This window comes from Cervus canadensis, chromosome 26, assembly GCF_019320065.1.
Source record: "Cervus canadensis isolate Bull #8, Minnesota chromosome 26, ASM1932006v1, whole genome shotgun sequence".
NCBI lineage: Eukaryota > Metazoa > Chordata > Mammalia > Artiodactyla > Cervidae > Cervus > Cervus canadensis.
The window spans coordinates 2996599-3068687 of record NC_057411.1 but is presented as its reverse complement, the minus strand read 5'-3'; the positions used below and the strand labels follow the sequence as shown (position 1 = coordinate 3068687).

Below are 72089 nucleotides of genomic sequence, written 5' to 3'. Positions count from 1 at the left end.
ATCCTCTGCCACCCCCTTCTCCTCTTGCCCTCAATCTTTTCCAGCCTCAGGGTCTTTTCCAATGAGTTAGTTCTTCGCATCAGGTGGTCAAAGTTTTGGAGTTTCAATTTCAGCATCAGTCCTTCCAGTGAATACACAGGATTGGTTTCCTTTAGGATTGACTGGTTTGATCTCCTTGCTCACCAAGGGACTCTCAAGAGTCTTCTCCAGCATCACAATTCAAAAGCATCAATTCTTTGGCACTCAGTCTTCTTTATGATCCAACTCTCACATCCATACATGACCACTGGAATAACCATAGCTTTGACTATATGGACCTTTAGGTAAAGAATCTCCCTGCAATGCAGAGGACCCAGGTTCGATCGCTGGGTCAGGAAAATCCTTGGAGAAGGAAATGGCAATCTACTCCAGTGTTCTTGCCTAGAAAATTCATGGACAGAAGAGTCTGGCGGGCTATAGTCCATGGGGTCACAAAGAATCAGACATGACTGAGTGACTACACTTTTACTTTCACAGGGAACTTTTTGGCAAAGTGATGTCTCTGCTTTTTAATATGCTGTCTAGGTTTATCATAGCCTTTCTTCCAAGGAGCAAGTGTCTTCTAATTTCGTGGCTGCAGTCACCATCTGCAGTGATTCTGAAGCCCAAGAAAAGAAAATCTGTCACTGTTTCCACTTTTTCTCCATCTATTTGCCATGAATTGATGGGACCAGATACCATGATCTTTGTTTTTTGAATGTTGTTTTAAGCCAGCTTTTTCACTTTCCTCTTTCACCCTCATCAAAAGGCTCTTTAGTTCCTCTTTGCTTTCAGCATTAGAGTAGTATTATCCGCATATCTGAGATTGTTGATATTTCTCCCGGCAATCTTGATTCCAGCTTATGAGTCATCCAGCCTGGCATTTCGCATAATGTACTCTGCATATAAGTTAAATAAGAAAAATGACAATATATAACATTGAGGAGAACTAGTTGGCAATTAACTATTCTATAACCTTCGTCAGAGCTGCCCTCAAACCCTCCTTGATGTTCTTATTCTTTCATTATGTATATATTCCTCCAATTTTATATAAACTTCAATAAAAGCATTTGGGGAAACTCCTATTTTTATTTCTATAAAGACATCTCTAAGGTCAGTTCCTTAGGACCCCCTGCCATCTCCCTTGCCATCTTTAAGACCCTCTTGCTCATCACTGATTCAATGGACATGAGTTTGAGTAAACTCTGGGAGTTGGTGATGGACAGGGAGACCTGGCGTGCTGCAGTCCATGGGGTTGCAAACAGTCAGACACGACTGAGCAACTGAACTGATTGACTGTTCATTATCTGGGGGCCATGACAGACTGAAAACTCATAAGGGCTACCACAATCTCACTTATCCATGGTGACCCAGTCCAGGAACCTAGGGGATGGTGAATACAGGTGCATGTTTAGCTTGGCATATAGAGCCTATCTCTACATAGTCTCCAACAAGAGTGGGACCAGCCTAAGACGGCAGAGAGAGTCTGAGCATAGAAACCTGGGCAGGAAAATGGTGGAGGTAGAGGCAGAGAGATTAGCATCAAAATCCTGTGTTGTTTTTCTGAAATCAGAAGCTTTGAGAAGATAGCATTATGGTAACAACCGAACTTACCTCACTCTAGGTTTTCATCTGTTGGTCCAATGTAAGGCTAGGGATAGGAATGCAGAGAAGAGTTAAAGTTGAGATGGCAAAAACATTCCCATTTATATGCTTGACAGAAAATTCATTTTTCCTTCTTCTCCTTGTCCCTCTAAGGCCAGAGGCCCCTTTTATGTACCTTCATAATGCCCTATCTTTCTGCTTACAGCACTGATCAAAACTCTTATGAAGTAACTATTTGACTACTTATTTTACTAAGTGCTTCCCTACCACCGAAAACTATAAATGAGGACAGGAAAGAACATTCCAGGCAGTGAGAACTTGTATGCCAAGGCCTGAGGCAGGGACCAACGAGGCTGAGCCAGAGTAAAAGGGAGAATGATGCAGAGTGATGTGACCACTCAGGGCCTTCTAGTCCTTGTTATCGACCTAGAGTTCTCCCTAAGGGCAACAAGAAGCCGCTGGTTGGCAGGAAGCTAAGGAATGATGTGATTGGGTTTGTGAGTTTTTTTAAAATAATAATTTATCTGGCTGCTGTGTGGAGTGTGGATTGAATGGAGGAAGAGTGGACAAAGCTAGACAAGTCAAGAGGCTGTGGAGGCTATGCAGGTGACAAGAGATGCAGGCCTGACCTTGGAGATGGAGATGGAATAGGCAGAAGATTCAGGAGTGACTTTGGAGGAGAACTAGGAGATTCAGAAGGAGTCCAGGTGACTTTTAGGTCTGGGACTTGAGCAATCAGTACTTGGAGGAGGAGCAGGGCTCCAGGCTCATTTGAGGACCTTTGAACTTGAAGGTCCTGTCTCCCAGGGTAATTGTCTGTGTGCCTCTGGAGCCCAGAAGAGATGGCAGCACTGGAAATACAGAATATGCTGATGGTCAGGGAAGCTACATAAGTTCGAGATAAGAAAGGTGGAGGGACTGACTCCACCCAGTAGCCACTGAGAAGAGGGACATTTGGCAGCAACTTTCCCTTGTATGGCTTCCTGGTAGCTCAGATGGTGTTAAAAAAAAAAAAAAAAAAAAAATCTGCCTGCAATGCAGGAGACCCAAGTTCGAGTCCTGGGTCAGGAAGATCCCCTGGAGTTGGGAATGGCTACCCATCCTGGTATTTTTGCCTGGAGAATTCCATGGACAGAGGAGCCTAGTGGGCTATAGTCCGTGGGATCACAAAGAGTCAGACACGACTGAGCTACTAACACTTTCACTTTGGGGCTTCCCTGGTGGCTCAGAGGGTGAAGAATCGGCCCACAATGCAGGAGACCTGGGCTCAATCCCTGGGTGGGGAAGATCCCCTAGAGAAGGAAATGGCAACGCACTCCAATATTCTTGCCTGGAAAATTCCATGGACAGAGGAGCCTGGTGGGCTACAGTCCATGGACCCTCAGGAGTCAGACACGACTGGGCGACTAACTCTGCTTGCATTCTGTTTTCTAATCTCTGTATTCTCCTGGGCAACAGACAATTGAATTCTCATACACGGTAGAGGCTGCCTACCCCATACCCATTTTCTCTGTGTAACAGACTCCTATTATTGTCGAGAATCTCAGTGTGCCCAGCTAGAAAACTACATTTCCCAGCATCCTTTGCAGATAGGCATGCCGTTGGTGTTCTAAGTCCTATCTGTCTCTTTGAGGCCCCGTGGACTGCAGCACACCAGGCTTCTCTGTCCTTCCCTATCTCCTGGAGTTTGCTTCAGTAGTCTGTTGTATTGGTGATGCTAATCTAACCAACCCATCCTTTGTCACCCACTTCTTCTCCTACCTTCAGTCTTTCCCAGCATCAGGGTCTTTTCCAATGAGTTGGCTCTTTGCATCAGGTAGCCAAATATTGGAGCTTCAGCCTCAGGATCAGTCCTTCCAATGAATAGTCAAGGTTGATTTCATTTAAGATTGACTTATTTGATCTCCTTGCAGCAATGACTAATGTGTTACAAATGAAAGTTGTGGAATAAGACTCCTAAGAGGGCTGACTCAACAAAGAGGCTTATACCTTTCGCTCTTCTAACTTCTTTTATTTTCTCCCTGGAACTTGGGCCTGATGGCTGAGGCTCCAGGGGCCATCTTAGACCATGAAGTAATTTTAAAGATAAAAGTCACACACAAAAGGTGAAAGAAAGGACAGAAAAATTGTTTCTGGGTCTCTGATGACTGTGGAGCTACTACACCAGCCTGGGTGACTTCCAGGCTGCTCAGAATTGAAAGTAAAAATGAACCCTTGATGCTGGGAAAGACTGAGGGCAGGAGGAGAAGGGGATGACAGAGGATGAGACAGTTGGATGGCATCACCAACTCAATGGACAAGAGTTTGAACAAACTCCATGAGACAGCGAAGGACAGGGAAGCCTGGTGTTCTGCATCTATGAGGTCACAAAGAGTCGGACACAACTGAATGACCTAAAAAACAAAAATGAATCTCTATACTGTATAAACTACTGGTATTTGGATTTTGTGATTTATGCAGTCAAACGTAATTTAAGTGATAGATCGTTCTTGTGATAATCAGACAAGAGAGTGAATTCAAGAAGGAGACTGTGTAGGAGAGCACAGGAAAGAATAAATCAGGTTAGGCTGGTGCGTGAAGGAATAAAATGCTCTTTCATATATCATCAGAGAAAATTTCCATGTTTCCTACAACGTCTTGAACTGGCAGTGGAACAGCCAAAGTAGCTCATCCTAAATTTCTCCCCTTGGGACTTCATTAGGTATTGAGCAACTTTGAATCATAAGGGAATGTTAATTCCATGTACAGGAAAGAAATACAGAAATAGTGCTCACTGTGATTAAGACCTAACTGAATAATTGCAATGTTTAGAATATTTCAGACAATTTGGAAAGTGCAGGGGGTGTACATTCATTCTGCACAAAATTTTTTAAAATACCTATATAAATGTTTTGTTATTCTTGGTTCCCTCTGGTCCACTAATTCTTCTAGACTTCTGTCTCCAGATTGCCTGGCCGAAGGAGTGAGTGACGGTTGAAATTCAGCCTGAACTTAAGTCCCAAAAATCTATCATGGCGTCATGCCTGGCCACCCTGGAATCAGTCGCGCTCTTCATAATTTGTTATCCAGAGGAGGTATCTTTCAGCAATTGATACAAAGATGTTTGTTGTGCTAGTTGGTTCCCTGGTAGATGCACGGGCCAACCTCATTCCTTTCCTTTCTTCTGAAAACCAAGTCGATTTAGATTGCATTCAAGAGGTTGAGGACTAGCAAAGCCTATTAGGAGTCACTCCACACAACAGAGAAGACAGAAAAAATTCTTTGAGGGATTGGTACAAAGAAACTCATTACATGCAGAAAAATATGGGTAATCCACAGAAGAGCTGTATCCACTGAATGTGGCCAAAAGGAGAAATTTTGAAGTTTCTTTAGAACTTCTGTTGCTCTCTAGCGACCCCTTGTGGTACTCAAAACAATCTGCAGCCCACTGCCTCTATGCCACCTCAGCTGCAAGATATTTGAACTATAAGAAACTGAGACCATTATACTGCTAACCTAGGCACAAGGATCTTAAAAAGCTCGTGAGAAAAAGTTAACAGTAACCAAAATAAAATTAGCAGTGCGTGCATTCCTGTTGGTGTGCTGTTATTTAGTCACTAAATCCTGTCCGACTCTTCCATGACCCCACGGACTGCAGCCCACCAGGCTCCTCTGGGGTTTCCTCATGGGATTTCCCAGGCAAGCATACTGGAGTGGGCTGCCATTTCTCTCTCCAGGAAATCTTCCTGAACCAGGGATTGAACCTGCGTCTCTTGAATTGGCACGCAGATTCTTTACCCCTGAGCCTTCTGTGAAGCCCGAGTCCATTCCTGCACACTAATAAAACTCAATTCTTTAAGAAAACCAGTTTGGTTAAGAATTTCAACCTCTCTCTTTCTCTGTCTCCCTATCTGTCTCTCTATCATCTATCTTCATTCTTCAAACATTTAAGATGGTCCCATTATACATCAGCCCTAGGATTGTGGCTCAGGTCAGTAGATGGACACAATATCATACTTTTGTAGGACAGACAACTAGCAGATGAGTGAAGGTCAAATCATCACCCTTTATATTCTGCTGAGAAATTTGAAGGAGATAGGAATATATGTAGAATGTAAGCAAGGAAGTGATGCAATCAAATGTGTCATCTGCAAAAGGTCATTCTGGAAACGGGATGAAAGCTCAGTTGAGTGTGGGCACAGGATGATGAGACTGAGAAGTCAAGGCAGACGGACCCAAAGCAAGGGAAGTAGGCAGAAGGAAAGAAGAGGACAAAATGAAGAGATACTGGAGAGTAGAACGGAAGGATATAGCAGGGGGGTCCGGTTTCTAACTAAAGCAACCGAGTGGCTGATGAACTAATATTGCAAACTGGGAGGTTTGAAGTGGAGCCTGATGCTGGGAAAGATTGCAGGCAGGAGGAGAAGGGGACAATAGAGGACGAGATGGTTGGATGGCATCACCGGCTCCGTGGATATGAGTTCGAGCAAATTCCAGGAGATGGTGAAGGACAGGGAAATCTGAAGTGCTGCAGTCCATGGGGTTGCAAAGAGTCAGACACGACTGAGCAACTGAACATCAACAACAAGGGATGCAGAGACTGGAAGAGGGAGGATCTGTTGGGTTTAGATGGATTTATGGGAAGAACTTTACATCTGGAGTCAAGCTCCTGCTCTAATGCATTTTGTTCTGATTGTATTTTCTTGGACTGTATTTGTCATTCATTCATCACAGGGCCAAACTAATGACCAAATTTGTTTACAACTCCCCTGCAATCCAGCTTTCTCAGATGCACAAAAATTACATTACAAACTCTCCAACCAATCTCAAGCCCAGACTCCAACCACCTCCTTTATCTCATTCACACACATCAAGTCAGTACTTCCCCTGTCATAAATCAACCCAGGGTCAGACATCTCGAGACAGCCCCTAAGCCCCACAACTTGCTGGAATTATTTAAACTAGCCAATCCCAGGGCTTCCCTGATGGCTCAGTGGTGAAGAATCTGCCTGCCAATGCAGGAGGTCAGGTTGGATCCCCAGTCTGGGAAGATCCCACATGCCACGGAGCAACTAAGCATGTGGGTCACAACTACTGAGCCTGTGCTCTAGAGCCCGGGGGCTGCAACTGCTGAGTCCTGAGCCCGTGGTCTGCAACAAGAGAAGCCATCACACAGAAAAGCCTGTGTCCCACAGCTAGTGAATAACTTCCACCCATCGCAACTAGAGAAAAGGCTGTGCAGCAACAAAGACCCAGCCAACCAAAAATTAAATAAATAAACTAGCCAGTCCTGAAGTATTTAACCTGCTTGTCTTGCCTTTCTGGCAGAAACCTCAATAAGATTGTACCTATGTCTTTTCCTCCTGCCTATTGATCAACTCCGGTACTTCCCCATATGGTCCTACATGGCATGGCATTTCTCTCCTCTCGGGAAATGTAAGTAATAAAAATCTTTTTTCAGTGGCATTAACTTCTCTGTCCCTTTTATAAAGTAAGGTGGTGGTTTAGTAGCAAAGTCGTGTCCGACTCTTTGTGACCCCATGGACTGTATCCCACCAGTCTCCTCTGTTCATGGGATTTCCCAGCAAGAAAACTGGAGTGGATTGCCATTTCCTTCTCCAGGGGAGCTTCCCCTTCCAGTGGTCTCACCTGGCCACGTCTTCCTTTGTTACTCTAGACATTACTACATTTTTGGAATTTTCTTTTACTCAACTAAAATAATGTTGACCCTGGAACAACATGGGTTTGAACTTCAGGTGTCCACTTATACGCAGACCTTTCCCAGTAGTAAATACTACAATGCAGCACAGTCCAAAGTGGATTGAGTCTGTGCATGTGGAACTGTGAATTTAGAGGAACCTCAGGTATAGATGATCAACTCGTGTCCGACTCTTTGCGGCTCCATGGACTGTAGCCTGCCAGGCTCCTCTGTCCATGGAATTCTCCAGGCAAGAATCCTGGAATGGGTTGCCATTGCCTTCTCCAGGGACCTTCCTTCTCCAGGGATCAAACCCAGGTCTCCAGCATGGAAGGCAGATTTTCTACTATCTGAGCCACCAGGGAAGCCCCTATATATACATATATATATACACATATATATACACAGACACACAGACACACACACAGACACACACACACACACATATAAGTTATGTGCCGATTTTCAGCTGGGTGAAGGGTCCATACCCCAACCCTTGCATTGTTCGAAGGTCCAACTGTATAAGAATAATACTAATGAGTTAGTTCATGGGATTATCGTGAAGTTTATTTAAGATGTGTGATAGCAGCCTTTCCACATGACAAGCAAATAACTGTTATCATTAGCCTTCAAGACTCTGATCAGCTACCAACTTTCCCCAAAAAAACTGACTTCTGAGTTTTTCCTGACAATAGAGTAGATCAATGAATCGTATTCGAGGAGCATCATCCTTGTGCAGCTAGAGTTTCTTATCATAACCTGAGTAATTTCACGTGGTCTGACCAAAGCAACAGATATAGAGCTTCATGGGGCTGAATTGATTGGTCTTTCTTAATGCCATATCAGAAGTCTGCATTTAAAAAGACAAAATCAGTAAAAGACTCCCTTAATGTATATATTTTTAAAAACTGGATTTATCATCATTCTAGTTAGAACTTTTTCAGGATTCCATCTTAACAGAACTTGACCCTTAAGCCTTTGTCTAAACCCAATTGCTAGTTTATTTAAAAAAAAAAAAAACTTTCCATCAGATTCTTAATTAGTGTTGTTGTAAACAACAGTTTATTTGGCAACAGAAATGGAATAAATGTTGTTTGGGGGGAAAGGAAAGACAATCTGTTTGGGGGAAAAGAGGGAAATAGGAGTAAAATGCCCTTTTCCAGCAGAAAATAGTATTACTATTATTCCAAGAAACAGCAGTTTCCACAGAGAGCTCTCCACAGTTTCAAGATGCTAACAAGGAAACGCTTGTCCCAGACCAGAGACAATCAGAATTGAGAATGGTGACACTATTTAAAGGAAATTTCCTCAGCTTGAGGAAATTCTAGATTTCCTGGAGCATTTGATTCTGATTTCAGCAGCTTCAGAATAAGAATTGATTACAGTAGGATTCTGACAAGGACAAGCAAGTGAGATGCTTAGGGTCAAGGAGGCACTTGGAATTCTCGGCTCTGTGAGGGCCCCCTGGCCCTCACCCTTCAGGAAAAAGCATTTCCATCATAGTGTCATTCACACAGAGGAGTTCCATCAAGTGGCTAGCCCTCATGTAGCATAATCATAATGTAGACTATTGTGCGTCATACTCCACACTGAGGCCTGCCTCTATGGATAGTCTGGGTTCTTTGCCAAGTAGCTCCCATTGAAAGCTAACCAGAGTCCTGAACTTGAAGAGGAGTTGAGCACAAACAGTGTTTGCTTATTCATACCAGAAGTGGAACAAATTCTCATCCTCGTGAGGTAAAAGTCAGTGTTTCTGAGAAACTCACCTCAAGTTCTGCAAATGCATGAGTGTATTTCTTATGAAAATAGCCACCACCCAAGACCACCCACACACTTAATTCCTATAGTGCTTGGGATCAGAAATTCTTCTGTCTCTGGCTCTTCTTGCTTTTGCTTCACCCCAAGCTTGAACAGGTTGTCAGCAAAACTCTGGGTTTTATTTAAAATACAAACATAATTCTTCTTATTAGTCTAAATAGGATATAATGGGGGTAAATGGCTCTCAATGGAGGGTTTAAGTTCTCCAGACTCAAGAGAAGCTCTGTTGAAACACTTGTCCAGGACTTTTCAGATATGTCCCTGCTAAAAACCTCCCATATTTTCACTATCATGTTTGTTGTCCCCTTTTCATTAGAGAAGAACACAGTCCTTATATCACAGGCATTTTGGATTGATGCACATGGGCAGGTCAGCCAAAGGCCATAACAAGGGTATATCATTGTTGTGTTCTTGAAACAACAATGAGGCCAGTGAGGTTGGAAGGGAGTAAGCAAATGAGAGAAGGGGAGAAGTTGGAGGGACAGCATAAGCTAGATATTAAAAGGCTTTGACAGTTATTTTAAACACTATGATTTTTCCAGTAGTCATGTATGGATGTGAGAGCTGGACTATAAAGAAAGCTGAGCACCGAAGAACTGATGCTTTTGAACTGTGGTGTTGGAGAAGACACTTGAGAGTCCCTTGGACTGCAAGGAGATCCAACCAGTCCATCCTAAAGGAGATCAGTCCTGGGTGTTCATTAGAAGGACTGATGCTGAAGTTGAAACTCCAATAGTTTGGCCACCGGATGTGAAGAACTGACTCATTGGAAAAGACCCGGATGCTGGGAAAGATTGAAGGGGACAACAGATGAGAGATTGGATGGCATCACTGACTCGATGGACATGAGTTTGAGTAAGCTCCAGGAGTTAGTGATGGACATGGAAGTTCCAAGAGGTGGTGATGGACAGGGAAGCCTGGTGTGCTGCAGTCCATGGGGTCGCAAAGAGTCAGACACGACTGAGTGACTGAACTGAACTGAACTTAAACACTTTATGTTTTACTTCAAGTAAAACAGGAAGTCACTGCAGGATTTTGAGTAAAGGGGTAACCATGATCCTATTTCATTTCAAAGGTTCACTCTGGATGCCATATTGAACAGTCTGGGACTTTCCAATGGTTAAGAATCTGCCTGCCAGTCTGGATGGGAGGGGACTATGGGGGAGAAGGGGTACATGTGTGTGTATGGCTGAATCCCTTGGCTGTCCACCTGAAATTACCACAGCACCATTAATCAGCTATAAAGTAAAGTAAAAAGTGAAGCCACTCAGTTGTGTCCAATTCTTTGCGACCTCATGGGCTGTAGCCTTCCAGGCTCCTCCATCCATGGGATTCTCCAGGCAAGAATACTGGAGTGGGTTACCATTTCCTTCTCCAGGGGATCTTCCCAACCCAGGGATCAAACCCAGATCTCCTGCACTGCAGGCAGAGTCTTTCCATCCGAGCCACCAGGGAAGCCCCATTGATCAGCTATACTCCAATATAAAATAAAAAGTTAAAAAAATAAAATAAAAGAATCCTCCTGCCAATGCAAGGGGACACAGTTTCGAGCCTTGGTCCAGGAAGAGTCCACATGCCCTGGGGCAACTAAGCCTGTACATCAGAACTGCTAAGCCCAGGAAGAGCCCATGCTCCACAAGAAGAGAAGCCACCACAGTGAGAAGCCCTCACGCCGCAAATACAGCCACCCCGGCCAACCCCCGCCTCCTGCTCACCGCAACTGGAGAAAGCCCACACACACCACAAAGACCCAAAAGAGCCAAAAATAAATAAGCAAATTTTTTAGAAGACTTTAAAAAAAAATGTCTGTGGTAGAGGGGAGAGAGCAAAGCAAGGTACATGTTTTAGGAGTTACTGCAGTAGTCTGGGTGAAAAGTGATGGTGGCCTGGCCCAGGGCGGTAGCTGTGAAGGTAGGAAGAAGTGGTCAGATCCTAAATATATCCTGAATATGCTTAAGGTAGAACCAAAGTCTTGACAGATTAGAGGCAGAGTGTGAGAAAGAAAAAGAATTGTCAAGGATGACTCTGAGATTTAAGGGTATAAGCTGCTGGAAGATTGTTGAGTTGCCACTAAGGGAAATGAGGGAGCTTGCAGGTGGATCAGCTGGAGGGAAGAAGTAGGAGTCAAGTTCTGAAGTTCAGAGGTCAACATACAAATGAAGATGTTGAGCAGGTAGTTGGACAAATGAATCTGTAGTTCAGAAGAGAGGACTTGGTTGGAAACATACATTTAGGAGTTGCTAGCATGTAGATCCTATGTGAAGCCATGAGGATAGATGAGACCAAAAAAATGAACTCAAGGATTGAGCCTTAGGCCACTCCAACAGACTTAGGCCACTCCAACATAAATAGAGGCCAGGAGAAGAGAAGAATCAGCAAAGAGACTGACAGAAAGCCACCAGTAGTGCAGGAGGAAAACCAAGAGACACTGATGCCTTAGAAGCTCAGTGAAGGAAGTATATCAAAGATTGGAATTACAAACATGTCCATACTATATTTTCATTTGTTGCAAAAGGGTTGCATGACTTAAGAAAGCATTTGTTGCAAGTGATGGAAAACATGAAATTGGTCATTTAAACATGTGTTTTTCTCATGCATAAAAGGAATCTGGAAGTAAGGAGGTCAGAGTTAATGTACCCGAACAAGAATGTTATGGAGGAGCCTAGCTCTGTCTCCTGGACTGCCATTTTTTACTGCGTGGCTTTTAATTTCATGGTCCAAAAAATGGCTGCTGCAACTCCATTCAGTTCCTCAAGTTCCAGGCAGGAAGATATGGGAAGGACTAAGTGAGAAAGATGAAAAGTTTTTTCTGAAGTCTTTCCTTTTTTAATTCAAAATGACACCTACATCTTATGGACCAGAATCATGTCACGTAGTCAAATCTTAGCTGCAAAAAGAATTTGACTATTTTTCCTTTCCAATTTTGTATTAGAAAAAAGCAATAAAAACAACGTATAGAAAAAAGATTGAGTGAACCAGTTTACACCTGCTGCACAGGGTAAGAAATTGTACAGAGATAAAGATCTCATAGCTGTAGAAGTTGGTGCTTCCAAAATAATGTCTCTCTGATAAATAAATGCATCTTAATGACTCTGTATTCATATCTAAAGTGTTGCAAACAGACTGCTCTATTGCTTCCATTTGTATCTTTTTTTACCTTTATTCTCAGCACTGCCCAGGAATTTCACACACGACAGCCCTTTTCTTGACCCTGTATTGGACCAATACCATTCTCATTTAAAATGGTATCAACTAAGATGACTTCAAGAGCCAAATATTCAGTCCCTTGATCACTTTTGGTTTATGGAAATGCCAGGATCTGTCCCTCCCTCAAAGATATGTTCTATCTGTAGACTACAGTTATTAAATATTCATGAGCACACTTTATAAAAGAAAGGTCAGAACTTCCCTGGCAGTCCAGTGGTTAAGACTCCATGCTTCCAATGTAGGGGGCATAGTCTTGATCCCTGATCAGGGAACTAAGATCCCTCATGCCAGTGAGGCCAAAAAAAACAAAAAAAGGAAAGATCAATTCATGAATCCTGGTGAACTGTTATTTTGACTTAGAATGCTCTTACCTTCTCTGCCTGGTGAAAAAAAAAAAAAAAAATCCAGCTCAAACGCTTCTTTCTCTGCAGCATTCCCTACCTTGATTGAAGGCTCTTTTCTCTGTACTCTGATGAAACTTTGAATTATATATCATACTGCATTTTATCAAAATTTGCAGAATGCATCTAAAATAATGAAATCTACAAGGAAATCTATAGCATTAAATTCCTTATGTTAGTAAATATTAAGATCTCAAATAAATTATATAAGCTTCTACCTTGAGAAACGAGAAAAGAACAAATTAAACCTAAAGTAAGCAGAAGGAAAAAGCAATAAAGATGAGTGAAAATAAGATCAATGAAACAGAAATGTAGAAATAGGACAAACAGTAGAGAATAGACAAACAATGAAAACAAAAGTGAATTCTTTGAAAAAGTATGTTAGTCGCTCAGTCATGTCCGACCCTCGCAACCCCCTGGACTGTACCCCGCCAGGCTCCTCTGTCCATGGGATTCTCCAGGCAAGAATACTGGAGTGGGTAGCCATTCCCTTCTTCAGGGGACCTTCCTGACCCAGAGATTAAACCCATGTATTGTAGGCTCTGCATTGTAGGCAGAGTCTTTGCAATCTGAGCCACCAGGGAAGCTTTGAAACTATCACTAAAATTGATAGACCTCGAGTCAACATCATCAATAAAAAGATCATCATTATCATGAACAAATGAGGAGGCTTTTAATCCAGAGATGCAACATTGTTTGGCTTTTGGTAATCAGTCAATATAATTCACTATATCAATAAATGAAAAAAGAATGATAATAAAAATATGATAATCTCAACAAATGCAGAAAAATGATCAGCTTTCACCATTTCCATTCAACTTTGTACTAAGTCTCTTAATTACGAATACTTGTTAGTTATCCAAACTGGAAAGGAAGAGGTAAAATCATCTTTACTTACAGATAACATCACTGTCTATGTTAAAAAAAAATCCTTAGGACCCTACAGGGTTGCAGAATAAGAAGTCAATTACATTTCTACATAATAGCTATAAACAGCAATAGAAAAAGTGCCATTTATAATAGCATCAAAAATGAAATATTTAGAAATAGCTTAACAAAATGTATATAAGTACACAAAAACTATAAAATATAACTGAGATAAAAGAAAGAAAGCTTAAGTAAATGCAGAGATAGAGCATGATAACAGATTGGAAGACTGATAGCATTGAGATATCAAGAGCAAAGTCCCTCAACACAAGCAACCTTCAGATATCCTCTGTATGATGTCTGTTAACATCCTGTTAGTCTAAGATGGTCTCAAGTCCAACATCAATGAAGTGAGAATACCTACTCCTATGAGGATGATGGGGAGGAATATAGTTCCAAAGTACAATTTGATTTACCACAGTGTTCACTGAACATTAGCGATATTAGTATCCCTAGGACTTAATATAATACATGGAAAATGGCTTTTGAATGATCACTAAATAATGTCCTTTTAGAAAAAGTATGCCCAAATATTGCTTTATGTTTCAACTTGAAAGGCTCTGCTTTTCCAGAATCATGACTAGAGAGTCACAGCCTCGCCAGACAGGGATGACCCTACTTCATCCACACCTCTTAAACTCTACCCTCACTATAGTCTCACTCTGGTTGCAAAAGGAGTTACAGTCGCGGCTGGATGAGAGCACCAGAATACAATTATTCTTGCCAGGAGTGGGGCCTTGCCATTAGTTTCTCTCTGTTTTCTAGAGAGTTGAGGTATGATGGTTGGGTTGAACATGTATAAGAATAGAAAATAACCTTAATTTACTAACGTCCCATAACGTCCCCTAAATACCTATTCTGTAGAGTTCCTTCTTTCTGCCCCTTTAGATTTAGTCAATTCATTGATACTCCTTGTCATGTTTAGATAACAAAATATTCTCTACTTCCACCAGTACAGTAACCACAAACTCTGAACTTCATGTGTAGCTTTAACTTCTACTTCTCCACCTTCAACCTCCTGAAGAAGCAAAGGCTGTAGTAGTAAAGAGATGAATATGATCAATTTCTTCTCTATTTTCCCCAACTAGAGCTTTTTTATTCCTTCTCCACTCACTTTATTGCTCTGGACTCGCCAGGGTCCAGAATGAAGGGTATCATCTGGGGAAGAAATAAAGAAGAGGAGAGAGATCTTAACATGACTGGTACCATGTTGAGTTAGTGTCAAGACTATAAAGGGTCTGACAGTTTATCCTATTTGCAAGCTAACAAGTCAGCCCCCCAGAGTTTCATGGATGCTGCCAGAAGACACAAGACTCTTGTGTCAGAAACAAAGGACTTTGTGGGAGTTTCCTGGTGGTCCAGTGGTTAGGATTCTGGGTTTTTATTGCCATGGCCTGAGTTTAATACCTGGCCAGGGAACTGAGATCCTGCAAGCTTCATGGTGCAGCCAAAAAAAAAAAAAAGAAGGCTTTCCTAGTCATAGTAAACAGCATGAACCTTATATTTACGCCAGCTCTCCCTGTCCCCCAAGCCCTATGTGGGCAATGCAAAGTGGCCTGGATGGGTGTCACAGCTGAAGAAACCTAAATTTTCGTAATACCAGTCTCTTATAATGAACTGCAAGCAAATCTGACCAACCTTTGTCCCAGAAAGAGACATAGTACTGGCCATCAAAAAATCTGCCCTTTTCTCTAGTGGAGTTATGGGATATTAATAAGTTAGGGTTATTTTCTATTCTTATACATGTTCAACCCAACCATTACACCTTAACTCTATAGAAAACAGTAAGAAAATAATGGCAATTTCCTACTCCTAGCAAGAATGATTGTATTTTTACTAACACAGCATTGTAAATCAACTATACTCTGTCTTCCATGATACAGAGATCTCATCACTTGTATCAGTTTTTGGATCTCAGGGCTTAAAACAGAGTCTAGCTCAGCCCCATCAAAGAATAGAAGGATGGAGTTTGGAAGGATGAGTGCGAAGGTGGCCATGATGTCCGGAATCAGGCAAAGACAAGAATTGCAGGAAGCAAGGCCACCAGGTCTGGCTAACCCTGCCCCAGCTCCCATTTTTAAATGTTCCCAAAACACCTGTGTCCTCTGGTTGCAGAAAAGCTTTTGTTTTGTCGGAAGGCTCCATCTGTATCCTACCCCTCTGGATTTTGCTACTCCCAGGTAAGGACTGCGGCCTCCACCTACCAGTTTTCCGCTCTGTGCTGCTCGACCATCACACAACGTCCCCCTCGGGTAAATTAGCTGGTTGGAATCAAGTCTGCCAGCTGCCTCATTTAGGTGTAAGCATGCTAGAGATCTCTTGGACAGCAAGAAGATCAAACCAGTCAATCCTAAAGGAGATTAGTCCTGAATATTCATTGAAAGGATTGATACTGAAGCTGAAGCTCCAATACTTTGGCCACCGGATGTGAAGAACTGATTCACTGGAAAAGACCCTGATGCTGGGAAAGACTGAAGGCAGGAGGAGAAGGGGACAGCAGAGGATGAGATGGTTGGATGGCATCACCAACTCGATGGACATGAGTTTGAGCAAGCTCTGGGAGTTGGTGATGGACAGGGAAGCCTGGTGTGCTATACTCCTTGGGGTCACAAATAGTCAGACACGACTGAGTGAATGAAATAAACTGAACTGAACTGATTCTAGAGATCAACAAAACACAGAAAAGGCTGTCCTCTAATATATATTTGTTGAAGGAATTAATCAAAAAGTGAATTTTTGGAACCGGATCATTTGCGTCATGTTTTCATGCATTTTCTCCACTTAGGAAACCAAACCCCGACCTTTCTGCGAAGAAAGGATGTCTAATTATCTCAGGCTAGTGAAAGACGCATCCACTCTGGCACTGTCTTCATATACACCAGATATCACACACCATCCAGTAGGCGAGCAAGCTCAACAAAATAAGAAATGTGATGCAATGTTCAGGACAGAGAAGGAAAAGGTTTTGCTTCATTTCAAAGAGTTACTTAATTCCTAATCAAGTCTAAAACTTTGACCATCCGAACAATTGGCAGCTTAAGCACCGCACAGAAAATACTGGCTCTTTTTGGAGCAGTCAGCATGAAATGTAATGAAATTCAAAATAGACAGGATACACGTGCTCCAGAGGGAAGTCATTAATACCCATGAATAATGATAAAGCAAAATACCATCTGCCAGGATAATGTGGCAAATCTTTTTAAAATTCCAATTAGCCTATAAACCAGAAACAGGGTACAAATACGCTCCCCTGGCCATGTGAGATCATGTGTCCTTGACGTCTCCATTGCTTTATATGTAGACAAGAATGTGAGTGATGGAAATATTACCATATATGAATACATTTGAAGGATATGTGCATTATTCTTTAGGGCACGGATGCTATTTATGTAACTGGGTGGAACAGAATGTTGTAATCTGCTAATTAAAGCCACATACATATTTTCACATATATTTTAATGATGAGGGCAAAAAATTGTTATAACACAGTACATTGATTTTGCCATAACGGTGGTTGGATTTAATCCTTACATGTATTTGGAGTCAGAGATAATGAAGCATTTCTATTGCCTTGTTATCCCAGGGAAAATTGCCTAGTTTATGATGGCTTCAGATATTCTAAGCCATTTTCCTGAGCTGTATTTTATGAAGCACATAGCTATTAAAATCATAATGTCCATTATTAGAACTGTAGTACAGCCTGAAAGAAACCTTTATATAAATGCATAGAAGAGTTCTATAGACCAGCTTAGTTCACCACTTGACTTTTGAAACATTTCAAGAAGCAAAGCAACCTACTTCTGAATACTGACATTTCTTGGTAACTGTTTCTTTTCCACGGTTCATTGCAAACAACACTAGAATTAGTATATTTGGAATTCCTAATCCCAGTGTTCTCATTACTGAGTTGTATGATTTTTAGAAATCATGTGGTTTCCTCGGCTATAAGCCTTCGCTGCCTCAAAGCACTACTGTAAGATTCAACATAAGTAAATGTGACAAGGATCTCTGAAAAGTTTTAAAATCTTCCAACAGTAAAAGTCATTTTTATTATCATGACTGTATAAAGTAGGCAGAATTGCCTGCATTAAATTAAGAGGTAGAATTATACATTGAAAAGGAGAACAAAAAGATCTCTGGGCAGGCTTGGAGCACTGATTTGATGCTAGATTAGTCAGCTATTGTTTAATCAGCGGAATTACTGTTCCCGGAGATCTGTTTCCCTCCTGGGGCTCAAACCAGAGGCTGAGCCAACACCTAACCTGCAGCCAAGCTCCGCTCAGCTTTAACTCCAAGGCCTAGGTAGGCTTTAGTCTGCAGGCTACCTGAATGTGGGCAACAAGGACTTATGTTGGAATAAGAAGTATATTCCAATTATTAACAACATAATTTCCGTTATCCATGAGTTGAAAATATGGTGAGTTGTACCTTTTTTTAATCCCTAGAGTCTTTTGTTTCCATGTGCTTCAGAATACAAAGCCCACATCTTCCCACACGTATCACATCACAGCGAGCCATGTGAGGCAGAGGAAACCCGAGCAAACTGCAGGTAATCAGTAAAGCAGGTGATTCACACGCAGACGTTCAAGAATTTACTGTGACAATCATTTCTGAAGGCTTGGGCTCAACATCAATTTATTTCTGCACTCTTTAGCATAGCCATTTGTTTTTAGCAATCTACGAAACACTATTATATGCCCACAAGGATGTATGTGCAAGGATGTCTGTGAAGTCATTTCAATAGCAAAGAATTAGAAACTATAAATCTATCTACAGAAAATGATTGCATAAATTATGGTACATGTACGCCATGGGATACTATGCAGTTGATAAAGAATGAGGGAGGCCTATCTATATATACTTCTGACAGAGCTCTCTAAAAGATGGCACTTAAAGAAAAAACACTGGGACTTCCCCGGTGGTCCAGTGGGTAAGACTCTGAGCTCCCAGTGCAGGGGGCCCAGGTTTGATACCTGGTCAGGGAACTAGATCCCATACATTGCAACTAAGAAGTTCACACGCCACAGCTAAGATCCACTGTAGCCAAAATAAATAAATATTAAAAAAATTTAAAAACACCACGGACTCCTGTGACAAAGATGTGTCAGTGTAGGTACATCAATTGTAACAAAGGTGCCATTACCACAAAGCTAACGATGGGGGAAGCTAAGTTAAGCATGTGTAGGGGGAGGGGGTATGAAGGAAATCTGTACTCCTGCTCAATTTTGCTGTGAATTTTAAAATGCTGTTTTAAAAAATGAAATGTATTTTTAAAAAAAAAGAAGAAAGAAAAAGAATAAAGCACATTACAAAGCATTATGCAAAGTACAATCCCATTGAGGTAAAATATAAAGCAGATGGGTACATGTGTATGTATACAAGCAGATGCACAAAAAGGAAACCGAAAGGATAAAAGAAGACACACAAAAATATAATTCTGCCTCTGAGAAATGGGGAAGGGACAGGGAAGTAGATATGGTCAAAAAAGACTTTAATCTTTTATTTTCTGCACATCTACAATGTTTGAATGGTGTCCAGAGTCAATGCAGTCCTATATCCCACGTACAGGCAAAAAAGCACAAAATGCTACTGTAACAAACAAAAGACAAGATCAAAGATGAGCCAAGTGCCAGTCAACTTTAAGTTAAACGCTGGGTCTGAGCTAACTCAAATAATGTTTAAATCCACAATTTTCCACTAATTTCACTAAAACCATAATACAGAGTCCTACTGGGATGTCACTGAGAAAGTAAATTAAACAGGATTGCTTTCATTTATACTGGTAAACTAAAGACAGAAATGCTAAAACCTTAGCATAACTTTAAATTATATATATCTCATTTATTGAAATATAAAGATCTTCATTTACATGCTTTAAAACAAAAACAATGAACAGGGGCATTTGTAATACAATTGTATTGGTAGACCCTTCCTACCGAGTTAGTTCTTGAACATTCACCACACCACTGTTTTGGGAACGTTTAGGTATTTTTCTCTTTATTTAATTTCTAAAATATAAATTTTGGACATTCAAAAGTGCAACAGTTAATGTGCCTGTGGGGAATATCACAGTTAAAAAAATATAAACAAAGGCAGTGATACAGCTTGTCATAAATGTTTTGGCAGTATTCTCCAAGTCTATATAGAAATACATATATACATATTGATGTATAACATCACTTTATCTCACGTCCCTCTTCACAAAAATAGGACCATTTTGTACAGATTGGCAGACCACATTTTAAGGACATCATCAATCATTTTTTTAAAAAATCACAAATTGTGTTTCTCAGGCCAACTTTGATTGTCTTCATGAAAATAGAAAGCAGGAAGGATTGACAAATTTTCATCTGGGGTCTTTGCAGGAGGCCAAAAAGGAAACAAATCTGTGATACACTGAAAACATTTCTTAAGGAAAAAAAAAAAAAAATGCTGCCATATAAAAACTAAGGTGAGAGCATTCATTAGGACTAGAACCTGCTGGTCTGAGAATTTTCATCCAGCCCCATGATATCATGCAAGATTCAAAGGACATCAAAATGCAAAGCACCAATAAAAGGAGGCTGCATGAGGAAGAGGGAAAGGGAGTGATCAGCAGAGTGCTTGAGCTGTGATTCTAGAAACACAAATGTATTTCAAGTCTAAGTGGCTCTACAGAACCTCATCAGGTTTTCTTTTTTAATCGGCCAATCTGGCTCAGTCTTCACACTTACCATGAAAAAGGTGGGGCTTGCATTGAGATTACACCAGTAGGTAGTCAAGTACCTTGTTATTGCTTCTACATCTCCCAAAGCATCGCCTGCCAGGAGCACACAGTGATTGCAGTAAGGACAGCCCATGTTTCATTCATAGGGTGTCAGCAATTAAGCGGTATCGCTAAGAATGCCGATGAACCCACCACGACCAGTTTGACAGTTTGGATGGATGTGACAGTTTGTCTTCCCATCTAACCCTGAAATATCAATAAAAACTTAAAAAAAGATTTAAAAAAAAAAAAAATTTTTTTTCACCAAAATATTGACTTGATCATACAGAGACTTGGTACACTGAACTGCATCATTTTCGTACATGCCTTTTGAGGGGAAGTTGGTGGGGAGAGAGCTCAGTTCCCCCTAAGCAGGGGGAAGATCTGCCAAACCAAGATTTGGCCTGCTCAGTATCAGCAAGGATTGGAAAGTAAAATTAAGGGTAGCAATTACTAGATACATGGCATTAAACGTCACTGACCCAAAGCCAAAGATCTAAATAGTAGGCTTCTTGCATGGCTGGTCTCTAGTCCAGTTCCTGATTTCAAATTATCTCTTCCCATGGCAACTTCCTGTCATCTGTGCCAGTGTTCCCCAAATCTGGCTGATCAGAATGGCCAGGAAGTTTATAAAAACACAGGTCTCTGCTCCCCTACAACTGATCATTCAGAATCTCTGGGATGGGGATGTAGAACCTGGTCATTCTGGTTGCCAGTTACATATGGTGACCAAGGGTCCGGGCTAAGGCACACAGCACCTTCACTGAACAATGCCTTTGTTCTCAGACTTTCAAACTGTTTTTCCTGAGGGTAAGAGACAAAGGAAGGGAGCTCCAGTTCAGGGCACCCTTCTGAATTTCTCAGGGTTCACAAAATTAAAAATATATACATGTGTTGAGATGCACCAGAGTTAACGCAAGGCATGAACAAACCTCTGCAAATCCAGTCTTTTTGCTGATAAATACCTGTTCCACTGGGCAGTAACATGAGAAGTCATGTTAGGCACAGACTCCTGTCTTAATATTGAGGACCTTTAGGATCTAGGGGTTTTGTTTATTTATTTCAAATCTCATTACTTTAAAGGGCAGTTAACTGATTTTAGTACAATGGATTAGGGAACCTACTCAGTACAGTTAAAAACTCTGACTTTCTGGAAGACACTACTTTTACTTTGTTTTCTATGTTCAACTAAATTTCATCCACTAAAGCTATAACCATATTTTATAGAGAAACATGTTATTTGCTAGAATGTCAAAAACTTTCAAGACATGTCACCTATTTAGTAAGGATTTTTTTTAAATTGTGCTTTTTCTGTAGGGAAAACGTGTTACATATTACACATTTAGAATTACTGATAACAGTAGTATTATTATAAACGTAGATTACAATATGAGTTGTTGGGCTTATAAATGACCCAAATCTAATAAACAAAGTTGGTTAATTATCCTTTATCTCCTCAACACTAAAAAAAAAAAAAAAATAAGGAGCAAAATGCTATAGTACCAGTACCTTTTAAGGTTCAAAAGTGGTTTTGCATGTACTTCATAACAAAGTTCAACAGCAGCTGATACCAGATTTCAAGCAGGAAGTACATGGATGGACTGAGTGGTCTCTCCAGAAGTCCAGAGAAGTTAATACAAATCAAAACACATCCTTGGTTAGAGTTATTTACATAATTACAATGCTGGAGTTTTGTTGCAGTAAAAGTTGTGTCCGTTGGAATCTCACCAATGCCCTTGAAACACAAAGTCCATCTTCCATGGCCCATGATTTCCTTGTCCATCTATCTACCTCCAAACTTCACACGCCAATGAGATGCTACTGAAACATTGCCAGAGGCAATGCCGAAAAAGTTCATTTCAAAATATCCCAATCATTCATCTTTAGAAGGCTCCCAGAGGCCATTGGCTGGGAACTTCTCTTTACACACCATCCAAGTCCTACTCTCAAACTTTGCATTGCAATAAAGTGGTTTTCTTAAAAGGATCCAAGGTGGGTCCAGGAGTGGAAGTCCTGCCCTCTCCCCGAATCTGCCAGTTACAGGAAGCTGTCCTCCACCAGATCCGAGGAGTCTATGCCAATGTCATCCATCATGTCGATGTCCTCGATGGTCTCGTCCTCTCTCTTGATGAAGGTAGAACTGCTGGAACCTGTCTCAATGGCACTCTCTTCAGAGGTCTGTGAGCTGGAAGAGGGAGAGAACAGGAAAAATCACGACCAGACCAACTAGAATATGGTGGTGTTTTCAAGGTGGCCTCCCAAAGGCAAAGGAGGTCTTCCTGTGACATCCTTTGGCTTTCAAATCTAGGCTGCTCAGCCAGGCATGATTCTTCCACCAAGCCAGAAGCAGCCCCCACCACTGCAGTGGGCCACATGGTCATCTCCACACTTCAACATCCCTTCTCTTCTGCCACATCTTCCAGAGTTGCTAACAAGCTGTGACCATTTCTACTCTCCCTACTCAACTCCAGTGGAAGAGAAAATAAGCAGTGCCTGATCAAAAGGCCTGGGGAAGAAAAAGCAGAGGGATGAAATCAGGGGCAAAGTTCAGCCGAGTCAGTCACTTACTAGGCCTGCAACCTCCTGAATGTCCAAACTGTGATCTCAGGATCTCACCCCATGACCCAGGAATGCCCACCTCATACATCCAATCCCCTTGAGTCCTGGAAGTCCAGGTGAAGGCTCTTTACTTACTAGAGGAGCATCTGGGAGGGGAGTTTTAGAATCCGAAAGCATGAGTCAGACACGACCTAGTGACTTAATGCACACACACACACGCAACCCCATGGACTGCAGCCCACCAGGCTCCTCTGTCCATGGGATCTCCCAGGCAAGAACACTGGAGCAGACTGCCCTTTCCTTCTCCAGGAGATCTCCCCGACTCAAGAACTGAACCCGGGGACTTCCCTGGTGGTCCAGTGGTTGAGAACCTGCCCTGTGAGGCAGGAGACACTGGTCCGATCCCTGGTCCAGGAGGATCCCATATGCCGTGGGGCAGCTGAGCCCATGTGCCCCAACTAGCAAAGCCTGAGCACCCTAGAGCCTGTGCTCCGCCACAAGGAGAGGCCACTGCAGTGAGAAGTCTATGCACCGCAACTAGGGAGTGGCCCCCGCTCCCTGCAACTGGAGAAAGCCTGTGCACAGCAGTGAAGACTCAGCACAGCATAAAAAAATAAATAAATATTTAAAAACAAATTGATCCCACATTTCTTGTGTCTCCTGCATTGCAGGTGGATTCTTTACCACTGAGCCACTGAGGAAGCCCACGTGTATGTATACATATCATATATATGTATGTGTGATAAAATGTTAACAATAGCTAAATCTAAGTGGTAGATGTAATCTTTCAATTTTTCTGGATGTTTAAAATTTTTCACAAACACTTTTAGAAAATATTCTTAAGGGCCTCCAGACTGTTGGTGTCACCTGGCGCCTTGTTCTCTGAACTCTTACTATCTTATCGGTGTCCTGCCTTGTATTGCTAAATTTTGATGTATCTCTTTTAGCTTCAAGTGGGCTTTCCTGGTGGCTCAGGAGGTAACGAATCTGCCTGCAATGCAGGAGACCTGGGTTCGATCCCTGGGTCAGGAAGATCCCCTAGAGAAGGGAATGGCAACTCACTCCAGTATTCTTGCCTGGAAAATCCCATGAACAGAGGAACCTGGCAGGCTGCAGTCCATGCGGTCACAAAAAGTCAAAAACAACTGAGCAAGTTAGCTCAGTTCACTTAGCTCCAGCAGATCTTCATCTGCTGACAGGCAGGACTGGGGCTTCCCTGCCTCATGGTGGGGCTATATAGCACCGCACCCCACACATGATACAAAAGCCCTACCGCTGGCTGGGCAGCCAGACCACAGGATGGAGTCTCCCACACACACCCAGCAGGGGCTCGCGACCCTTTCCACTGTTTCCTGCCCGACAGGCCAGGCTGGACCCTCACTCTCTCTCCCCTCCTTTCCACATCAGTTTCCAGGCAGAGAATTAAGGCTGGCCAACAGGAGCCTCCAGGAAACAGTCTGCTGCCCTCCACCCCCAGGCCCCTGGGCCCAGAGAGTTCTTAGAGCCGATGGCGCTACTGGACTGAGGTTCCCCTGCACAAACCCCCACGTGGGCCCTTCCTCAAGATGAGCTTTTGCTCAGTTCCTAGTCTGTACTTCATCCTTCCCACCCCCACTTCCACCTTGGTTCTAGAACCTCACTGTGAACCCCAGTCCACTTGGCTGGTCTTAATAACTATCCAGTCTTGGCAGCCTCTCTCCCCAGGAAGCCAGACCCAGTTCCTGAGACCTCAGCCAGCGGCAAGTGTGGGCACAGAAGAAGCTAGCTTCTACTGAGACTGAGCATCACATCATCCTTGCTGCTCATTGGGCTTCCGGGTGGTCCTGAGGCTGATGACTGCGTTTATTTCTGATTCCTGAGTCACAGTATCCACCCTGGTAGGGCCTGGCTCCTGATAGGCTCTGACCTAGCACCCCCAAGTCCTCTGAAGCAAGGCCCTGTCTTCCTCAGGCTCACTCGCCATCAAAGGCCAAGCCTCCTGTGCCTGGGGAAGGACCTCCACAAGACCACCATCCTCACTCCTGCCTGCCTACACAGAGAGCATCCCAGCTTTTATTGGTTGAATTGTATCCTGCCAAATTCCTATGTTGAAGTCCCAACCCTCAAATGTGACCATATGTGGAGACAAAGCCTTTATGGAGATACTTAAAGTTAAATGAAGTCATAAGGATGGGACTCTTAAAAAGAGGAAGAGACACCAGAGACGCACATACAGGAAAAGCCAGTGTGAAGACAGTGATAAGGTGGCTATGTGCAAGCCGACGAGAGAGACTTTAGGAGAAACCAAACCTGCCAACACTTTGACTTTGAAATTCTAGCCTCCAAGAGTGGGAGAAATAAATTCCTGTTGTTCAAGCCCCTTAATCTGTGGTACTGTGCTATGGCAGCCTAAGCTAAGACATTCACCATCTCAGCCCACCTGTCAGGACTGGTCTCACTGACCTAGTGCAATCATTTGGGACATTGTGTGATTCAAAGAAGACCAAAGGTATCACCCTTACAGAAGTTCCAGCTACCGACCAACCAGAATTGTTCTCTCTATGGAATAGGTGCTTAATTCTTAAGTCCAGCTTTGTGCATCCCCCCAGGACAGTTCCTGGCATCTTTCTAATGTTATTTATCCCAATGCAATTTTCTAACTTTATTTAGAAGCAGAACCCTTTTTTATAGTTGAACTATTCAGATCCCTCAAACTCAGTGTAACTAAATAGATGACAGATCTGGGGTAAAGTGTTCCAAGACCCTCCTTTCTATCCCCATGAAATTGTACAAAAACTACCCAAAACTTGGAGAAGCACTGCTTGCTAAAGGAATACAAACACATTTAAAAATTGTTCTAAGCAGAGGATAAATAGAAAGATAAGTCCAACAGGCCACTTTTCCCCCATCTCCAAATCTCATGTGTCAAAAACAAAAACAACTTTATACTTTAAAAATTACCTGGAGCATACAAATAAACAAGGTTGTCTATATCTTACATCTAAATTGGCTAAGAAATCACAATTATAAGCTTCCAAAATAATAATGCTATGTGCTTCTGCCTAAATATTTATGTGCAGTCAACTGAATGTGAAAGAGACAGAAATATCCTGAATGAAGAAGGGAATAGAGAGAAAGAGAGAATCTCATAAGCTACTTGGACCTTGATCCAAGGGCCACTATCACCACTTCTCCTGCCTCTGTCCAAAGGTTAAGGAAAGAGAGAAAGGAATTAGAGCATGGCCCCTCCATCTGGACCATGTGCACCAACAGTTCTGGTCCTGGCTGTGCATTAGTATCACTTTGGTAATGAATTAATAGGTCTGGGTACAATCACCAACGGCTGCTATTGTCACAAAAAGAGAGAACCATATACTATGCACCTCCCGTACACAGCATCACCTTTGCAGAACACTTGGCAAAAATTGACTGAGTCAGATCAAGCCTCTAGACTACCACAAATTTACAACAAATATAGGAGACAGAAGCATATGATAAAACACACAACAGTAAAGCAAGCAGAAAAATTCTGAACGTGGGAGTAGGAACTCTACAGACTAATGCTCTGGTTTTTACACAAATAATATTCAAGGGGGCAAAAAGAGGCAGGACGAATGTATATAGCTCTATCAACCAATGACAATGTGTTGTGTGACTTTTATTTGGGTCTTGAATAGGACAAACCAAATGTAAAACAATATCTGTGAGAGAATCAAGGGTATTTGAACACAGACTGAATATCTGAAGCTCTTCACTATTTACTGCCAATTTGGGGGGTGAAATAATGGTACTGGAGCTGTTTCTAATAGCTATAGTTATTTTAAAAAACAGAGCCCTTATTTTTTTGAGACACATGCTGAAATATTATAGATGGAATGATATGATGTCTAGGATCTGCTTTAAAACAATCTAGAGGGAAGTGATGGAGTAGATACGGCTATGCAAGTTGTACAAGCAGACTGTCATGAGTTCAAAAACGTTAAAGTTGAGTAATGGGCACCTGACAGTCCACGATTTTATTTGAATCATGCATGTTAGAAATCTTCCAGAATACAAAGTTAGACAGGACAAAAACACAAATCAGCCAGAGAGTACTTAGGCCTCACTGAGATTACAATATGTTGGTCCAGGCGAGGCCTGTGTAGCAGTAGTTTTCAAATCCCCCGAGGTGGTCCCAGTGTGCAACCAGGATTAAGAACCACTGACATAGCAACAGATAGCCCAGTACAACCAGTCTCTCAACTTGTTCCTCAGCTCCAGTGACTAATCAAAAAACCAGCAAGAGAGGCTTATATTACTTAAATAACCACAACTGCTGTGTCAGTTTGATCAAATTACCTGAGGATTTAGGTCAATGGTTCTCCATCAGGGAAGCATGTTCCTCCCTGTCCTACACCTCCACCAGTTTAAGGGGGCAAATATAGGCAGACATTGGTCTTAACAATATGTTTTTGGACCTGTCTCCTCAGCCAAGAGCAACAAAAACAAAAATTAAAAAATGGGACTTGATCAAACTAAAAACCTTTTGCATAGCAAAGGAAACCATCAATAAATAAAAAGGCAATCTACTGAATGAAAGAAGATATTTGCAAAAAATATGTCTGATGAGGGATTAATAACCAAAATAAATAAAGAACTCATACAACTCAACATCAAAAAAACAGTACGATTAAAAAATAGACACAGGACCTGAACAGGCATCTTTTCAAAGGCATACAGATGGCCAACAAGCACATGAAAAGATGGTCCACATCACTAATCACCAGAGAAATGCACATCAAAACCACGAGCCCTCACCTCATGCCTGTCAGAATGGCTATCATCAAAAAGACAGAAAATAATAACTGTGGCACGGATATGGGAAAAAGAGAACCCTAGTACATTGTTGGTGGGAATGTAAATTAATGCAGCCACTATGGAAAACATTATGGAGGTTCCTCAAAAAATTAAAAATAGAACTATCATGTGTGTGCTAAGTCACTCCAGACTATGGAATGTAGCCCACCAGGCTCCTCTGTCCATGGGATTCTCCAGGTAAGAATACTGGATGGGTTGCCATGCCCTCCTCCAGGGGATCTTCCTGACCCAGGGATGGAACTCATGTCTCTTACATCTCCTGCATTGGCAGGTGGATTCTTTACCACTAGCGCCACCAGGGAAGCCCCCCAAAACTACCAGACAGTCCAGCAATTCCACTTCTGGGTATTTATCCAAAGAAAATGAAAACACTAATTCAAAAAGACATGCACCTCAATGTTCATAACAGCATTGTTTACAATAGTCATGATATGAAAGTAAGCTAAATGCCCATCAACGGATGAATGGATAAAGAGGATACAGTACATATATATAAACACAATGAAACATGACTTAGCCCTAAGAGTGAAATCTTGCCATATGCAGCAAAACAAATGGACTTGGAAGGTATTTTGCTTAGTGAAATAAATCAGACAAATACCATATATTTTCACTTGTATACAGGATCTAAAAAACAGAACAAACAGACTCACAGATACAGAGAACAAACTAGAGGTTACCAGAGGGGAGAGGGGTGGACGGAGGGGCAAAGTAAGTGACTAGGACTAGGAGGTACAAACTACCGGTAATATAACAAGTAAGTCACAGAGATACAATGTACAGCACAGGAATATAGTCAGTATTTATAATAACTTCATATAGTACATAATCTATAAAAATACTGAGTCACTATGTCGTACACCTGACACTAATAAATATTGCAAGTCAACTACACTTGAGTAAATTTAAAAGAAAAAAATTCTTTCAAGAATCATCTGGGAAGCATTTTCAAAACTAGACCGAGCCCTTGGGGTTCTGCCACGGCCTCCCCTGAATGGCCTGACCAGACCACTGGGCGCCTCACGCGGGCAATGGCGCCTCCCGTCAGGCGTCGGCGGAAGCTGGCGTCGGCGAAGCTGGCGCCGGAAGCCCGTACCTGTGTCTGTTCCGCTTGCCCAGGTCTTCCTCCTCAGGAGCAGGGTCGATGTCGGGCAGAGGGATGATGTAGCCGCTGTCTGCACTCAGCCTCTGCTCGTCGAGGCCACCCTCCCAGTCCTTCAGCTTATCGTCCTCATTTTTGTAGGTGACGCCGATGTAGGCGTTGTCGGAGTCCACGCGCATGCGCGCCACAGCGGGATGGTCGCTCTTCAGAAAGTCCAGGTGGATCTTTTCATAACTCTGCAAACATTGATTTCACACAGTTACTCAAGGGTTATTGACAAACTGCAAAAAAGAATGCAGACGCTCAGAACTTACTATTGTTTAACTGTGTTTCCAAACAACCTCACAGATGTGGGGTTTGGACCCCTGGAGGAGAATCAGATGTCAACTGTCCCCAGAGATGTGGAACAAGAAGAAAGGGCCACCATTGGCAGAGATCTCCTGCTGGTAGGTCTTGAGATACCAAGAACCTATTCTGCAAGTCAGTAGCTATACTGTGTCCCCATACACACTCCCTTCTCTGGAATTAGCATCGACCCTGCTTGGTTCCCATCAGATAGTCTCTCTGGGGCTTTGATGGGTTCCCATAAGAGGTGACTAGGGCTTCCCCTGGGAGCACCATACCTGAAACTTTCTTGATCCCTATACATTGGAGAAATCTAATTAAAAACTTAGGGACCATTGATCTAAAAAGGCTCCATAAACAAGAGCTCCAGTCTGTTCCCATCAATACATCTTCATCAACCAGAGTGTCTTTGACTTTCCTATGGTTAATCTCCTTCCCTCCTTCTGCCTTCCAGCTGCCTCACTTATGGCAATTGTAATAGGCAGTGAAATAATCAATAAACAAAAGTATTTAACTTCCAGTTCAGCTAACACTGCTCTTCCTTGAGAAGAAGGAAGAGAAGCAGTAAGTATGGAAAGTCTACATGGCAACTAATCTGAATCTAAGAAATTATGCCTAAGTTTCCTTCTCAGCATCTCAGCAGAAAGTTGCTTCATTCATTACCATATCCTGCTTGGTTCCATGAAATTACATTTGTTCCTTTGAACAATGCTTCCTATTCCACAAAAAACCAGCTGGAACCACAGATAACAGCTGAGGTTGTTCCTTCCAGTCAGCTGGCAAAAGCCAATTTTGCATGGATTTAAGTGCATTCAAATCAGCGATTTAATGGCTGTGGATGCCCTGAGACTTCTAACTTCACAGTAGCTTCAGATACTCAAACATCTGGAGAATAAAGTGCTTACAGGTGTTGCACACTTGGGATGAATGGGAGCCATGCAGGAAGGGGAGGGTTTTCATTCATCACTGCTACCAAGGGCCTGGGGAGCACTGCCTGAAGCCCCAGCCACTGGATCACACAATCTTTTTCCTCCTTTGAAAATGTTCCATGAATAGTGTTGAACAGTACTGCTCGCTCACATAACCAGCTGTTGTCTCCTGCCCTTGACCATCCCTTGCCACCCACCCATCTTAAGAGGCCCAGACAAACCTTTTTATATTGTCCAGGCAGCAGATTCTCCACAATTTCACTCAGGTGGTAAAAGGAGGGTCTCTTCTCCGGCTCACTGTTCCAGCACTTCACCATGATCTCGTACCTGGAGAAGCACAGGAGTCAGAGTGGGCACGGAGAAGATGACCAGGGCACCCCCACCCCCGCAGACCCATCAGGCATGAACACAGGCCCACAGGATGGGGAGAGGCTCACACTTCACTGGTGGCATGGTCAGGCTTGGCCATCCGGTATCCACTCTTGATCTTATTGTAGAATGTAGAATCCACCATCATGCCAGGGTAGGGTGTACCACCTGAGAGGCCAAGAAGAAAACAACCAGGGTTGACAAGTGTGTGGTACACTGTTGAAACACCTGGGGTGATACAGCACCTTTAGAAAATATTTGGGGATCCCCACTTTGAAGTATCGGTTCTTTCAAGGAAATTAAGTGTTACCATCTGCTTGATTTCACAGCCCCTGCCCAAATCTTAAATTTAACCAAAGGGAAAGTCCAAACAAACATAGAGGGACACACCAAAGCTTGCTTGCATCACACCACTTAGTAGTCCACCCTCCCAAACAAACCACAAGCTTGAGCTACTTTAAGGAAATGTTGTAAGCAATTCAGGTCTATCTAGTGGAGCCAAAATGAACTGCTATTACTCAAAGTAATTCTATGCAAAATGTTTTTAAAAGTTAGCAGGAACTGGAAGAGAATGCCTACTTTCTTCTTTGCTGTGATTAGAGACATGCATTCATGTATTCATGGATTCATTTAACAACTGTTTAAGTTATTGTTTATGCATTTCCTTTATAATCCTATTTCTAAATTAAATGTAACCTATAAATCATTAAAAAAAAATTTAACCAAGACTTCTAGGTTGATCAAATCCAGAAACCCTAGCAAAAATTCTACATATCTAGAAAAAGCACAGAAGTGTTCTTCAATGGTTCTGAGTAATGGATCTATGAATACAAAGAAAAATAGAAAATCCAGAGAAATTCTGAATCACTGAGGCCAAAAAAGTCATTTTCATCAGAAACGTTCAAATAATTAAGGCAGAAATCTTGGAATGTCTAGCTAATTCTCGGCTTTTAACAGAATATGAGACTCTCAGTTAAGCTACACACTGGGATGATCCACAGTGTGGATCTACATCCACGGAGGGATGAACCAAAATAGAAAGAGGCAACAAGCAGAAAAAGTCCTTTATTATCACATCAGGACAATCGTGGGTTCATGAAACATTTCACACTGTACCAGGTCAAGCTTAATCTCCGTCTAAAACCACTCGAGGATTCCTTTCTCTTCTCCCTAGGCTTCTATTTCAACTTGAAATCAGGACCACATAGATTATGACTAAATGTGTAAGTGTTATCTCCCCAGCTGACCTGTCCACGGTCAGGGCCATCAGCCATCCCCTTATAAGGCCCGTAACTGGTTGCATGGGACACTTGTGTTGCTCAGTGCCTGGTGCTGACTGACTGACTGACTGGGAGGTTTCTCCCCTCCAGGATGACGACCAGAAAGCGTGTCCCCATCCCCTTCCCTCACTGGACTACTTTTCACTGCACATCCATCACCAGAAGTGATGGAGTCAGGGGATGGGACTCTCCCCTGGTGAACCCACTTAACCCAAAGTCCAAGGTGAAGCAGCAGCTGGTGAGTGGATGTCATCAGGTGCATCTCCAGTAGGAGAAAGTTCCTCTGATGTGCCCAAAGGAAAGAGGGAGGCAAAGGCCAGGGGCAAGGGCTCAGCCCCCCAAGATCCCTTCTCAGACCGCTTGGACACACACTAGCCATCACAAGTGCACAACGTGTTAATCAGCTACATTCCACTTGACTAACACCAGGTATCTTAACATTATTTACATCCCCAAGCTTGAAAAACACAGCCGTCTCCCTTCCAGTGTTATTCCAGAACAACCCAAACAAGCGGAGCTTTAGGCCCATACCAAGGGAAAAGATCTCCCAGAGCAGGATGCCATAGGACCAGACGTCACTCAGCGTGGTGTAGAGGTTGTCAAAGATGCTCTCAGGAGCCATCCACTTCACGGGGAGAAAGGTCTGCGGGGAAGGGGAAGGACATTAAACCCAGCATGTACAGCAATAGCCTATAGCAGCAAAAATAGAAAGGGCTTCTCTTGGAGCTAATAATAACTCGCACCAGGAACTTTACTCTGCATGAGCGTCTGTACTCCCAGCACTAGAAGAGTACCTGGCACCTCCTGGGTGCTCTATATACATATCTTATGAATGATGGGTGCTCACTTTTGTCTCTTATGCCCTCCCAAGGAGTAACATCCAAAGATTTTTAATCCTGAATTTTTATCCCAAAGGTATGAGCCTTAAATGGACCTGTCCCCTATTTTCAGGTGTTCATAGGAACAAAATTAAGAACAGATCCAGTGAACTGAGAGCCAATTACAGTTTTGAACTGTAAGAAACAATGGGAAGAAGGTTCAAATGTAGAACAGAATGAGTATCTTTAAGGATATTGTGCCTCTAAGATGTATTAACTCAAATGGCTTTAATATTTCAGGGTCACAGACACCATCTGAAAATTTGATACTCTCCAAGGGTGTGCTCCTTGGAAATGAATGCACAATTTACATATTAATAGCTAACACTTGGCTGCTTTGTAAGTGCCAGGCACTGTCCTCAGCACTTTACACAAATCCACTGATCTAATGCCCCATGGCAACTCAGAAGATAGGTACTGATAACATTTCCCCGATACAGTCAGGGAAACCAAGGTACAGAATGGCCAAGTCACTTGTCCCAAGTCCCTACACTAGTAGGTGGTGAGCCGGCGCTCACACCCAGGCAGTCTGTAGAGCTTGTGGTTTGCCTACTGACCCCTGGAGCCCATTCATGAATGTCATGGACTCCATGTTAAAAGTCCGGGCTGTGAATGGCGAGAAGCAACATCTGCTTTCAGAGATTCAAGTAAGGGAGGGCAAGCATGCCAAACGAGGCAGGGGCACGTACACTGCCTTTGGACACGTAGTTCGAATCATGCATGATGTCTCTGGCCAGGCCAAAGTCACAGATCTTCACGATTTTCCCTTGCGCCAGGAGGACGTTGCGAGCCGCCAGGTCCCGGTGGACACACTGCGCAGACAGGGGAGACGGGATGGGGGTCAATCCACCGGCCGGTGATAGCACACCCACTGCACGGGCACCTCCGCGGTGCCCCAGGAAGACTGTCCTGGCCCACGGAGCTCCCCTCGCCCAGGCTTTCAACCCAGTGCCTCCCAGGAGGGAGAAAGCTCTGGAGAAAAGCAGACACCTGATCCTGCTGGAGGGCCCGCTCACCTTCCAGGAAGGGCTCCTGAGAAGCCACGTGGCAACTGGCTCCTCCACAACTCTTCTTCCATGCTCACCTCACTCAGAGCAAGGCCTGGGTCTAAGGAGGTCTCTGTTGTCTGAACACACTTACATTTTTTGAAGCCAAAAACTCCATTCCTCGGGCAACTTGGTAGGTAAAGCTCAACAAATCCAACAAAGTCAGGCCTTCTGAGTTATCATCTGAAAGGAGGTTTTTGACTTCTGAGTCTGCAGGAAAAGAATTAAGTGTGTTGGCGCTAGTGGACAGCATGAAACGTCAGCCACCTTGACACTCTCACAAGGCTGGGCCACTCACCAGGCTGCAGAGGCTTGTCTAGGGAACGTACCTACGATCATGTTCTCATAGTGTCAAGACCTCACAGGTGAGTGTAAACTGCAGAAATGTCCTCTTTAAAAAGAAATACGGACTTCCCTGGTGGCTCAGTGGTAAAGAATCCACCTGCCAATGCAGGAGACACAGGTTCCATCTCTGGTCCAGAAAGGTTCCACGTGCCGTGGGACAACTAAGCCTGTGTGCCACAACTACTGCGTTCTTGCTCTAGAGCCCTAGATCCACAGCTACTGAAGCCCACGTGCCCTACAGCCCATGCTCCACAACAAGACAGAAGCTACCGCAATGAGAAGCCCGAGCACCACGAAGAAGAGGAGCCCCCACTCGCCCCAGCTTGAGAAAGCCAGTGCAGCCAGAGATAAATAATTTTTTTAATTTCAAAAACAAATAAATAAAAAGAAATATATCTGTAAATACATACACTTGGTTTAAATATATGTCTCCATAATGACTAGACTAACAGGTTCTCACACATATTTTTGTTGTTCTGCTCCCAAATTTTCCTTTAGCAAATCACCTAAGCCACTTTAAGCCACACACCCACTCACACCCACACCCACGCATCTTCTATGATGAATGTACATGAAGCCTCTAAGAAAAAGCAGCTTCTAGGAATTGCTTTTTTTTTCTTTTTAAAGCCACCTTCATAGCACTTGGCTTACTTTATGAATGGAATTAGCCACCAATCAGGCTGGAGTAGCAATCTTAAAGCTCAGTGCCAAAGACTTTGCATGTAGTTCCTTTCTCTGTAACTTGCCTACTTTCCCCAGTTGGTCCCGCCTGGAAGGGTCCCAGGGTTTTCGAGGAAGGAGGCAATCTAGGCCAGCAGCTCTCAGCACTTTTTGAAAAAGCTCAGGAAAGTACAGAGTAGCTGCAGCCATTCACATTTTTCCAGCCAGAAAGCAATGGTCTGCCTGCCAACCGGGCCCGGGCTAAGCATGAATCAGGTTCTCCTGACATCTGGAGCCAGGTCCGGCCTGGGAAGCAATGTAAACTATTTTTAACAATACAGGAGGGGAGCGGAAGTGTTGGTTCCGACAAGTCTCGTTGGCCAACCTTTTAAAAGGCTTGGAAGTTTACCCAGTTGGCACTGAGAGGGGAATGGAACTTGGAGCTGCAGCGGTGGAAAATATTATTATGTACTACGCTTTGCAAAACAAGCACATTCTTTTTTTTTTTTTCGATGATTGTACCTTTCATTCAAGAACCCTGAAAGCATCCAGAGGACATCAGTGATTTTCAAAACAATTTCCATGGCAGCACAACACCTTTTAGGCAGGACCTAGGGGAGGTCTCAGACCCAGTAATATAAAATTATGCAACAAAGCATGGTCAGATCTCTCCCGAAGCCTCCTCCCAGATCCAAGCCTGTGATTATACTAGAACCCTGCAGGGGCCACCCCCCTACCAGATGTGGGGTGGTCCATATGGTATGAGCATCAGCTAGGCTCCCTGGAGTTTATAAATCAATCAACCCTGCCACATGCTCATCTGCTTTGAAAACAAATGGATCTTCCTTCAAACAACATTCAGTAGAAACACCCAACACCCTTGTCAGATAATATAACCTCAAATTGTCCACTTTTCATTTTCTATCACAAATTGGGCATTAGCAAAGCTAACAGCTAGGGCTATCAAACACAGACATAGAGATTTATATAATTGAATTTTTAAAAATAATATTAGGAATCAATAAAAGATTTCCAGATTTTAATGTTACCAAGTAAGGGCACTGAGAAAAAATAACTACCACCATACCTTCATTTTAAACAAAAAAGGCATGTTAAACCAAAAATGAATACTATTATGTCAGAATAAATAATTCTTTAAAATGGTTATGTTTTAAAATGTACAATTCAGGGATGCAATGTACAACATTATTAATATAATTAATACTGCTACATTTTACATATGAAATTTAAGAGGCAAAATCCTAAAAGTTCTCATTACAAGGGAAAAAAATTTTCTTTTTCTTTTATTTTGTATCTATGTGAGAAAATGGATGTTCACTAAATTTACTGTGGTAATCATTCACGATGTTTGTAAGTCGAATCATTACACTGTACACCTTAAATGTACACAGCCTTGTACGTCAATCATATCTTAATATCTCAATAAAGTCAGACAAAATAAAATTAATAAAATGACTACACTTAAAATCTGAAAAATTCATTATGTTAGTTCTGTCTTTATTCTTTTTCCTTTTTTCAGTTCACAAGCCAGGGCTTCCCTGGTGTTACAGTGATTAAGAATCTGCCTGCCAATGCAAAGAACATAGGTCTGGAAAATTCCACACACCGTGGAGCACCTAAGCCCATGTGCCCCAACTACAGACCCCCGTACATCAAGAGACTGTACTCTGTAACAGGAGAGGCCGCCACAACGAGAAACCTGCCCACCGCAACAGAGGCGCCCTCGGTCACCGTAACTAGAGAAAGCCCACACACAGCAATGAAGACCCAGCACAGCCAAACACAGATAAATAAATAAATAAAAAGAGTTTAACTAGTATGAGTTCTAGTTAAAAAAAAAAAAATTACAGGCCAGACCTGCAACAACATGTCACAAACCCAGGTGTGCACATCTGCAGTTAGGGACCGTGTGGCCTGACAGTCCTGCCTACCAGGCCTTCTGAGTCATCTACGTATCATATTAAACCACTGGAAGACCTCAGCACCCCAAGCACAAGCAAAGACATCTTTACCTAACATGGATTTCTTCTTATACGAGGCTGGGCGATCATACAGCGCTCTCTGGATGTCTGAGTATTTAGAAACCTCTTTCCTTTCCAGCATGGGGACATACTGTGTGGTGTCAGCTTGCTTCATGTCCATATAGTCACCATTGTTTTCAAAAGATAAGATAACGTAACTGTAAAAACAGAAAAAGAAACCTTAGCCAGGGTGTCCCTCTGGAGTGATCATCCAGCACTCAGCAGATGAGGACCAGGTACCCACCATGTGTGAGGCAGTGGTGGGCACAGGGGCAGCAGGGGAAACAAAAGCACAGTCACCTGCATCCTTCACGTGGGTGGTCTAGTCGGGCAGATGAGCATTAATCGCGGATCTCACACACACACACAGACCACTCAGCTCAACTCTGTCTTTATTCTGTTTTTCAGTTCACAGGCCACAAAGCTTCACCACGTGACCAAGTGGCTTGGACAGACGATTTCTTCTACTCAGTAAATTTAACACCAATTTGGTGTCCATCGAGTAATTTAATATGAAGTGAATTCACATACATTCTGATCTTGCAGAACGTCATATCTACAGCGATCTTTTCAGTCACTTTAGATATCTACAGTGGCAATCATCACTTCATTGGCCTGACTGATATACCTGGGTTCAGCAAGGACCAGTGTCTCAAACTTGTAAATCCTCAGATAGTTTCTCACAAGATATGAGCACTGAGGCTTCCCTGGCCAGAGATACATCTGGAAGTCTGAAGTGGACCACACATAAACAGCAACTGGCTCCCAGGATGATTTCGACTCTTCCTCTCATTCAAACCTATCAGCAAAGCTTTCCCCAACATGATATCCTGTCTAAAATGCCTACACACATGGGGTATCTCTCAGCAACATGTCATGGGGTGATGAAGCAGGGTAGTTGACTTTAAGTCTTGCTACCTCCTGGCCCTGAATCTGTAGACGTGATCTCCATCAGGACAAGGGTTGTCTCCACTGGTGAGGCTCATAAGACATTACCTCCCTGGAGGAGGAAATGGCAACCCACTCCAGTATCTTTGCCTGGAAAATCCCATGGACAGAGGAGCCAAGTGGACTACAGTCCATGGGGTCCATAAGAGTCGGACATGACTGAAGCGATTGAGCACGCACGCATGCATAAGACAGTGATTCACAGCAGCGTCTGTCTCTGCACCTACCTTCTTGTGTTTTCGTCAGCCGGGTTCAATCCAAAAATGTCCAGCTCTTTCTTTGGCTTCTCTGGATGGTGGTTCAGGAAGCTGTCCCTATTCTTATGTAAATAGTTGACCAAATCCCCATAGAAGCAGTACTCAGTGATGATGTAAATGGGGCCTGTGGGGTCCAAAACCAGTTGGAGATGAGCATGAACATGAAGAACAGAGAAGCCATGAACTTACTGTATCTACAGTGGTAAAAGACACTGCTCAGGAACAGGGGGCTTCCCTCAGCGGAACTCAGTCCACGACCCCATTCAACAGACCGACATTTGCTGGCATGTCTGGAGGTACATCGTCGGGGATTAAAAAGCCTGGACAGTCTTCGCAATGGTAGGTGTGCTAGGAAAACCCTCACTCTCAGGTGAGCAAGCCTACCTGACTTGGTGCAGGCGCCCAGCAAGTTCACGATGTTTAAATGCGGCCCCAGGTGGGTCATAATCTTCAGTTCAGACATGAGAGCTTGTTTTTCACTGGATCTGGCTGTGGCTGTTGAAGAAATAAATCATACATCAGTTCAACTGAATTATTTATTTCCCAGAAAAAGCCAAAAGCATGGCTAGCCCTACAACTAGGTATCATTTTATTTACCAACAGTCTCAAAGGGAAATGGCTAGTAACTCAGTACACACCAATAACTTATCCCAAGTCTGCAGGGTAAAAAGAAGCTACTAAAAATAACTCTTGATTTTTCCAACATATAAGTGACAAGAATGCTCTAAATAAACCTCACTGACAAGAGTCTAAATACACAAAAAACCTAGAGTTGAAAGAACTAAGATCTAGTCCTAAATTTGACATTTACTGGCTGTGTGATTTTTGAGTTTAATATCTCCATGTTCAAGAAGTCTCCAGAAAAGGGGCACTTACGTTTTAGCATCTTCACTGCTACTTTCATGACAGGTTGAGACCGACTTAATCCATAGGCAGTTCCTTCAACCACTTTCCCAAATGCACCAGACCCCAGGATCCGACCTGTGGGCAACCAGAACCATCAACACACACAGAATCAGGCATCTCCTCCGATTCATTTACCACAGCCAGCGATCATGGGTGCGCAGCTGGGTGGTGTTTTTCCCATATGGAGAAAGCATAATAACTCCTCCAAGTCATCATGTCAAAACCAGAATTGAGCCCACAGGGAAGGAAATTAGTGTAATTGCTTTTGTCACATAACATTTGCAAAGAAAAGGAAAAACAGACGGGAAGAAAGGAGCGGCAGCCCTCCCTGGTGTGAGCACTCGCCTACCGGCTGGAGAGCTGAGCCAAAGCCTAGGCTCTACGGCACGTGCTCTCTGTGGCTCTGGCCCAAACCTCCGGGCTCCCCACCCTGTTTGCCCCACGCAAACAGGGGCACCTTTTGCGTCAAAAAGCCTTTCTCCACTGGAAGTGAAAGTGAACGTGAAAGTGAAGTTGCTCAGTCTTGTCTGACCCTTTGCGGCCTCATGGACTGTAGCCTACCAGGCTCCTCCATCCATGGGATTTTCCAGGCAAGGGTACTGGAGTGGCTTGCCATTTCCTTCTCCAGGGGATCTTCCCGACCCAGGGATTGAACCCGGGTGTCCCACATTGCAGGCAGGTGTCCCACATTCCCCACCAGGGAAGCTTCTCCACTGGAAATACTTCCCTATTCAGGACATTACTGATTCCGACAGTGATGAAGCAAACTTCAGGCTGGCCCTCTTGCTGTCTGTCTATTAGGAAGACCAAGAAGAGAGAAGGCTAAACATGCCCAGAAGCAAAACACTTTGCCATGTGGTGGGAGATACAGAGGGAAATGGAGGCTCTCGTGCCCACAATTTTTTTTTTTTTACCTTTTTATTTTGTATTGGGGTATAGCCAATTAATAATGTTGTGAAAGTTTTAGAAGAACAGAGAAGGGACTCAGGCATACCTACACAGGTATCCGTTTTCCCCCAAACTCCCCTCCCACCCAGGCAGCCACGTAACATTGAGCAGAGTTCCCTGTGCTGTGGAGTAGGTCCTCGCTGGTTATCCATTTTAAAAATCATTGTGCACATGTCCATCCCAAACTCCCTGTCTTCCTTCTCGTGTCGTGCCCACTCTTAAAGAGTCTGCAGTCTAGAACAGACATTTCCTCAAACCAGGGGTACCTAACGGGTACAGAGAGCCCACAGCGCCGCTGACTACACGTCTGCCCGGCTGGGACTTATTCCTGCAAAGGCACCACTTCCCCAGCAGCTCGGCAACACACAGGAGCAGAGAGACACAGCAACACCTCTTAGCGACAAATGTTGCCCCTTTTTCTCCGTATTTTATTACTTTTTAACTTCCCTAAGCTCCTCACCTTTTGTAAAACAAGGGAGAAAATATAATAAAGCAAGCTTAGTTCTCAGACATAGGTATTTGAATGAGAAACACTAGCATGTCTTGTTTGATCTCAGTTTAAGTAACTTTCTAGGAAGACCTAATTTGGCTGCTTTCTGGAATGAGACAAGTAGATAATTTAAAAATGCCTTCGGCGTCCTCCAAAGGACATACTGTTAGAATATTCATGATGACACAACCTCTAGCTCTCACCTTCATTGTCTTTGTCCTGTTTTCATTCATTTAGAATGTAATTTAAAAAAAAAAATCTCTTGACTAAAGTTTCCTGTACTTGGTCTCAACCCAAGACTGAAATATTTGAGAAGTTTTTCATGTTTTGCTTTAAAATGCAAAAACTTATATTTTTACATTCTATTTTTAAAGAAGAATCTACTACATCCTCAGAAGGTACTGGGTCAAAACATATTTTTGGACTGTCCTCATTCATTTTTCATCTGTTCCTTTTTCATCACAGAAGTTCATCTCATTTCCAATGGGTATCATTTCCAAAACAAAGCCACTCTGATGGGTGTCTCCCTATAGTCACTTCTTCCTTTGTAAAATTTTCTTAACCTGTAATTTGCTATGGAAGGAGGTTTTAAAAAAAAAAAACAAAACCATCGCAGTGATCCAATTGGCTCATTTTCAAAGGCAGAAAAATATTTCCAAAAAAGCCAATTTCTAACACCTCACTCTTACTAAGCACAAGTTCAGATCCTTTGTTCCTCCACAGGCCTGTGAAGAGTAAAGCAGTGGACAAAGCAAAAGGAGTCCTGGGCGATCACCCAGCAGGGCCGGAGCTTACCAAGCACGAGTCCATCTCTTGGAAACTCCCATCTCGAGTCATAAGGCAGCTGCATCGGGTCCACATAAATGTACTCATGTCCATCGGGGCTGATTGATTCAATGACCCTCCAACGGATTTCATACCTTGGTTTCTATAAATGACAAGGACAGGTAACTGGTGAATTACCAATGTCCGAAGATACCAAAGCTTAACCACGGCAGCAAAGTGACTGACACGGAAGGATTCAACAACATTCACTCATCATCTCGTTACTGAGCTCCTTCTCTGTGCCAAGCACTGAGCTAGGTTGCTCTTCTTGTTCTTATCAGTAATGATTTCTAGTTCTTTAAAAAACATCTACCTGTTTCCAAATGACGACCAGGACAATGAGTGAGATGATCACAATCACCAACAGCACCAGGACTGCAGCCGCTACAGTGAGTTCAGAGCGCAGAGCTAGAGGACAAGAGAGGGGCACGGTGGAGAATTTGCACAGATTCGCAGGAGGGCAGGAAGGCGGGGTGGCCATTTCTGGGATTGGAAATCTCTCTCTACTGGTGGAGAAGCTTAAGGGCTGCCTGGCTCATTTGGGGAATGGACAAGATCATCTCTCAATTATCTACATGCATGACATTACTCCAACTCTTCCCCTGGACGGGCAAGGGACAAAATTCGGTTGGGAACACAATTCTTTCTCCAAAGGTGCTCCGGAATGTGAACTGGAATATAAAGACTGATAAATGAGGCTGAGCGATGTCATTAGTTCAGAAACTTAAGTGCAGTGTATTTTGAAAGGTTGCTGTATACTTATATTGCTTTGGGCTCCACTAATTTTTTTTTGTTTTTTAAGAAGTCAACCTGTCTCAACTGTCACAAGGAGCAACAAGGCAGAAGATCCTCCTTCCCCATCCTCCAACACCACGCCAGACCAAAGAGACTAGGTAGCTATATACTTATAGACAAACAAAATACCAAGGGGCCTCAGAAAGATGCAGTTTGAGATCTGAAACAAAAGAAAAGGGTCCCACATAGATGCCCAGGGAAAGCCCTTTAAGGGCATCTGGACCTTCAGTCCTATAGGATCCCATCTGGGATTCAAAGTTCCACCGAAGGGAGGAAGGGATCAGCTGAAGGCTTAGTTGTCCCGGCCCACGAGCTACTCACTGGGAGCCACCAGCTTCAGTTCTCGGCTTTCCAGCCCGAGGAGGTTCCTGGCCAGGCACCGGACTGCAATGGTCTCCTCCACTTTGGCGAACGTCACCTGGCCTTCCACCGTGCTCCTGTCTCGGGGGTGAACCTCTGTGATGATGTTTGAAATGTTGTTGGCCAAAACTGTCCATGAAGTTTCATTGTTACATCTGGAGAGAGTAAAAGGCATAGATAAGGAGCCCATTGTGGGGAGCCCTGGGGGTGGAGTGCTGAGAATCATTTAAGATGGCAAGCAGCGCTGACCCTGTCTGCATTTGCAAGGCTACAGATTGGTGTTTTAGATGCAGATTAACCTTAAAACTTGTTCTCCGAGAGAGAATAACCTACATGTGGGTAATTAAAAGTTAACTGTTGGGACTTCCCTGCGGGTCCAGTGGCTAAGACTCTGAGCTCCCAATGCAGGAGGCCTGGGTTTGATCCCTGGTTAGGGAACTAGATCCCACATTCCCCAACTGAGAGCTGGCATCTAAAGATCCTGCATGCCGCATGCACATGACTCAGCACAGCCAAATAAATAAAAAAAATTTTAAGTTAACTGTTTATGAAGGCAAGGCAGAGATAAACAAGTTCAATACAACAGAACTACCTGTCACAGCCTTGAACCCCTGAGCAAACTGGACTTCAAGAATGTTTAAGTATCCCAACATCCCACCCCTCCAAAAAAGGCCTGGTGCCCTCCCTTTTCTCCACCCCTCACTGTGGGGACCCCCTCAGGCATAACTAGGATTGGACCTAGAATCCAGCCCCAGTCTAGATCCAAGTCCAGTGCCTGTTGGCCTCGGGTGCCAGGGGGAGGAATCTCAGCCTCCAAGAGAAGCTCAGAGGCTTCGGAGCACAGCGGGCACCCCGGGAAGGAGTGTAAGCACACTGCTCAGGTGCCCAATAGAGAAGGTCGAGGAACGAAGGGTGGAGGGACTGGCAAGTTACCTCCCACCACCCAGCAGGTAGAGAGAAGCCCCCTGGGCAGTATCATCATGCATGTTGACACGCCAGTCTAGCCACCAAATAAAGTTCACCAAAGACAAATGTGAGATGAAAACATGGGCCTACCAAAACATGGTAGGAAAGATCCTCTTAGAGCGGGTCTTTAAATTCGTGCTCTTTTCAGATTAGAGACCCTTTGAGAATCCGTTGAAGGCTGTAGACCTTCTTCATACAGCTACTCATGAACACAAAAGCACATGCACACACCTACACATGCAAACACGCATGTGCGCGCACACGCATGGTCCATGTTTGGAACGCTATCTTGTAGTTTGACCTAGGCCAAATAAGAATCACAAATGCCAAAAACAGAGCCAGCCAAAGAAATAAAATGCATTTGAGGTTCTTTGTGCCAAGGAAGAAACAGCCTGACCACAAAAGAGAAAGGAATGTGTTCCATACTTCTTAATATCCTTGCAAACCATCCACTCGATATCAGGAAGAGGGGTCCCTTCGGCCGTGCATCTCACAGTCTGGCCCCCGTTAGAGCCATGGTGATCGTCAACCAAGTCCAGTATGGAGGATGGAACTGCAGGAGGTGAAAAGAAATCAGAACTGGATGGTTGGCACACCAGAACTTTGGGGAACTACCAAGTGGAATATGAGTTCAAAACTTGCCCACATAACGTTTGAACCTATAAATCAACCAACCACCCAGCAGGGAGCTGAGACCAGTCATGTGCATAATAACACTCCAGGTTTGCACAGATCTAATCGGTTAAGAGCATGCTTAAGGCATCTGTGCCCTGTGGTGCTTTAAATCTGGTATAAAGAAAGCAAAAGCCCCATGTTTATTTGACTTGAAAGACAAAGAGGCTCTTAGAGTTATGTTATAGCTTGGGAATCAGCTTACAGATTAATCTAAACGGTAGGATCTAAAGGAGCATTTACCGAAGTGCAATATTATTACATTTTAGATTCTTGTTTGTAACCGGTGATCAAATAAGTTAGAAATATGCTAATACGTGTATCACAGATTGACTATGAGGGTCAAACGAGCCTACCTAGACAGTACATGGCCCACGGTAGGTGCTCAGTGAATAGGTGCTAAACTGGCTTATAAACAGACTTGGGCACTCCGTTCTGGGAGGGGCTTCTATAGAGGTCTATAAGGAACGCTAGGCACAAAAAGCCAACACACTCTGAAACAACTTATCGTCATCTGGACCAAAGCATATCATTTCGCTCTTTCCAGAACTGGAAGTACCTAATTGAGAAATAGGTGGTTAAGGAAGCAATTGGAGCCTAGAATTCCAAGTCAGACAATTCAAGCTAGCCTGGAACCTCCCAGAATTATGTGAATTCATAAGTCCAACAGAGCTACACCTGCCACCCAAAGCCCCTGCTTCTCCCCTGAAAGGGTTGCTTTTCCTTCCAAGACCTGTGGGGACAAGGCCAGGCTCTTCTCGGGAGACTCTCCGTCACCCACCCACCGAGCCAGAGTTATCATTAACTGGCTCTTACATACCTTGAGTCAAGAGTTCAAAAGTATAGCTCTTCACATCATCTTCATTTTGAACTACAATAGTATAATGGCCACTGTCTTCTTCCTTTGCTCGGATCAGCTTTAATTTGCTTCGATAACTTAAAAGAAAAGGACTGTGTTTCAGCAAGGAGTAGCCCAATAAATTCCAGTCGTTAAGCAATTACCATATTCAATTCAAATGTTGTTAAAAAACATCTTGTCCATATGATCTCTTTCCTGGGATTTTCCTTATATTATCTATGCACTGAAGGTCTGAGCTATAGACATTTCATTCTTAAACAGAAGACCAGAGATGAGCAATGGCTTATGTGGCTACAAGAGCTGTCAGTTCTGCTAAGGCCTGACTTCTAGATGGGAAAAAACAAATCTTACCATCTTTCCTTTTATTTTAATCCTGGATTTTTATGTTTAAGAAAAAAATACTTGCCAACACTGTTAAGCAAGTATACTCCAATACAAAATAAAAATAAAGACTTGATTCCCCTTAACATCCATCATATGAGTGATTCAGCCAAATACTGGAACATCCTTGGAAGAAACAATAGAGACACTGTCTCTGGATTGACATGGAGAGGTCACTGGGGTATAAAACTCCTGCTTGCTTGTATTTGCTTAAAAAACTCTGGAAGGTTTCATAAGAAACCTTCCTAACAAAACTAGTAATAGTATTCCTTGTGGGTGGGGAGGAGGAGGTACCAATGCATACGAGGACAGGAGTGAGGCTTCTTACAATGCACCATCTTTAGGTGTGAATGTTTTTAAAGTGCAAGATGCATCTTGAAAAAAAAAATAGAGAAACATATGCTTTCACACCTCATTAAAGAGAAGTTTCTCCAAAAGATTGCTTACACGTATAATAAATGACATTTCGTTGTGTGTGTGTGTGTGTGTGTGTGTGCGTGCGCGCATCAGTAAAGCATCTGCCCATCTGACTGTCCTTTACAACAGCGTGGAAGAGCAAGCGGAGTGAGAGGAAGGGCGCTGGTCATGGAAGGAGGAGACCTGGGGCATTACTGAAACTCTCCAAGCCTCAGGTCCCCTACGGGTACCATAAGGGATAACTATATGCAAGGCGTAGAGTCATTGTGAGAATTAATTACATGAACCAATATATAGGAAAGCATTTCAGAGGCTCCAAGATAGCACGCAAATGTCAAGTCTTCCAGCCCAGACACTGGATGCTGGAGGCGTGATGAGCACACCAGGCTGGCTTTCCCTCTGCCGCACCAAACTGAACACCTCTGGAATGGGTTTCTTTAGAGCCCCCTAAGCACCCCTGGCTGCCGGTGACCAGACAGTCTGCCGTCATTCATTTTTTGCACTTGTCCAGCCAAGGAAGCTGTGAATCCACTAGTATTAGGGAAACCAGACACCCCTCCATCGTGTGCATCCTTACATTCCCTGGCCTGTCATGGGGACCAGAAGATGATGTGCTGGAGGAAATCAAAAAACACCTTAAGAGACAGCTCTCCTGGACTGCTCTGCGGACAACCACTGTCTGGCCATCGCGACTGATGGTAGCTTGCAGACAGCCCTGGGTGTCTCAAGTGTTGGCTACGCTGGGATCACCCTATTTCTCTCTGGCCTCACAGCCTAGTAGAAAGTTAGACACTGTCCACTTCTCTGTGTTCCTACATTTCGTGTCTTAGCAAGCCTTCTGGATCCAGTATCCCACTTCTATCTCTAGATAGAACCTCTGTTCCACAGAGGTTGTCACATTCCATTTTCCCAGATGTTGCTTCTCAGTTACACATTCAGTTCAGAAAGAAGGAAGCAAATCCTGAAATTAAGTGAACTAATGGCAGAGGTGCTACCTTCTCCTCTTTCCTGAAGGCTTGAAATAGAGGATTTTGTCTCCTTGGAAAGGTTTCTGACAAACATGTAGGGCTGGATTAGCTGAGCCCTTCAAGAGGGATCTTCTGCTCTCAGATTCTAATCAGAGCTTAAAGCTTCAAGAGACCTCAAAATATCATCCAGTTCCTCATCTTGAAGGACATAAGGTATTATTAACCCTACATTATAGATGAGGAAGCTGAGGCTGAATGGTGACTTGCACAAAACTCCACCACTAGTTAAGAGATGACAACAGTCTACAGCTCCTCAGAGAGCAAGGATCTGAACTATCCATTGTACGTTCTCTCCTAACCAAATTTACTCAGACACTACTCTTATTTCCCATGAAAGCCTCACTGGGGAAAATGTGTTTCAAATTAAGTCAATGATGTTGTGTTTCATGTAGGCATATGTGATAACTGCCCTGAAAATGGAATCACCATACATGTCTTCTTGCAATATGGGTGATGGATATCAAGGAATATATATAAAACCCAAGTGGGTCCAATTTTCCTTTCTTTCCTCCATCCCTTGCTGAATCCAGGAACATGTCTTTCATTGGGAGCAGAGATTTTTCAGTTCTTTCTTCTCATTTCATTGTTACATACTTACCAACATACTATTATTGCATTGCAACATTGTCATGAAATGTACCTGATTTCCAGTATCCCCTATTTCTGATTGCTAAATTTTCTATATTGACTCCTGTTTGGGGTCATAAGACACACACAAACCTCAGTCTATCTAAGAAATACAATACAAAGAAAAGGCAAACTTGAAAAGGGTGTTTCTTTACCTTATTTCCTGAATCTTTTCTATGTCAGTGGTGATCTCCGTGAGATTCTCAATCAGAGTCAGGTTGTCCTTCAGCCAGGTTATCTTGGGAGGGGGATAGGCCTGCACATCCACCACAAAATGCTTGACTTCATGCAGGTTGACAGCTTCCAACAGGTTAAAGTTGGGTTTGATTTCAATAAATCCTTTCTCTGTACAGGGAAGAGTTTCCATTAAACAATGATCACCTCATGGTGGATCCCGAGCACCATGGCCGATGGGCATTTTAGGAAGCACAGTATACCGTGAACAGAAATGGTGACGTTCCTCATCTTTTTGACCTCCTTGGTGGCCTGGTGGGCAGCACACTCGTAATCTCCACTGTCTTTCACTGTGGCCTCAGGAACCCTCAGAGTGTACACCAGCTTGATGGCCGGGAACTTGGTTTCCTCCAGCCTCGTGATGCCTTTGCCTTTCTACAGCAGAAGGGGAGGAAAGCTGGTTTTAACAAGCTGTCTCCTAAGAGTGAACCCCTGTGTAAGTTACGGACTCGGTGATAATGATGGACCAATGCGGGTTCCTGGATTGTAACAAGTGTACCGCTCTGCGCGGATACCACTCTCCCCCATCTGGGGGAGGCTGTTCCTGTGTTGAGCCCAGAAGACAATACAGGAAATCTCTGTACTTTTTACTCAGTTTTGCTGTGAATTTAAAGCTGCTCTAAAGGGACTTCCCAGGTGGTCCAGTGGCTAAGACTCCATGCTTCCAATGCAGGGGCCTGGGTTCAATCCTTGGTCAGGGAACTAGATCCCACATGCTGCAACTAAAAATTCCACATGCCGCAACAAAGATCAAAAATCCTGTGTGCCACAACTAAGACCCAGTGCAACCAAATGAATATTTTTTTAAACCAGTCTAAAAACTGAAGTCTAATAAAAAATATTTTTAGCCATGTTCCTTTGAAAATCCAGTTTTGAAAGGATATTTAATGTCATAGTAAGGTGTTTGTGCTATACTGCCACAAGAAAAAATATATAACAAAGCACTATTTAAAGTATATCTATTAATTATTACATTTATAAAGTATTTAAAGGACTTATCTCCTTTAAATTATAATGGGGATGGTTCTGGGAAGTGGCTTTTCATCTGTTTCTCTAAATTTTAAAGTTATAATAAGCCTGCATTTTTTCAAAAAATATCAAACAAAAACTATGATTTATAAACCGATACTTAGATTATGTATTTGGGGGCCAAACAACACATAGTTTTCTTTTGAGGAGAAAAAATTATCTCCAATAAATGAAAAGAAGCATTTATGTTTTAAGGATTAAAGGCATCAAATATGGGCTTCCTTGGTGGCCAGTGGTTAGGAATCCATCTGCCAGACCTGCCTGGTGATACCGTGGATGAGAATCCACGGGCCAAATCAGGGACACAGGTCTGATCCCTGGTCCAGGAAGATTCCATGTGCCATGGAGCAATTAAGCCCATGTGCCACACTGCTGAGCCCAGGCCCTGCAGTCCATGCACTGCAACTGCTGAAGCCCTCCAGCCTTAGAGCCTGCGCTCGGAAACAAAAACCACCACAATGAAAAGCCCGTACGCTGCAACAAAGAGTAGCCCTTACTTGCAGCAACTAGAGAAAGCCTGTGCAACGGCCGTAAATATAAAAATAATTAAAAAAAAAAAAAAAAAGAATCCACCTGCAATGCAAGGGACATGGGTTTGATCCCTGGTCTGGGAAGATGCCACATGCCACAGGGCAACTAAGACCACAAGCTGCAGCTACTGCGGCCCTCGAGCCTAGAGCCCACGCTCCAAAAGAGGAGAAGCCGCTGCAATGAGAAGCCCTCACAATGCAACCAAGAGAAGCCCCTGTTCTCCCCAATTAGAGAAAGCTTGAGGGCAGCAACAAAGACAAAGCAGCCATAAATAAATAAATGAAACTTAAAAAAAAAGTTTCTATAAAAAATAAAAATAAAGGCAATCAAGTATGAACAGAAAAATAAGATAGTTTTACATTTGGGGGAAGATGTATACCTATTGGTCTACGAATGTCTCTCCAGTACATGAGGTTATAGGGCAGTATGTGAAAATGTCCAAGTTTCAATCAGACACCCCAGGGAGAAAGGAAAGGGGCAGCCAAAGCATGGGGAAGAGAAATGGAAAAAAGGAGAGATACTATCAGATGCCAAAGAGAGAGCATGGAGTAGAAATCTGCGAACTAGGAGTGAAGGGGGAAAGACCATATATATATATACATATATGTGGTTTTTGCTCTCCATAAGGGAGAGCATTAAACACTGTTAAAAGGTCTCTGCGTGGGACCATCATAGCCTTTTACACACAGTTCATACACACTTACCATGATGGGTTAGAACGAATGAGAACTGGACTTAACATACACACACCAATACATATAAAATAGGAAAACAACAAGGACCTACTATACAGCACAGGGAACCATACTCAATATTGTCTGATAATCTATCTGGAAAAGAATATATGTATTTTATATATATTTATATAACTGAATTACTTTGCTGTACACCTTAAACTAACACAACTTTGTAAATTAACTACACTTCAATAAAATAAAAAAAGAATGAGTGAGACCCTATGTGTAAATCCCCAAGGACCAGCGATGACGCAGTGGCTCCCCTTCCCCATCTCCACTCCTCCCTTCTTCTTTCTGTGGATGGGCCAGCTCCCACCAGAGTGCTTGGGATTCAGCAAACATCACTAAATCTCTATTTTTTTTTTTAATTTTTTATTGTAGTGGTTTTTGCCCTACATTGACATGAATCAGCCATGGATTTACATGTGTTCCCCATCCCGATCCCCCCTCCCACCTCCCTCCCCATCCCATCCATCTGGGTCTTCCCAGTGCACCAGCCCTGAGCACTTGTCTCATGCATCCAACCTGGGCTGGTGATCTGTTTCACCCTTGATAGTATACTTGTTTCAATGCTGTTCTCTCAGAACATCCCACCCTCGCCTTCTCCCACAGAGTCTAAAAGTCTGTTCTGTATATCTGTGTCTCTTTTTCTGTTTTGCATATAGGGTTATCATTACCATTTTTCTAAATTCCATATATATGTGTTAGTATGCTGTAATGTTCTTTATCTTTCTGGCTTACTTCACTCTGTATAATGGGCTCCAGTTTCATCCATCTCATTAGAACTGATTCAAATGAATTCTTTTTGATGGCTGAGTAATATTCCATGGTGTATATGTACCACAGCTTCCTTATCCACTCGTCTGCTGATGGACATCTAGGTTGCTTCCATGTCCTGGCTATTATAAACAGTGCTGCGATGAACATTGGGGTGCACGTGTCTCTTTCAGATCTGGTTTCCTCGGTGTGTATGCCCAGGAGTGGGATTGCTGGGTCATATGGCAGGTCTATTTACACTAACTCTCTATTGAATGATTCAAATTATGCCTGTTCACTGAAGAAAAGTTATGCATAGAAAGACCAGGCAGGGAATTCCCAAGCGGTCCAGTGGTTAGGACTCTGTGCTTCCATTTCGAGGGGCCTGGGTTCGATCCCCTAGTGCGGCTGCAAGGTACAGCCAAAATAAAAAAACAAATGAATTTGTTTATAAAGTAATTTCCCTGCTGGTCCAGTGGCTAAGACTCTGTGCTCCCAATGCAGGGGGCCCAGGTTGGATCCTGGTCAGGGAACTAGATCTCACATGCTGCAATTAAGAATTTGCATGCCACAACTAAAAGATTAAGACCTGGCTCATACTAAAACAAAGGCAAGACCAGGCAGGCAAGAAGCAGAGTATCCTAGGTGTCCACACGGCAGGGAAGCAGGCAAGCGGCATTACTCAATGCCTCAAAACTCAAAGGCATGGAAGCCAAGGAAAGGAGAAGTCATGACTTTCAGCAATCAGGAAGTTTTAAAATTCATTTGTGTTTTGCTTTGCTAATTTTTTGGTCATTATCTTGTAGCCATATAACCTGTCTATCTGATGAAAAAGAGCACTCAGTGTGAAACCTCTATGCATTCTGAAGGGCCTGGTTCAGCTATCTTCATCTCAGACTCTCCCACTGCTCTAAGAACCACGGCGTCCTCTCGTCAGAGTCTGTATCAGAGATGGAAAGCTAAGGTCAAGAGGAGGCCAGTGTCATGCCCCATGAGCGATAGGTCTTTGAAGCCCTACTGTGATCCACGCCCTGCCACCTGGGGCCTTGAGGGTACTTACCATTTGTCCAGGGTAAGTCCACTGAAAGTCAACCACCTCGTTGTTAAAGACAGTGCAGGTGATCACAATCGATTCGCCTGCCTTATATACAGTCTTAGGAGATTCCATTTCCAGATCAAGTTTTGATGTTGCTATTTAAAAAAAGAACAAACACAGGACCTAAATGTCCAAAGTATAGTCAGGATCTTACAAGGTTTTAATTTTTAAAGAAGATTCTGAAAAATAATTTGCCAACAACTTTGATCAAGACAAAATTTTGAAAATCTCAGAAGCCTTGATCTGCATTGACATACATAATTTGGTTTAAAGTAAAACACATACACATATATACATATACACACACGCAAAACAATAACAATAGTAATAATAAATTCCAATTCGCCAGAAGACCACATTCGCATCCCCAAGCATTTGGGTGCATTATGACTACAATCACTTTTATTGACAGAGCAAGCCTTTACTGACTTCACTTTCCTAGCCACTAGCTCCTACCCATCATTTATTTATTCTCCTCTTCTCTCCCATTCTGCTTCCCAGTTATTCTCAGCATTTCTAGAACCTAGCATGGAGTCTGGCATAAAATAAGCCCTTCACAAGAGTTAAATGGCATACCCTCGCTAATACCATAACTGCATGTAAGTGCTCTACAAATGTGTTGGCCCAAGTGTGGTTTATACATTCCCATTTGCATTAACCACTCACATCAAAGGGATGAAGTCGACAGCTACCAGCTTTTCTCAAAATCACTTTTCCAAAGTTATTAAAATTAACCTAGAAGTCCAGCCCCCACAGGTGTGTGTTTGTAGTTAAGGCCTTTGTAGTCAGGAATGTGACTAAAGCAGTAAGAGGCTTATACAAGAAAAAAAAATTCCTTACAGTATACTGAAGTTAACTGGTGAAACCTGAGATCATACAGGGGTAGGAAAGACTTTGCCTTTGGTAATGCCAAGCTTCACAGTATTGCAGCCACGGAGATCAGCTTAACACTGTAGGTTCAAGGTGGGGTTAACCTACCTTTTGGAGGTTAATGCCAAGTCCCCATATCAGAATTTGGGGGCTCCATCACTAGGGACTAGGATTTTAAAAAGAAAATTCTACATGCATCTGATGACTTTGCCTGTACCTCTTATTCAGAGAAGGTAAGAGAGGGCACAGTACCTGTGTAAGCATAAACATTGAATGGAATGGTCTGGAACTTCTTCCCTCTGACCGTGGCCTCACAGATATAGAGCCCGACAGCAAAGGTTCCTTTAAAGCCTTGTCTGCTGTCATAGGAGGCATGCACTACCCCCTCACTGCTGAGTAAGGTCACCGGAGTCTCAGGATCAGTCGTGCGGCATGGGATGATGACGGAATCTTCGTCCTCCACGATGACCAAGGAATCTGTCATTCCTAGAGGTACGAAGGCTACATCTGGGTCTGACATTTGGGGAAAAAAATGGAAAACACATTAAGGACTAATTTCACCTTCACACATATACGCAGAAAGATTACTTCTTTGGCATTAGTCATATTAGGTACGAATGTTACCTTTACTCATAAATCCAGAAGTGTCACCCCACTGACATTTGTCATCCTAACAGCTAGAAGGTGATTTTTTTAAAGTATGAACAATACCAAATTGCCCGTGCCTTCTTAAAAAATACTGAAAACAAATATAAATATTGTCAGAAATGGAGGTCAAAATTTAAACTACAAAACACAAAACAAAATGGACATTAAAATAATCAAGCCTGAAAAAAAACCATCAGGTCTGCTCAAAACATGAGAAAATACTCATAATTTTTGAATTATGCTTTTTACAATGCCTGTGACCTATAGCTGTATTACTTGAAAAGTAGTAGAGAAATCTACCAAAAAAAAAAAAACCTCTCAAATAATAAATAAAATGTATAATTCCACAGCCTGAGAATTTTCTTTTCAAAAGAAAACCAGCTGTTTAAACTACTTGGTAATAAGTGCTGAGAGTTTCCAGCATCAGTTTCACAAAGGATACACAACTCTAGATAATTGGAAAGAAGATCTCTAGCAACACAGAGCCTGGCCAGAGGATGTTTGTGCTGGGGCAAGGGAGGAATAGGAAAAAATCTCTGGACAATCTCAGGCAGAGCAAGACTCAGTACTTTTAACAAACCCACCTTCCTACCACTGTCTTCAAAGCAGGGGAGCACTTATGTGAGAGTTGCAATGGGTGACATACTAAATATCTACCCCTTTTGAAACAATTTTTTTTTCAATTGTTAGGAAAGAAAGTTGATACAGATGAGAATGTCAGAATAGAAGTGAAGAGGGTTTAGATCCATAGTTACAGAAGACAGAGAAAGGTGCCAATTTTAAACTTTTTTTTTTTTGCTGTTCCATGCAGATAAGGGATTTAGTTCCCTGACCAAGGATCAAACCCAGGCCCCCAGAAGTCGAAGCTAGAAGTATTAACCAACAGACCTCCAGGAAAGTCCCAAGGAGCCAATTTTAAAAACTTGAAAAAGCAGAAAGGTAGGAAGATATACTTCTGAAACTCCCTCACTGAATGTCTGCTAAAACAACACAGATGGCAAGAGCTATAAATGGTTTATATGCTTGTTGACTGAAGCCTAGTTGTGGGGATTCCCAGGTGACTCAGTGGTAAAGAATCCGCCTGCCAATGCAGGAGGTGTGGATTCAATCCTTGGGTCGGGAAGATCCCCTGGAGAAGGAAATGGCAACGCACTCCAATATTCTTTCCTGGAAAATCCCATGGATAGAGCCTGGTGGGCTACCGTCCGTAGGGTTGCAAAAGAGATACGACTTAGCGATTAAATAAGACAAGACCAAAATTCTAATTGTATTCCCCTTTAATTCAACTATCTATATACTAAAATTGCCATGACTTGAATTTGCTTTTAGAGTTCCAAATTCCTGAATTCTATTAGCAAAGATTCCAAGAAACAAAGCCACAAAATAACTTCAGGTTAAAATATACAGTTTGATCCATAACACATCAGCCAGAGGTTCCTTTAAAGTTCAAGTCTTGGGAGGTGGGAGTGGGGATCGGGATTGGGAATACATGTAAATCCATGGCTGATTCAAAGAATAAAAAAAAAATAAAAAAAAAAATTAAAAAAAAGTTCAAGTCTTCCCTACCATCAAGTACTACTTATGCAATGCAAGATCCAGGTTCTAACCCTGGGTTGGGAAGATCCTGTGGAGCAGGGAATGGCAACCCACTCCAGTATTCTTGCCTGGAGAATTCCAAGGACAGAGGAGCCTGGCAGGCTACAGTCCATGGGGTTGCAAAGAGTCGGACTGAGCGACATTCACTTTTCACAGATATAGACACAGGTACAGAGATAAACATAGATCATTACCAAGGAATGCCCAGAGACTGCTAGGTGGGTGGTAAACCAAAGGCGTCTCAAGCTCATGGCTAAGTCTAGTTGATTAGGGTAGCTGCTGCCAGAAAACACCACACATTCTGCCTGACTCTGAAATTCATCCCAACCTTAAGCCGTGCCCTCCAGAGATGTTTCCAGACAAAGACTGTGTGGAACCGGGTCTCCTTAGACTGGAGGACTCCCAGACCTTCTTTACACAGAGGTCTAGGACACCTCTACCCCACCTTCCTTCCCTCTCTCCTTCATTCAGGGTCACACTTGCACTGCACGCAGACAACTCTCCCAGCCTCTGCGGGATCCCTCCTCATTTTCTCTCATAACCAGTGAACCAGTGAAGTTGCTCAGTCGTGTCCAACTCTTTGCAACCCCATGGACTGCAGCCTACCAGACTCCTCCATCAATGGAATTTTCCAGGCAAGAGTATCGGAGTGGGTTGCCATTTCCTTCTCCAGGGGATCTTCCCGACTCAGGGATCGAACCCGGGTCTCCCACGCTTTACCATCTGAGCCACCAGGGAAGCCCTTCTCTCACCAGCCTCTCCTTTAATATAACCCCTGCATATTTAACTCCACCTTACTCCTATGCTGGCATTTGCTTCTTGGAGGACAAGACACAACATCGACCAAAATTTTCATTAGAAAGAAAAAAACCCACTCCAACTCATCAAGGTTAAATACAGGCACACTTAGTTTACTGCACTTTGCTATGCTGGGCTTCACAGATACTGGATTTTTCACAAACTGAAATTTTGTGAACGCTGCATCAAGAAAATCTATTGGTGCCATTGACACTCTGTGTCAAATATGGGTAAATCTTGTAATACCGCAAATGTTTTCACTATCATTACATTTGTTACAGTGATCTGTGATTGGTGATTTCTGATGCTACTATGGTAAAAACATTACAACTCACTGAAGGCTCAGATGACGGTTAGTATTTTTAGCAATAAAATATTTTAAAATTAAGGTATGTACATTGCTTTTTAAGACATAATGCTACTGCACACTTCACAGGCTCCAATGTGGGACTTCTCTGGTGGCCCAGTGGTTAAGTCTCTACGCTCCCAATCCAGGAGGCATAGGTTTGATCCCTTGGCCAGGGAACTAAGATCTGGCATGCCACAAGGCATGGCCAAAAAAAAAAAAAAAAAAAAAAAGGCTACAGAAGTGTAAGCATCCAACGCACTAGAAAACCAAAAATAAAAATATAAACTTGTATGACTCAATTTATTGCAATATTCACTTTATGTTGGGAGTTGGGAACCAAACCCACAATCTCTCCACGGCATGCCTGTATATGTTTTCTTGAATTTGAAAAATATCAGTTATTTGGAAGCCATTATAATGAACTATAAGCCACTCCAAGGCCTATCTAACTAATTTTTGTGTCCCCAACACTTAGCAGTGCCTGATACCCAGTCCATGCAAGTAAGTATTTGCTGAACTTGATCAAACTGAATAGAAATGAGTGCATTTCAGATTTTCCTCACAATGCCAATAAAAGATGCCACAATGAAATGGTTTTCAAAACTTACTACAGTTCTAAAATGTTAACAATGAATATTTCTGGGTGATGACATGATAAATGATGTTGATTTAAGCTTGTGTGTTTGTAGTTTTCAATTCTCTGGTAAGTGTTTATTATTTTTATACTTCTAAAAACTTTCATACAGTTAACGGGCAAGCCAGGACAAGCCTGTGCGGGGGACCCAGGCAGCTCACCTGGCACGTAGATGTAAATGTGTCTGCCCTCGACCTCGTTCTCATCCACCTGCGTGTGGTTGTAATAGCAAGTGTACGGCCCAGTGTGGGCCGCCGAGGCGCTGACCACTTCCAGTACCGTCACAAAAAGGCCACTGTTGTTCTCCTCGTTTCTGATTTCCACATCGGGGTACTCTTCTTCAGACATGGGGTACTGCCAGCTCACTTCACTCTCCCCAAAGCATCTCAGAGAAAAGGATGAATTCAGCGGCACAACCCTCTCATTTTCATTGGGCAGGATGGAGGGTAATGAAAGCTGGCAGAGGATTAGGCTCGGCCCTGTAAAAGGAAACACGCTCTGAATAGGATGCGGCCCGAAAGGACGGTCTCACCCAGAGCAGCTTCTATGAACAATGACCATTTCTACGCAAAAATTCGTTAGCCTGGATGCCCATGAAAGGCCCCCCATTATGAACAGCACCGCATCTGCTGAGAGCAGCAAATGCTCCAAAGGCCTCAATAGCCCTGTCCAGCCCCTGCTGGGCTCACCCCTCCAAACACTCCAGTGGACAGAGGACTTCTCACTCCAGTTCCATATCTTAGACTCTTATGTGTGACCATGAAATAGCACAAGATGGCCTAAGCTCAAGCCCATACGGGCTCTTTACTGTCTGTGCTCCCTATGGACAGAGAAACGGGCTGAACGAAGCACAAGGCAGATTGGTGCTCAAGAAGTGCGCATCTTCCGCTTCTCACAATACTCTGGCGTGCCTCCTCTCTGAAGACTTTCAGAAACCAAAGTAGGAGGATGTGGATTTCAATTCAAAAAAAGAATAAGTCAAGCCCAAGAGTGAAAACTCTTGAGTTCATCTTAGAACCTAAAATGTCAGTTCAGCTTCCCCTGTCTATAAAACTGGTAAAAGAGATATTATGACTAAATTATGCACTCAAGATATCTAATCTCCCTCTAAGCCTAGTGCGGGAATTCACCCAACTTCAGTCTGTGTCCACTCTGACTGGTCAGCTTGTTAAGCGGGACGTGTAAAGTGCACCTGAGTCCCTATTGTCCTGAAGGTGAGGAATACAGAGTGGACGTCAGAACTCCTAAATCACTGATCATGCTCAAGTTGCCATATCCATCCAGGTGAGACCTAAAGAGACTCATAGCCTTAAGTTAACTCCTCAGACTAGAAAAACACTGGTGTCATGGTGAACATCTGCAATTCATGATTATCTGGATGAAAACTAAGAAAGTCCAATAAATATTTCAACACATGGCCCTGCTGGCATCCTCCTGGTGGAAAAGTTAGTAAGCTTCCCCAAGCGTGAGACAGTGAGTAATTCAGTTTCAAGGCCAAAGGTGACTCTAAGATTTTGCAGCAATTAAAGCATCTTCCATTTAAGACAGGTATAATTTCCTGGATGAAAATTTCCTCTATTTGTTTCCTTTGGGCATTCTTGAATTTATTTCTCTGACCCACCTCTCCTGGGAACCCATGACCCAGGAAATGGAAGAGAGTGGCAGACAAATTTAAACTGTTATTCCTAACAGCATGTCAACGCCATGATGACATACATACTAAAATTGCCACCGGAGAACGTTCTTTTTGGCATTAGAGCAATCCAGCAAGGGGAACTGAATGTGCGCAGTCATTCTAGAGAGCATCTTGTTTCTCTTTACTCTTTTGGACTGTTTGTAGGAATATAGGCAATACACCCCCAGAGCACAGAACTTAGCGGGGGGGAAAGATTTCCCCGACGACAACAAACTCAGAGAGGCTTGAGATCCATACCTGTGAAGAGACAGCCTAAGGCCAGGAGTGCCCAATGGGAAGTCCCCATAGTTCTGGAAAACTGAAAAAGTCAAAAGTCAAACAGAAATAGTGTTAGTCAATAAAACAACTAGTCATGAGCCTACTTCTCTTTGTGCTTTGTGCTATGGAAAACGTTAACGACATCATTTCAGTCAACAACATCCTGGTTTAAGTAAGATTCACAGTTAAAACAGTAAAATGCCTAAGAAGCAGGAATTAGATAGCCTTGTGTGGGCCCAAGACCATGACAGGAGCCAGCTGAAGCCGAAACCCTTTTTGATTGCCTGCAGCTTTCAAATTCCAAAACGTCTCGCTTTATTGTCTTGGAACATGTCCAAAAGTACAGAAGAACGGTTCCTCTTAAACCATTTAAATTGATTGCGAAAAACAAATAAACATGTGTATTTACTCAACTCCTAAACTTGAGCTGTTTTCACTCAAAATGGGTTGTCATTTGCTTTGGGCTTTGCTAACAAAGTACACGGTCACATCCTCAGCAACCTTTGGAAAAGATGCTTGGACTGCCAACGGATGTCTTAATACTTGAGAGCCATTCTGGGTAGAGGGTACCAGAAGCTGCATCGCCCAGTGTTCCTCAGAGGACATCATGCGCAGATCTGCAGGCTCAGGCCTGGGGCCCCAGCCCAAGCCCTTCCAGGACCTGCTACACTTACAGGCAGGCTAAACAGGGCGCAGAAAGCCCGGGGCACAGGTGTGGAAGGCAAAGAGTAAAGGAAGGGAAGAAGTGAGAGCAAATGAGAGAGAAAAGTATGGCCAAACTCCTGTTTCAGGGATACAGTGAAGCCCAGGATACAATTCGATGGATGATTCATTTTCACACAGGTCCCTGTCCGTTCGGAAAGCAAGTTCTCCACTCCGATCTCCTGCCGCGAATTCTGGGGAACAGAAGAGCAGTGCAGAGAGAGACTGAAACCCAATGTCACTGAGACACAAACAGGGAAAAGCAGCCGGCGAGCAAGAGATGGTAAAGGAAAGTTGGGGGGAAACGAAGAGGGACCCGAGCTGCCCGGAGGTAAAACCATGGAAGAGTCTATTCCGCTCCACCTTCTGAAATGGCCCCTTTATCCTTTTCTTTCTACATATGCCTCACACATTTTATCATCTCCCCCTTCACTTCCCACACGAAGGAACTGAGAAAATGATCTTCCTGAGGTCGACCCGAAGGAGCTTGCAGGGGTCGACCAAGTTTCAAATAAAGAAGCTCCACTGAGAGTCGTGGGCAGTGGCACAAGCTGCAAGATGATCCTTAAAAAATCACCCAAGCCAGGGCTTGGGATACACTGGGTCCCCGAGTTGCTCAAAACCCCAATTCACGCAATGGAACGAGTTCATGGCACTTAATTTGTTCCATAACTGACTTTGGAAACTAAGATGTGTGTGCATGACTCCTGAGTAAACTGTCTAAAAAACAGAAGAAAACAGTCAATGTTGCCTGTGTTTAGCCCTTGTTTCCTCCTTCTTTTTTTTTTTTTTTGGTTGCAGAGGATCCAGTAGATAACAGCCTAGTAGTTTTCAGTAGAGCCTGATCTTTTATTTTCGCTTGAAACTGGCAACTGGTCTACCTGCAGACATCAGATTTCTGCCTCATTAAAGTCTACCAGTTAAATGGAGGAGGAAGAAAGGGAAAAGATGGAATGCTGATAATGGGGAGGGAGGCGTTAGGAAAAAAATGATGATAATTCTCATTTCTCCAAAGCAGAACAAGAAACCAGTACTTGCTCAAAGTGGTCATGTGTATGCCATGCTTGTTAATAATCCTTTGAAATATCTGATGTTTTAAGTGCCACTTGAGGCTCAGAGAGGCTCAGCAAATGACCCAATATCACACAGCTGGTAGTAAAGCCAGGATTCTAACACCAAGTCTGTGTAATGCAAAAACCACATTCTCTCCAAGCCACCATATGGTCTCTCTCAAGGGAAGGTCAGTGTTTCAGCCTTGTGGACTCCCCACATCCTCAACTATTTCCCCATGCAAATTGGGGCCCTGCTTTCCTCCTCTGCTCACTACCACAGCGAGAGCAATCTGCACAATGCTGGCTGGATGACGGCCTCTGAGGATCCTGGCATGTGCCAGGGATTCAGGGTTTCCTCACTGCTGCAATGACGGGCACAGGGTCCCCAGAGCCAGGCTGGCCAACCTGATTTCCCACATGGCCTGCGTGTTTGTACATGTAAATATCAGCCTCCCACTGATAATCCACTTAGCGAACTTCAAAGGAGCCCTCCACAGCCAGCTTGATGCCTTGGGTTTTATCACATTTATATCCTGCAATGCTCTAGTGGGCCTTGCCAATGATGCACTCTTAAAGCATTCCCAAGCTTGACAGAGGGGCTCACTGCTTTTACAGGCCAGGCTCTGAAGGGCATTTTGCTCTGGCCAGGCCCACCAGACTTCCTTCTGTGCATCCAGATAGGGGGACCCGATGCCAGAGAGGATTACTTACTGACATACAAGTGGGTAATGAAAACAGGACCTCCGAGCAAGCGATAATGGTGCAAACACTGAAAATCAACATGCGTTTGTTCACCATTTCAAACTCCCATCTCTGATAAGCGTGGCTCCCTGGCTAGAAACCCAGGCGTAGTTGTGAAGTTTCATGTCATTACTCATCTGTGACTCAGACAATTTACTCGTGAATAATTGCAGACTGAGCCCTACAGGGAGGTGATGGAAAACACCTGGGAAGAACACAGCTTTCCCGCCTCTTGGCCCTGGAGTGAGAATCTCTAGGAGCGGTGTTGCTATTTCCACTGCTTTTCTACTCTGGGAATAAATGCTCCTCCTGAATCAATAACCCCTATCCCAGCGCTCATCCAAAAGTCAGACGTGCAAATACAATTGGGTTGCAGATTCAGAGAAACATGGCATGTTATGAATCAGCAAGAATAAATCACTTTGCAAGGGGGAATGATGGATTTCACTCCAAAAAAATTAATCATAATTTCTGTCATGCCAACTGTATGTTGGACTTCAGTCACAATCCTCTATAATCACAGGTCATCGCCACTGGTTAGAGAAACAATCAGAGAAAAAAGATCTCTGCTGTATTCACGCTCAGGCAAGTAAGCGTGGCCTCCCCTTCCACCCCTCATTCTCATTCGTTTCTCCTCTCAATAGATGCTATGATAGAAATGACACTGGACTAGGTTTTGATCCCACATCTGACACCTAGTCTAGCCCTCTGAAGCTCAGTCTCTCCCTGTAAATCAGCACGAAGAATACCTGACTTGCTGGCTTGCCTTTATGCATTATTATAAAGACTAAATTCCACAGTTTAATTAAAAGGGCTTCAGAAACGGCAGCCTCTTGGTTTTCATGCAGCCTCTTTTTCTATAGGTTCCAAAGATGTTTTAGACAAGAGGGACATCCGAGTGGCTACTTCAATGTCTGTTTACTGAGAGAGCCAGCAGCTGCACCACCTGTGTTAGTGGAGGACTGGGTCTGAACTCCGCTACAGGGAAGCCTGATAAAGCGATCAAGACTGTTCCTAGCTGAATCAATATATATACAGTCATGTAAACAGAAAAAAATCTGTTTGCAGCTACCATTCTTTCTCTTTAACACACTGCCATGCCCCGGCCCTGCAAACAGAAGCGAAGAGCCATTAACTATGACTCTACAATCAAAACCAACACGCTAAGCTAGAGAGCAAACACACGGCAAGCAACCCAGGGGCACCATTCCCAGAAGAGAGAGCAGGGCACGCTCCTCACAAAGCCAGAGCGGGCTTCCAGATCACCAACTGCTCAGAGCCGCTGCATATTGAATTTCACCCCACCCTGGCATGATTAGAGGCCACTGAAGACTCTCTCACAGTCCCAGAAGCCGCTGACGACTTCAAGATTCAGCTTTCCGAGGTTCAGTTAATTTCAGCTCTCCTTATTTAATTCTAACTGTGAAAATGACATGTGCTGCTTTTCTTCCCTGGGACAAACATTCCTGGGACTTCAGTCCAGGAGGTCCAAATGCTGGTCCACCCTGGTGGCAACTTGAGTGAGGGAGTGTTTACTGGGATCTGCACCTCACCAGAACCTGTTCTGTTGTTTTTATCTTCTTGAGTTCCATTAGACATTCCAGTGCTGGGTGGGAGCGGCACTATTTTTACATGGGAACATTTTATGGGACAGTCTGAGCTCATAAACTTTTCTGCTCCCCTGTACCAGATATTTAACCAGGGGAGACTGAAATGTCACTTCCTGTTGATTGTCACCAAACTGGTGTGACACCCAATGGGACAGCCTTAGGTGCAGCAGCTTGTAGTATACTTGAAGCTCACCAAATCCCCAACACTAGGGCTTCACTGTAAAAGAAAACTGCAAAAACTGGCCAATCTTCGCAGGTCTGCTCTGATAACCCCATGTGGTGGGCCAACACTTTGCTCATTAGGTAAATACATAGGATTAACAACTGTGGCGAAAGACTACCCCCAAAGTCCATAAAATCAGGGTTGTCAGTCCAGTGATTCTTGTAGCTTCACAGAAAACGAAAACTTGGTCCTACCGGACCGAAAAATGCATCTTGCTGATGCCACGACTTGCTTAAAATCTCCGCGAAGCCGATGCCAGCAAAGGATAGTTGCAGTTCTCACATAAAACCAGCAGGTGGCAGTATTGGTCCAAGAGACAGACGGTCCTCGGGATTCGCGGGGACGCAGATGCTGCTACAAGCTCTGTGTTAACATGTCCCAAATCTTCCAATCTCCGACTTTATTAGGTTGCACGTTTAGGTTCCGTGGTGCCCTCTATTCAAAGCCAGTAGAATAGAAGCTGGGCAATTGCCGGTGAAAAGGCTTAACGTTCCGCTGGGCCCCAAGAGAATTCGCCAGACTTCATCACCAGCACCGTCAGCATCATCCCTGCCCGCAGGGTCGGCCGGGGCGACTGAGCTTCGGGAGCCAGGAAAATGGCGCTGCCATTCCAGGTCGCAAAGATTTGGAAGGTTCAGCAGGAAAAGTCACTCGCGAGTAGCTCGAGTGGTCAGGGTTTTGTTTAGCCAATGTTCTCCCCATCTCGCAGTCTCCACCCGTTTTGGGGAGACAGACCACCGGGGCCGCGCCAGGCGGGTCCCCGACGCCGCGGCCGGGCGCGAGCTGCCGGGTCTGTTCGCAAGTCACTGTCACCGCCTCGTAAACCCCGAGGCGAGGGGCGCCACGGCCACGCAGTCTGGGAATTGCGGGCTGATTGGGAACGACTCTTCCCGTTGCACAATAACGCGGGGTCGTAAAACAAACAAACAGCAACAGGCCGCCTGCGCGGCAGGGGGACTTTCGAAGGGCCAGAAAACAAAAGTCGCCCCCTCCCCCCAAAGGAGTGCCCGGGACCCTATATCCTCCGCTTGGCCCACATTTCACTATTATGACACCCCCTCCCTTAGCCCCAAACCCGGGAACCTCCGCCCCTCTCGCACACCCAGAGCCTCCAAGGCAGACAACGTGATTGCAAGGCGTTACTTTGGGGCTCCAGGAGAGGGCAAGGTGACCGAGGTCAGTTGTGTCCTGGGTCCCAGCGCAGCGCTCCGACCCCCCGGGGCTGGCGGAGAGCCGGACGGCGCGCCGGACACCCGCTAGAGGGCGCGGCAGCCGCGCGCATCTTACCCCGCTCGCTCCTCGCTCCCGCCGGTCGCTCCGGCTCCGGGTCCCCGACAGCGCAGCGGGGACCGCGGCTCGCCCACCTCCGCAGGGGAGGATCTGCGCTGGCACGGTCCGGCCCCGCCACGCCCCCACAAGCCCCGAGCGGGCTGCGGTCCACGCCCTCGGCCGCTCAGTCACCCTGAGGTTGGGGACAACGACCGCCAGCTCCCGGCTTTAGCGTCCGCAGCCGCCGCACTCCCAGCTTAGAGCTGCGGCGGCCGCTGCGCCCTAGACTCGACGCTCGGCCTTCGCATTGTTTTCGGCTGAGACCTGAGCCGGGGGCCGGACGGGGTGGAGGGAGAAGGACCGAGGGGTTTAGGGTTACAGTCGCACGCCAGCGCCTCCTATGGGTCTGAAAGCGCCACGGCCGCGGACAGCTGCGCGGAGAAGGCTGCTTGGAGTTGAGGCTGCGCTCCCTCCGCTTTAGAGAACCCAGCCTCCCCCACTGCGTCCCCCTCGCCCGACGCTCGCTTTGCCCGGGTTGCCCTGTGCACACACGCTCCGCCTGCGCCTCTCGCTCCTCTTTTGCGGGGAAGGGGTAGACTGCAATAGGTGGGGAATTCCGAGGTCCTCTATCCCTTGCAATCTATATTTCCAACGGATCCCTGGCTCACTGTTCAGCTGAAAACAAAAGGGAAGTGCCATCGATCCATTTCAGCAAAATACAAGCACCAGCAGAGCCCTAGAGCACTTTGGGGAAAGCAATCTGCCCGAGCTCTGCATCCCGCGCGGAAAGCAAGATAGCAAAACCTTCCCCCTCTCCCCTCGGACCCCGACGGCTGAGGCTGCGCGCGGACCCCATTAGACTAGAGGCCAGGGAGATTGAGAGCCGCACCTTTCGGCCACTAAGCAGGCTTTTAGCTTTCCTCCCAGAATTGCCACTTCTCCACCAACATGTAACAGTCGCAGCTCCCTGGAGGCCAGAGGGAGTCCCACCCACCGGGGTCTGCAGGAAGGCGCCGGCCACCACGTCCCAGGACGCGTCCCGGCACTGCGCGCCGCCCACGGCCGGTCCCCAGGAGGCACAGAACCGGCCCGCCTCGGCGCCAGACGCGTTTGCAGCTGGAAAGCCTGGCCCCGATGCCCCTCCCCCTACACCCCTCCCCAGTCCGCGCCCCGGAGGAAAGCGGACCGGGGGCCCGCAGCCGGGGCTCCGCTTCGAGCCCCTCTCTGTCTAAAGACTGGCGCTTCCCGCTGCCTTCTCCCACCTTGTCTTTCTGTCTCCCCCCGCTACCACCCGTCGCGTTGGAGTCCAGCTACACTCGGGTCAAACCCCAAACAAGGCTGTCCAAGAGCCCGAAGTAGGGACTCATAGGGTGTCACTGAGCCTGTCGGGGAGTGGAGCAAGGGCCCCCTTGACCGAGAGGATTGTGGAGAGGAGAAAACCCAGAGGGAAGGAGAAAAGACGAGAGAAGGAAAGGAGCAAAGCAGCAGCACCAGGGCCCGGGGGGGTCAGAGGGAGGTGGGGCTTGGGGGTGGGAGGGGATGTTAGAACCAGAGCCAGCGCGTCACCGACGAGGTGCGCACGTCCGGGGAGCCCCTTCCTCCCCTCCAGGGGTCCCCAGGCTCGCCGGTCTCTGGGCTGTTAGTCGGGTGAGCTGGGCGGCTGATCGTCGCGCCCCGTTTGCCCCGGATGTCTCTCCCCGCTCTAAAAAGCTGCCTAGTTCTGTTCGAGAGCGACAATGCGGAGGCGAGTCGGTCCAAAACGTTGAGCAATTCGGCTGAGGAGCCAAAAAGCCATTTCCCACACAACGCAGCCCGGGGCTTTTCTAGGCGGCCGGGCTGGGCGCGGGGCAGTCCGGACCTGATGAGGGTCGTTCGCGCTCCCTCTCCAGCCTCCGTTTGTCTCTCCCCTTGGAGATGGAGTAAGTGGCAAGTTTTTCCAAGCACTCTTTCTGCACGGCCTGGGGTCCTAGCAGGGCTGGGGGAAGCAGAGTGGAGGGGGCGCTCTGGCTGCGGGAGAGACAAGGCGGAGACGCTTGGCCCGGCTACTTCACACCTGGCCAGGAGGCCGAGGTTCCTGGTCCCTTTGGGCAGCGGTCGAGCCACACTCCCTCTCGCTCTGAGCCGACAGAGACCCTTTCCGAACTGACCCGCGGGTCCCAGTTGTTTCCGAGCCAAGGGGAAGCTGCCCGCTCCCTTGGCGCTGTCTGGAGAAGTTAATCTCATGTATAAAAGCCTATTTCCATGGGGATAGACGATGGAAGAAGGTGGGGCGCGAGGAGACCGCTCCGGGGCGAACAGAGGCTGGCACAGGGAGTGAAATACATACAGGGACCCTGGAGAGGGTGAAGCAGCGCTGGGCCAGTGCAGGCGGCGAGCGCCCCGCACCCCTGTGCGGAAAGGGGCACGGGTGCCCCGAGGCAAGTGTGAGGGCGGCTCGCCTCCCCTGTCTCCGTCTTACCTGGGAACCAAGTTTCTCCGTTCCGAGTTGTCCCTAACTTCCCCCACAAGTTCTCCACTTTTTTTTTGGCCACCTTCCTTCTTTCCTTCCTGCGGCCGGGACTGGCTAGCAGCAGAGCTCCGGGCTTGGCAAAAATCGGTTCCACCGAGGAAGGGGGTGCGCAGAGATTGCTGGGGGTGGAGACCACCGCGCACAATGAGGGCCCCTTGGAGCGCAGTTCGAAATTCCTCAAATCCCAGTTGCTGGAATGCGAGGCGACGACGACTTCTTCACTCGGGGCCAAATGTGTTTGTCATTACTCCACAGACCGCCTGCCTGCCCGCCAGCCCGCGCCGCCGGCGCCCCCGCGCTAAGCGCGCAACCCGAGCGCGCGGCGGGGCTGGCGCCCTCTCTCCCTCGCACTTCACTGATCCCGCAAACCACGGATCCCCAGAACCCTCGCCCAGATCGGCGCCCCCTCCGCTCGCCTCGCAGCCGCCACGGTTGTATTGAGTCTGGCCCTTACCGGGCGCAGCACGGTTCAGTCATTACGCGCCCCGGGTCGGCGCCGTGTGCGCCGAGTGGGCACCCCAGGGCCGGCCCTCTCCAGCCGAGCCCTTCACGCCTCCCCTCCCCGCAACCCCTTCCGCTCCCCACTCCGCGCTCGTCTCTCCCCACCTCCCTCCGTCCACCAGCCGCGCTCCACACCGCCGGCTACAGTGCTGTCCCGCCAAACCGCGGATGAGGAATGAAAATACTCATTAAAAACCTGTAGCCTTCCAGGACTCCATGCCAAGAAGAGGGCGAACACCTCTGCCCCCACTCCCAGCACTGCTTGGTGCTCGTCCCAGTATACAGGAATATCACCCCCAACCCCCAAAAGAAACCTCAAAAATGTAAGCCTCAACAATTTCTTTGGGAGGCCATAGAGTTGTTAGAAAAATACTGCTTTTAAAAATAGGTCTGGAAAATGTGTTTTTTTAAACCCCTAGACTTTCGAACTCTATGGTTATCTTCCCTCCAAGTGAAGTTTATTCAAAATAAATTACTCTCTGGACATACAACTAGAATTCGACTCCAATTTTTTTTTTCCATCGCCCAAAGTTTGAAGTTACTTCACTTCTAGCCCAAAGAGCCTGATTAGGGATTTCTTTTAGAAACAAAAATCCTTTTTCTCCTCCCTTACCTTCTCCTCCAATGTCAATTCGCAATGAAAATCCTACATGAGGAGGAAAAATTGTGTCCACGGCCTGCAGCCCTCTCCTGCAGTCCCCTCCTCTGTTTCTCTCCCTCTAGCTCCAACTGTAATGGGCTCAAAAACCGCGTTTTGTAATTGATTCAATGTTATAGTCCATCCTTCTAAAACTAATCATTTGCTCTAAGTAAATAGCTGTCAGGAAATGAAGCCCCCCCTCCCCTTGGCCTCTTCAAAATAAGAGTTTCCCTCGAACTCCGTGCGCTCGGAGTCTTCCAGCCTCCAGATTGCGCCTTCGCTTTTCGCTCTTACGCAATCAGGGGGTCCAGCCCCAACCCCCAGACTTCGACAACAACTGGGGGGCGGAGAGAAGCCGACCAGATGGGGTGGGGGGGAGGGGGAGGTGTTGATGCTCTGCCGGGAAAGAGGTTCGTGAAAATACAAACTGCCCATCATTTCCAAAATGAGTTTGCCTCTTGATTTGGGGGACAGTTTCCTACACTGCTATGTTGCTTTGTGTTTTCTTTGAAAGGAAGAAAAGAAACACGTAAAATTGCAGTTAATGCCCAGAGAGAATATAAATCTGGAGTCGAGAAATGTCCCTTCTTTAGAAACTCCTAGCCCACCTAGAATCCGGGCCGTCGGGAGAGGTCTCCGAGCCGTTGCGTCGCTTTGAACCTGGGGTCTTTTAGGGAAAGTGCCGTATAGTTGCTAATCCTTTAATGGGATTAGGCAAGCTGTTGAGTCTAATATGAAGGTGATGGGTGGTTTTTTCTTGGGCGGGGAGGGGGTTTGCTTTGGTTTGGTCTGATTTTGTCTAAAGACAGATTTGAAGTAGGGTACAAAGAGTCGAGGGTCTGTCGTAGGTTTGGAACTTTCTCCGACAGAACGACCTTTACTCTCTTAAAGCACTTATCTTGTCTTGCCTTTGTTTTCATGGTTATCTGGGCGAGGTTGTCCTGGCTTCTATCACGCACACAAAAAGGCTCAGGCTTGATCGTCTGGGGAATCTTCTACAACCAGCCTGCCACCTCCGCGTTCAGGGGGAGGGTGCAATTTGAGTCTCCCCGCACCCCCTCCCGCCGCGTGGGTCGGGCCGTTCGGGTACACTAGGGATAAGAGGGGAGCCCCCAACCTAGCCCTGGGGCGCCAGGCAGGAGACTAAAGCGGGAGAGGGCGATCCTGCTCGCGAAGGAAAGGGGGCGCTGACGCTCCAGGAACCAGAGCTGGGCAGAGTGGGGCTTCCCAGCGAGGGCGGGGGAGGGGAGCGCATTTGCTCTCCCCACCATCTCTAATTTCGAATTCTCTAGCTGGGTGGCGGGCTCACCCTTTACCACCACCCCACTCTCCCCCCCCCCCCCCCACCACACACACCCTTGACAGTGGCCAGGGCGGCCTGGTTTAGGCCGGAATGTGGGACAGCCATCACCCTCTCCCTTACTTAGCGGACACGGAGCAGCCTGCAGGGGATGATATTCAGAGAAGGACTCGAAGGGGTGCTGTATGAACTGCGACCGGCTCCTGGGGTGTCCGGTTCGCGAGGACGCCTGAGGCTGGGCTAGGGGCCTCATTCCCCCAGTCCTTCTGCGCAGCCGCCTCCCGTGCATCTTCAGTTCGGGTGACTGCACTGCTCACTATTACTTCCACATGTTCCTTCAGGAAATCATTGAAGGCAAATATATGAACAGCCCCTTGTTCGGAATGCTAACAGGATACCGTAATGTTTGTAGATAACGAACGGGGACTAAAGAACCCCCCAAAATCGGAGTGCGGAATAATAGCGGGAAAGCGGGTGCTGGCTTTCATGCTAATAATAAAATCCAGCTAAGATACAAATTTCTATACCAAGAACTCAAGAGGGTAGGAGGGGAGGCAAGGCGCAGGGCCTACCCAGTAAGGCCTGCTTTGCTGCTACGATATTGCCAGCCCGGTCAAGCCGGGATCTCCAGGACGCAGGCCTCTGCTCTCCCCGCCCACAAATGGTAACTTCACAGTTCCTTTTAGACGCTTAAAGGGACCCGAAAAGCGGACTGGGCGGGGGTGTCTTCGGGCCATAACTCCTCGCGAGTTTAAAACAGAGAGAACGGATGAGCAAGTAAGCACTCAGTTGTCCTTCTGGTAGTAATTACCTGCCTAATTTGAATGATGCCTTTGTTATGATCATTAACAAACATTTGCTAAAGGTTTCCATGTGTGACATTCCAGAAGGTTTAAAGGCCTGGGGAGCTGACTCCGGGGATGGAACACCGGTGGGGGGTGGCGCAAGGGAAGCAAATGGTTGGGAGATTTCCCCGAGCCTGGGCCGAGCAGATAGAGGGAGGTCAACATCTGCCTCCCCAGCAAAAGCAAAATAAACCCACTGGTCGGGAGCAACCTCGGGGCTGGAGGCCCACGGAAAGAGGCGGTTCGTTCCTTAAAGCGAGTTCTGCCCACCCGCCCCTCCCACTGCTCATAGGCGGGTTTGAATCTTGCCGTCCGCCCTCCGCCGCGGTTCCGCGGATTGACTGCGCGCGTCTACAGCAGGGGCGTCACGGGGAGGTGGGCGAGGCGAGTTTCCCTCTCCCCCTGTTGTTCTAAGATCCTTCCAGATTGCTCCCCCGATGCCCGGGGTCCTGGGTGGTCCAGGAGCCGCAGCCGGCAAGAAATGCCTCCTGGCCGAGAACTGAGGAGTCTGCTTCTGCCCAGGGCGTTGCGGGGGTCCCACCACCCCGAGCTCCCCGAGGAGTGACCCTCGCCCGCTTGGGTAGTTGAGCGAATGTCCCAGTCTCAACACGGATTTTGATTTTAACCTCTTGTGTTTTTTCCCTTGAGAGCTCATCATGGAACTACGAATGAGGGTTTTTTCCCCAAACCCGCAGTCGGGGCTGCTGCGACCTTCTGGGAAGCAGGCCCAACTCGAGAGATGGGGAAGTTAGGGGAAGTTAGGGGAGCTCGGTGTTCCGGCGTGGCCTTGCGCATCTAGGCCCTCAAGGGACAATGAAATTGGAAGCAAGAGATGGAGCAGAGCCAGCCATCAAAAAGAGGCCCCCACTCAAGGTTTTTAAAACCAAATCCAAATGATCCCTGAAAACAACCAGAATCTCTCCCCGCTCTGCCTCCCCGGCCGCAGCCCCGGGTCACACCTTTGGGTTTCGTGGGCGTTTCCCCGCTGAGTTGGCTTTCTGTTTCTCTTCCCTTCCTTCCCGGCGCTCCAGCTCCACCCCCCAATTCTGCTTTCCTCGGAGAATTCAGAAGGTACTTGGGCTTTGGAAGATCTCTGATTACAGCAGTTATCAAAGCCGATAGTAGCGAAAATCACCTTTAAACCAAGTCGCAGTTGGTTTTTCAAATGAAGTTGGGGGTGAGGGGGAACGCATTTCTAGCTTTGTCTTTTTCTCTAGCTTTCTGAATTGAAAATAAAGGGCCATTTGGTGTTTGGGGGGGCTGGGGGAGGCGCTAACTGTCCCTTTTCCCACCTTCTTTCAATTCTTGTCTGAGCCTGGAAGAGACGCCTCCCTGGGTCGGCGAAGGGACCTTAGTGAGGAAGGCTGCGAGGAGGATTGCGGATGGGGGGGTCCCCGCCTTTGCCTCGGGTTTGCCCCAGCTGAGGTTTGCAAGCTTGCTCTAGTCTCTGCAGCTCAGAATACAGAGGCCCAAGTCTTATTAAAAGAGGAGAAAGACGGTCCAGACAGGCTCGTGTATCGTGGGGCGACAGTTCTCTCCGGGACCCCATACACACCTCCTCCTCTTGCGGGGGGCTGACTAAGGGCGCAGCGTCTCTTCTGGGTTCCTAGAGGCTTTCTCTTCAAAGATTTGTCTCCAAAGAGAAATCCAAAGCCGTTCCCCCTGGCTGGAGACCAGACGCGCCTCTGCTAGGGCTAGGGTTCCTACCACCTCGGCCTGCTTGGGGACCCGAGGACCACAGACTGTGAGCTCCGGTTCCCACCCTGACAAGCCCAGGGAGGGGCTAAACTCCTCAGAGCTGAGAAAGACGTGGTGGGCCTAGACCCCTCTGGGTCGGATTCTTGGTTACCCTTTTCCTAGGGAGAGAGCTGGGCTTTCTCAACATGGAGAGGTTTTTGCACCACCTACACCCCTCTCCTTCAGTTAGACCTTAGCTTTTAGTTACTTTTAATTTGAAAACCGTGTGAGGGGAGGGGGAGGGATCGAGGAGATTGGGAGGTCTGCTCTTTATTAGGGGCCTCAGCATCCAGCTTTCCAACTCACAGCTGTGGCTTGGGAGGGGCAGGAGGGCTGGCTCTGTTGAGGTCAGCTTGACTGAAGAAAGGGCCTTGTCCTCAGGAGGTCCCAGGAGTAAAGCGAAAAGCTTCCAGCAGAAACTGCTGTGCAAAGCCAGTGGAACCTGGGATCCACAGCTACA

At 45.2% G+C, this 72089-nt stretch overlaps 1 protein-coding gene across 5 annotated transcripts; it reads right to left on the bottom strand.

The window, feature by feature from the left end:
• Positions 1-19127: 19127 nt before the first annotated feature.
• PDGFRA (platelet derived growth factor receptor alpha) lies at positions 19128-67885 on the bottom strand. 5 transcript variants are annotated; one of them, XM_043447582.1, is made up of 23 exons: positions 67721-67885; positions 58480-58540; positions 56708-57025; positions 52774-53034; positions 51616-51746; positions 47706-47877; positions 47424-47613; positions 44777-44892; positions 43711-43837; positions 42280-42473; positions 41477-41571; positions 41134-41266; positions 38871-38975; positions 38379-38489; positions 37965-38118; positions 36781-36947; positions 33837-33952; positions 33386-33508; positions 32350-32461; positions 30607-30706; positions 30391-30496; positions 28890-29131; positions 19128-22583 (listed from the first exon to the last, which is right to left on the bottom strand). In XM_043447582.1, exons 2-23 carry the CDS (start codon positions 58526-58528, stop codon positions 22436-22438), a joined length of 3270 nt encoding a protein of 1089 aa, XP_043303517.1. In that variant the 5' UTR covers positions 58529-58540; positions 67721-67885; the 3' UTR covers positions 19128-22435. The 5 variants fall into 5 exon arrangements, with proteins under 5 accessions (XP_043303517.1, XP_043303518.1, XP_043303520.1 ...); XM_043447583.1 differs by lacking the exon at positions 67721-67885 and adding an exon at positions 66556-66695; XM_043447585.1 differs by lacking the exon at positions 67721-67885 and adding an exon at positions 64987-65135.
• Between the last annotated feature and the right edge of the window lie 4204 nt (positions 67886-72089).

Excerpts from the sequence above, each read along its gene's own strand:
- PDGFRA (XM_043447581.1), bottom strand. The coding sequence starts at position 59,109 with ATGATGTCCTCTGAGGAACACTGGGCGATGCAGCTTCTGGTACCCTCT. Across the intron at positions 47,878-51,615 it reads GGACTTACCCTGGACAAATG|AAAGGCAAAGGCATCACGAG; the intron begins GTAAGTACCCTC and ends CTTCTGCTGTAG. Across the intron at positions 47,614-47,705 it reads CGTCACCATTTCTGTTCACG|AGAAAGGATTTATTGAAATC; the intron begins GTATACTGTGCT and ends TTCCCTGTACAG.